General features: G+C 42.1%; 1 long non-coding RNA gene across 2 annotated transcripts; it reads right to left on the reverse strand.

Moving 5' to 3' along the window:
• Positions 1 to 29,743: 29,743 nt before the first annotated feature.
• On the reverse strand, positions 29,744 to 34,893 carry LOC142427400 (uncharacterized). Of its 2 annotated transcripts, XR_012780043.1 has the most exons (4): positions 34,778 to 34,878; positions 34,439 to 34,482; positions 31,809 to 31,922; positions 29,744 to 31,653 (listed from the first exon to the last, which is right to left on the reverse strand). It is a non-coding gene; the product is annotated as an uncharacterized LOC142427400 (long non-coding RNA). The 2 variants fall into 2 exon arrangements; XR_012780042.1 differs by lacking the exon at positions 34,439 to 34,482 and having other exon boundaries at positions 29,745 to 31,653; positions 34,778 to 34,893.
• Positions 34,894 to 72,089: the final 37,196 nt, after the last annotated feature.

Genomic DNA, 72,089 nt, shown 5'->3' on the forward strand with positions numbered 1-72,089 from the left:
CCCTGAGCTGCTCACCTCTGAAAACTACCCCCAAGAAGAGGAAGAAACTGACATGCTCTAGGAACGAAGCCCATGATTCCCAGGTGTATTATCCAGAGTGAGTAAGACCTAAATTTAAACAAATACATCATGAGACACTATCTGATGGACTATGTGGAGATTGGATGTGAGTCATACTTTTGTAATAAAGTTAAAAAGGGGATCATTGGGGATGAGAATGTTGACTATTTACTCTGAGAACACAATCCTGTCCATGACTTCTCCATTCATCAAGCCCAAGGTCCAGTTTTTCTAGGCCACAGAAAGTGACGAGGAAGATGGTTGAGGAGGTAGACATGGATTAGGATGGAGGATGACTTCAGAAATAAAGGCAGTGATCATGTACTCTCATGGATTTACACATTTATAAAATACAACAAATCCAAGGACATTTAAAATGTCAGATATGCATTTTCTCTTCTGCATTAGATTATGGTAATATAAAATATTCAAAATTTTGAAGATCAGCTAAATCTAGCAATCTCACTGAATTCAGCCAAAAGTGACTCCAATTCAATGTTTGTTGTAAATAGGAATAGCTTTTGTGAGTCAATATAAAGGAAGAACTTTTCTTCAACCGCTACACTGCTGTGTCTACTCAAGAGTCATTCTAGTGTGGAAAGAGTACATGTCACACTAAAGCAAATTACCTTTGACACAAAGATATTTCTTATCTAGAAAGTAGTTGATAATAATGTCATTCACACCCAAAATTATACCGAAATATCTGAAATTGTTCACCTAAGGTTTTGTGTCCCTAGATACTGGAAATGTTACCAATATCATACAATAAATTAGTAGCAAAGCCACCAGAAGTAGTGTGAGGTAATCCGAACAAATAATCTGGTAAACAGGACAAATGTGGACCCCTGGGTGAAATCAGTGGGATAACATTCTGTGGGATTGTGAAGGTGAAGCTTCAACATCTGAAACGAATAACGGAATTATCCTGTTTGGCCCTAGAGATCTCCCTGAACCCTGAATTCACACAGATAAGTTTGTGTCTGCCTTGACAATCATGGGCAACAGTTTCTGGAACATAGACAGATACAATCATAGGCCACTATGGTTAAGAAAAGCAAAAACAACAGACAACAACAAAAACGAAATATCTGTCATTTGAAGAAACAATTCAATAAAAAATACGTTGACTGGCTTTACTGTGACTAAACCATTGTCAGGAAGTCTAACAACATGTGGTAGAAGAATACACTCTCAAACCTTGAGCCAAGAGTCAAACACTTCATAGTCATATTTACCCCCATTTCCCCTGAGTCTGATTGGAAAGTATTTATGTGAGCATCATGGGAACTCTGATACAGGGACCCCTGGAAGAATTACCAGAATTGCCTCTTGTCCTTAAGGCACAGTCTGTTTGTTGCTGTAATACAGACTATATTCTTCTGTTACAATATAACTTTTGAATTCACAGATATCAAGAGTCGGCTCAGAATTTTTTTTTTTAATTAGGGAGAGATTCCTTAGGGAAACTGAGATTTAGAAGCAACCTCAGATCATCACAGGAAACCAGTCTTGAAGCTTCAGCTGCACCTGCTCCTGGGTCTGAGTCCTATGCTCTGTGGATCCTGAGCGCCCCCTGGAGACCAGTCTCCTCTCTGCAGGGGAGGTTTGTGTCTGAGCTCTCACTGACTTTTCCTCACTGTGTCTCTTGCACAGTAATACACGATTTCAAGTCTTATCAGGTTTCTAGTTGTCTCTAGATAGGGTGAATCTGCCCTTTACTGAGCCTGTGTAGTATGCATCACCACCAGGATTAATAGCTGAGACCCACTGAAGTCCCTTCCCCGGAGCCTGGCGAACCCATTCATCCAGTAGCTACTGACAGTGAATCCAGAGGCTGCACAGGAGAGTTTCAGAGACCCCCCAGGCTTTCTTAGGTTGCCCCCAGACTCCACCAGCTGCACCTCACCCTGGACACCTGCAAACACAGAGGCACTGTGATTAGATGACACAAATACAAACACATGCACTCACAATTACCTAGACACAGAAGGATCTACAATGATTCCCATGTAAAATGGACAAAATGAAAGCCAAGGTTGTTGCAAAGTTCACGATGCGTCCTCTGGACTAGCTCCTGGGCACAAATGGAAACAGCAGAGACCCCAGGGACAGGACTATCCTCTGAAATCTCTCACATCAGGGGCTGTGACTGGTTTATCAGTGGCAGAGAGCTGCATTTGCATGTTCCCTGATATTTAGAAGCAGTTAAGTAGAGAATATGGGCAAGAGTTCTCCCTCAGAATCAGAGAAACACAAGCATTTGCAAAGGAAAACATAGCTCTTAAACAAGTTATTATCAAGTATTGCTTTAATTGTTACATATTATCAATATTTTAAAGTAGTTTTTTAATTTATAAACTTTATATTATATACACAACAAACTTTGTGGTATGAGAGTTCACAGTGCATCCTCTCTCGTTTCCCTGAAGATGTAAATACACATGGTGATAGTAGACGGCTCTCTTATCTGTTTCTTATGTGGGTACATTATTAGATTTCATTGTTGTTCTCCATGGAATTTCCACATTTCAGTGGTATTTTTAAACAGTGTGCATGAAGTTGATCATAAAACTTGCCCAGAAAACATGTGGAATGGTGCTTCCTACCTGGTTTCTGTTTTGGGGGATTCTGGTCCTCCTTCTTTTGTAATGATCACAAAATCTGGATATTTACCACCTGACTTAATCTTCCAAAACCGTCCGTTTCTTTTATTTTTTTAAAGATAAACTTATACTTGTTTAAAATATTTTAAATATTTCTTACCTACTCTTCACCTGTTTCAATTTCAGGTGTGTATCTTTAAGTTCTTTTTAAATATATATATATTAATCATTTTATTGGAGCCTCTTACAGCTCTTATAACAATCTACACATCAATTGTATCAAGCACATTTGTATATATGTTGCCATCATCCTTTTCAAAACATTTTCTTTTGCTGAAGCCTTTGGTATCAGCTCCTCTTTTTACCCTCCCTCCTCCAACCTCCCATCCTCATGACCCTTGATAAATTATAAATTATTATTTTCATATCTTACAATGTCCGCTGTCTCCCCTCACACAGGTTTCTGCTGTTTGTGTGTGTATGTTATATATACATCAATCATTGTGATAGGTTCTCCCTTTCTCTCCCTTCTCCCCCTACCAACCCTCTACCCTCTACCGTTATGGTATCACTATTCCAATTATTGTTCCCGAGGGGTTTATCTGTCCTGTATTCTGTGTGTCGAGAGCTCTTATCTGTACCAGTGTACATGCTCCTGTCTAAGCCAGTTAGTAAGATAGAACTAGGGTCATGATAGTGGAGAGGAGAAACATTAAAGGACTAGAGGAATGTTGTGTACTTCATTGGTGCTATACTGCCCCCTGGCTGACTCATCCCTTCCTTGTAACTTTGCTGTGAGGGGATGTCTAATAGTCTGCAGATGGGCGTTGGGTCTTCGCTCCGACCCCCCTTGCTTGCATCTATGTGATTGTTTTGGATCTTTTGGTGTCTGATATTTGATGCTATCACCACTTCATAACCACACATGCTGGTATGCTTCCTCCATGTGGGCTTTGTTGCTTCCCTGCTAAATAGCCGCTTGTTTAATTCAGACCTTTATGACCCCAGGTGTTATATTTATAATAGCCAGATACCATTAGCTTTGTTCATCACATTAGCTTATGCACCCATTTTGTCTTCGGCGATTGATTCAGGAAGGTGAGCATTGCAGAATGCCAGGTTATTAGAACAAAGTGTTCTTGAGGAAGGACTTGAGTAAAGGCCCAATGTCTGTCTGCTACCTTAATACTTAACATATAAATATATGTTGCATAGAAATCGTTATAGGTTAATATGTTTACATATATACATGCCTATATTTAACCTATATAATTGTCTTTGTTCTTCTAGTTCTCTCCTCTATTTCCTTATACTTTACTCTTTTCCCAGTCTCGTATTCAACCTTTATTTGGCTCTCAGTAATTCCTCTCATTTATATTGCACTTGATTACCCCCCACCAGGCATTTTCGCCCTCCTCATCATCGGTTTTTTAGATCTCTTGCTGTTCCCTTGTTTCAGGTTTGACTCTCCCTCTCCCTTTCCTCTACATTTCCCCTGTCCCCCAGGAACTGTCAGTCCCATTGTTTTCTCCTCCAGATTGTTTATCTTGCTTACCATACAGAGAGAGACATGAAAAGAAAAGAAGTCTGGGTTGGGGGAAGAGGGCAGCCAAAAGTAGCAAACAAGTCTGCCTTCTGATCTGAATGAATGTTTTCCTATGGAGTCTGATGCCCTCCAAATCTTTAGTCTATTTTCTGGATTCCTTGGGGACTTTGTTGCTTTGCTCCCCTTGCTGCTCTATTGTGCTCCTTTGTGTTTGACCAGGTATTGGCTGGTCAGACCTGGCACAATTGTCGCATTGCATCTCCAGTGTGGTCCCTGCAGCGCTGTGGGTCAATGAAGGGCTATCATGTCTCACGTGGTGGGTCCGGCCCCATGGTTTTCTCTGTGCCTTGACTGCTGTGGGCAGGAGTGTCATCCTCACGTCTTGCTGGATCAGGATGCATTTCTCTCTTGCTCCCTCGCTCATTCTCCCTCTTAGTTTGTTTCTGGGTGGTCTGGGCAGCCCTGCCACTCTCCCAGAGCTGTATCTTCAGTGCTTTCCTCTGTCGTGCACTCTTCTGAGGAGGGTGTCATTGAAGATGGGTTTGGGGCGGACCCCACAGACCTCTCTGTTAGTTTGCTGCTTCATACCGCTATGTTGTCCTCAAGGCGTGGTGTACCAGGTTGAGGTCTGGTCCCTCTCTCCCGTTCCTGTGGAGACAAATAGTACCCTCCCCACCAGGTAGGTTAGTGCCCTGTTCGCCCAATATCCATGTCTTCTGCTTCTTCTTCTTTCCCCCTCCTTTTTAGTCAGGTGGCACCTTCATCCCTGGGTGGGTTTGACCCCTGCCAGAGTGCCCGGGCCTCATCCGGGAGTTTATGCCTTTAGTGACTTACCCCCTATGCCCCTTGTGCTTGTTAAGCTTACCTCAGTGGGCTCATGTTGTACTTGTCCATTTCTGCTTGGTTCACTTTGCTTAGCTGAATTTCCTCCAACTATTCCCATGCGATGATTTGCTTCATGCACATTCATCAATGGTTTTTAAAGGATGTGTAGTACTCCATTGTATGTATGTACCACGGTTTTATAATACCTTCATGTGTTGATGGAAATTTAGGTTGCTCCAAGGTCTTCTTGAACTGTGCCGCAATGAACATTGGAGCGCAGATGTCTGGCCATGGTCTATTTCTTACCTCTTCTGGGTATATGCCCAGTAGGGAGATTGCTGGGTCACATGATAGCATGATTTCCGTTTGTTTTAGGTATTGCCAAATCGATTACCATAATGACTGCACATACCTACAAGTCCACCAGCAGTGGATGAGACCTCTTATCTCAGCACACCCACTCCAACACTTGTTGACGTCTGATTTTTTTAATTGGACCATCTTTGAATTTGTTATGTAATATCTCACACTTGTTTTCATTTGTTTTCCCTTATAGCTAATGATCTGGGACATTTTTCTCATATGTTTATTGGCCACTAGGATTTCCACCCCTGTGAAACTTCTCTTCAGGTCCTTTGCCCTCCTCAGCATAGAGCTATTTGTTGTTTTTTTTCTTTTTGTAGACTGAGTATTGTATTTTAGGTATAAGGCCTTTGCCTGATATGTCCTAGTTAAAGATGTTTTCCCAGTCTGTGGGCTCTCTTACTACTCTCTTGGTGAAGCATTTTGTTGTACACAGGTGTTTTATCTTCAGTATATTCCACTTATCAATTTGTGCTTCCTCTGTGTTTGTGTCATTCCAACAGTCTGTTTCCATATAATTGGGTTGCTTATATTTCCTGGTATTTAATTTATTTGAGTTCCCTTATTTATTACTTTCCCCTACTAGCCTATGATATGGCATGCTCATCATTTTCTAGTTCTGTTAGATAGAAACTGAGGTAATTAATTTTAGAGTTTGAGTTAGTTTATTGTACCAACCTGGCTGATAAATACATGAGGGATTAATTGAAGGGTGGAGGGATAAATGGCTCGGTGAGCCTCGCCTTTCTAGTTCTCAGGTCTCTTGCTGTGTGATAGTCGCACCAGGGTGCAGCTGCCTTAGCAGTTCCCTGCTTCAGCTTTCAAGGCTAACTTCCTGCAAGACATCCCAAAGAGAAGCCACATGAACCTACCCCGATGCAGCCCTGGGTGCTGGAGCACCCGTGTGGAGACCCCTGCACTGCTGAGATGTTTACACATTCACTGATTCAGCTTTCCTTCTGCAATTGGCATCATTGCGTCTGTTTTCTGAGGTGGAGGAGGATTTTGTGGATTGGTGTTGGACATGTGGGTTAATGTTGGACTTATGGGCTTGGGCAGCATAGGGTTGGGATGTTTCCTTGGTGCACACTTAACCTTTATATAAAACTCTCTCTTATACATCAGTTTCTGTGAATTTGTTTCTCTAATGTACCCAGGTTAACACAGAGTTGTATTTCTGCATTATCCTGGTATATGTTGCTACAAATATCCCACTTCTGTTGAAGCCCATATAGTGTGTTATTTTGTGCTTTCATTGTCATTCAGTCCAATACATTTACATGTAGAAACTCTATAAAGGAATGAATATTGCAATATTTTTTTCAAGGTAAAAACTAAGTCCAGGTATTTTTCATTTGTTTTCTTTTTTAAACATCATTTTATTAGAGGCTCATAGAAGCCTTATCACAATCCATTCATACACCAATTGTGTAAAGTACATTTGGACATTCATTGCCCTCATCATTCTCAAAACATTTGCTCGCCACTTAAGCCTCTGGCATCAGCTCCTCATTTTCCCCTCACCCTCCCCGCTCCCCCCTCCCTCAAGAATGCTTAATAATTGATAAGTTATTGTTTTGTCATATCTTGCCCTGTCCGACGTCTCCCTTTGCCCACTTTTCTGTTGTCTGTCCCCCATGGAGGAGGTCACATGTAGATCCTTGAAATCGGTTCCCTTTCCAACCAACCGTCCCTCTACCCTCCCAGTATTGCCACTCTCACCACTGGTCCTGAAGGGATTATCCACCCTAATTCCTTGTTTTTCCAGCTTCTAACTGTACCAGTATACATCCTCTGGTCTAGACAGATTTTTACGGTACAATTGGGATCATGATAGTGGGTGGGGAGGAAGCATTTAGGAACTAGAGGAAAGTGGTATGTTTCATCCTTGCTACATTGCACCCTGACTGGCTCGTCTCCTCCCCGAGACCCTTCTGTAAGCGGATATCCAGTGACCTACAAATGGGCTTTTGGTCTCCAGCCCACACTCTTCCCCTCATTCACAATGATCTGTTTTTTTTGTTCTGATGATACCTGATCCCTTTGACACCTCGTGATCAAATAGGCTCCAGTGCTTCTTCCATGTGGGCTTTGTTGATTCTGTGATAGATGGTTGCCTGTTTACCTTCAAGCCTTTAATACCCCAGACACTATATCTTTTGATAGCCGGGCACCATCAGCTTTCTTCACCACATTTGTGTATGCACCCGCTTTGTCTTCAGCTATCGCATTGGGAAGGTGAACATCATAGAATGCCAGTTTAATAGAACAAAGTATTCTTGCATTGACAGAGTTCTTGAGTGGAGGCCCAATGTCCATCTGCTACCTTAATACTAAAGCTATAAATATATGCACATAGGTCTATTTCCCCATCCTCATATATAAATGTTTACATATGTACATGCCTTTATTTAGACCTCTATAAATGCCCTTTGCCTCGTAGCTCTTTTCTCAATTTCCTTTGACTTTCCTCTTGGCCTACTATCATGATCAGTCTTCTTTTGGGTTTCAGTAATTCCTCTTGGTTCCATTACCCTTGATCATGCCCTACCAGGCCTCCAACACCCTCCTCACCACCGATTTGGATCACTTGTTGTTCCCTTGTCCCTGAGTTTGTTAACATCACTGCCTTTCCCCCCCACCTCCTCCTCTCTCATGTCCCCCTGGAATTGTAGGTCCCATTGTTTTCTCCTCCATATTGTTCATCCAGCCTATCTTATTTAGACAGACCTGTGGTGATAATAACATGCACAAAAACAAGAGAGAGCAAAACCAAGCAACCAAAGAAAACAAAACAACAACAGCAACAACCCAATGACCAAAAAGAAAAAAAATACAACAAGAAAGAAAATCTTGTAGTTAGGTCAAGGACTGTTTGTTGGCCTTTAGGAGGGTTTTCCAGTGGAGTCTGTTGGTGTGCCAAACTCTAGCCCCAAAGTCTATTTTTGGTATTCCCTGGGGACTTCTTTGCTCTGTTTCCTTGCTGTTCTGTTGCACACCCTTAGTGTTTTGCCTCAGTGTGGTGGGATCAGATCAGGTAGAATTCCCACACTGTGTCTCCAGTGTTGTCTCCTGTAGCGCTACGGGTCAGTGAGGGATGTCACGTCTCATAGTGGGGCTGGCCATGTGGTCTTCTCTTGATTGGTTGCTCTGGGCGTGAATATTGTCCCCAAGGCTTGGTGGGCCAGGATGTGCTCCACTCTCTCTTCCTCTTACCCATTTGCTCCCTTGTGCTCTGATCAGACATGTCCCTCTCCTGTAGCTTCAGATTCAGTGCTGTCCTCTGAAATAAACTATTATGAGGGGAGGGGAAGGTGTCCATGTAGTTGGGATTGGGGCTCGCCCCTCAGACCTCTCCACTGGTTCCCAACTCCATGCCAGCAAGTTGCATACACATCTTGGAACACTGGGTTGAAGTCTGGTCCCTCTTTCCCTGTGGAGATATACACAATACCCTCCCCTTGGGTGGGTTAGTGCCCTGTGTTCCCGCTACCTTTTTTTTTTTTCTATTTCCCCACATCCTTTTAATTGGCTACCATATGTATCCCAAGATTTGCTCTGGCCCCTGCCATACTACCTGGTCCTTACTCAAGGACTGTTTGTATACAGTAGCTTTTCCCCTATGTCCCTTTTGCATTTTTTTTAAACTTACCTCAGCGGACTCATGTTGTACTTGTCCTTTTGTGCTTGGCTTACTTCGCTTAGCATGATTTCCTCCAGTTCTTCCCATGCAGCAATATGCTTCATACATTCATCACTGCTTTTCAGTGATGCATACTACTCCATTGTATGTATGTACCACAGCTTTTTTTTTTTTCAGGAAATAAATGATAATTCAATTATGGGCAGTGCATGCTGTATATGTAAATTAAAATATTATTTTATTGGGGCTCATACAACTCTTATCACAATCCTACATACATCAATTGTGTAAAACACACATATATTCATTGCCCTCATCATTCTCAAAATTCGCCTTCCGCTTGGGTTCCTGGAATCAGCTCATTTTCCTTTTTTCCATCCCCTGCACCCCCTCCCTCATAAACCCTTAATAATTTATAAATTATTATTTTATCTTATCTTACACTGCATGGCATCTCCCTTCACTCACTTTTCTTTTGCCCATCCCACAGAGAGGAGGTTATATGTAGATCCCCGTGATTCATTCCCCCTTTCTACCCCCTGCCCCCTTCCCTCCCGATATCACCATTCTCACTGTTGATCCTGAGGGGTCCATCTGTCCTAGATTCCCTGTGTTTCCTGATCCCATCTGTACTGCTGTGCATCCTCTGGTCTAACAAGGTTTGCAAGGTAGAATTGTGTACCACAGATTTTTAATCCACTCGTCATTTGGTGGAAATTTGGGTTGTTTCCAACTCCTTGCAATTGTGAACTGTGCTGTAATGCGCATTGGAGCACAGATGTCTGGCCTTGGTTTGTATCTTGCCTCTTCTGGCTATATGCCCAGTATGGGGATTGCTGGGTTGTATGGTAACTCGATTTCCATCTGCTTTAGATATCACCAGATCTATTTCCATAAGAATATTGAAATATCTATGGGGTTTTGTAACAAATATTAAGGAAGAAAGAATTCTTGGAGGAAACAGAAATCCTAGATGTTAACAGGGTGGTCCTTGTTCCCATGCCTCCCACATTGCACTGGTCTCAAAAATCGTGCCTCTGTGCTTTCCACTACACCATTATCCCTATAGAACTATGTCATTATGGCAGGGACATTGTGTTTGCGACAGCACTGAGTCCTCTTACTGTTCCTCTTACACAGTAATGGACAGCTGTCCCCTCAGGGTCATTGAGCTCAGCTGCAGGGAGAACTGTTTGGTAGACATTGTTCTGGAGTTGAGCATCAGCTCCTTAGATATGAGTGGTTGTTTTTTCTATTAAAAATATTGGTAACACCTACTCCAAACTCTTCTGCAGGCCTTGGAAGATCCAGCTCTGGCAAAATGGGCTCATCATACCTAACTAAGCTTAGGGAGAGGACCTGTGAGGGATTCATCACTCCTGGGCCCAATCATGGACAACTAGGAACAGGGAAAATAATCACTAGTGACAAGTAAGCGACACCTCATTATGACAAGCCACTTTTTTGGAATCTCAACCCTACCAGAGAGAAGAAACTGCTAGTCAGAAGAATATTCACAGGAAATACATGACTTATGGACAAGGCCTGTGGATCCTAGAGAACCCTGTTCACGACATAATGTTTTTCACCCAGTTTGAGATTTTACATGGATATGTATAAAATGCTCTGCATATTAGAAGCCCCAGAAATAAAGTAGAGACATTTCCAGACTTCTCAGAAGCTGACATGGGATAGTCTGACCCCATCTTCTTCTTTGTGATAACACCCACACCACACTCACTGCCACTGAGTTGATTCCAACTCTGTAAGACCAGGTAGAGTTTTAGGTTGAAAAACACACTCGGCAAAAGGAAATGTGTGGCATGTTACCAACACCACTCTATCTGAGAAACAAAGACAGGGCTGCATGACAGTGAAAGGGGTCCACTTTACTTACATCAAGCAAGGACTGAGCCAGAAGATTCCCCAAGGTGCGCTCCAGAGGAAACGATGGTAGGTGTGGTTTAAAGTTGTAGGCAAGCACACCCATAAGTAAATGTATCAGATTATGGACGTGGAACAGATTTGACAGTTTTACATTTTCTGACAGATTTTGCATTTTATTAGAGATTCACCATTTTATTATAAATTAATGCAACATAAGTTACATGTTGCTTAATTTGCTGTCCACGGTGTGTACTCCTGATGCTGCAACACACCACAGGACCCACTGGAGCTTCATGAATTTTCCTTTTTGTTGCTTCAAATTCACAATGCTGTTAGAGTACATAGTGTGTTGACATACTATTGTGTTTCTTCTTTGATATAAAAATGTATTAAAATATAAAGTGCACTTCTAGTTGAGTACAGAGTACTAACAATTTTATCTGCGATGTGGACATGCCCCTACAAAGAGAAAACCCTGGAAACAAAAGACCCTCCAACACCTTCCAACACTGTGTATAAAGCACCCGTTGACATATTGCCCAGGGAGACAGATTTTTATGGACAAGATGAATTATGTCCCCCTTGGCTACTAATATTCAGTAAATATTTGTGTTCTCCCTCCCATCTTTGTTTTGTTAATGGTTTATCTGGGGTCAGGGTTCCCAAATCACCTGGATTGTATAAAAAAATTTAAATAAATAAGAGTTTTGTGTGCTTTTATTTTTATTTTTCATAGTCCTGTGGGTTACCAAGACAGTAAATTCTTAAAAGAGCAGAAAGCCTCATCTTTCTCCAAAGAAGTAATCAGTTGATGTGGACTGCCAACCTGGTGGTTAGAAACATACATGGAAATCACTCAACAGCCAGGACTCAGGAAGTAAACTACAGTTTAATAATGAGCAGTGCGTGCTATAAGTGTAAATTTACACATCCCTTATGTCCTCTGCCTTTGTTCCTTGGACATGCTGTGGAATTCACAGGTGTACACAGGGCTAATGTGTTTGGGAAATTATCTACATTTAGATGAAGTGAGTCTGGAAGTGATCCTTTAAATAATTTTCTCTGTGATTGGCTCATTGGCCACTCACCCCACACATTGAGATTCTCGCCCTGCTTTTCCAGTGGCTGCCTCCACGCTGATGGTGAACAAGCCAGGAAACCACATTCCTGACTGCATCCTCGCTTGCCTGCCCTCAGGAGGTCCACATCCACTGAGGCTTGGGGAATAACGTCCTGGGGGGAGAGGTGTATTCAGTGAAATCAGGAAAGGTGTTTTCTTGGGCAGATAACTTATTAAGAATACTTTTACCTCAAAAACTCTGAAAACTTGTGCTATAGGAACAAAGAAGTTGTAGCTCTGGTCCAGACAGACATAAGTACAAAAAAAACAGAGGATGGATGGATAGATGGAGATGTTGAAAATAAATTCTGGAGTCTGTGTGTCTTTAGCTGTGCTGGGGTTCAGTGAGGCACATCATTTAATAGATAGCACTTCCTTTTCAAGGATTCTACAAATGGGATATTAGTTATTCAAATCATGACAGGAGACCACTCACAGTATCTAGCATTTGCCATAGAATCTCCTACTAAAGAAATCAGGGTTTCATAGCTGTGCTCCATGTTATGGATATTGATTAAGAAGACAGTGGGGAAAAGACCCTTTATTTAGGCACAGGACACAGACGACTGGTCCCAGGCTTCATGGCACTGCCTGGAACATAGAAGGAATAGAGATTCATTAAAAACAGCAGCCTGTGAGGGTTTGGGGATAACAAAAATACGGAGATTAAATTCTTATCCAGATATCCAGTTTATGGAGATTTGATTATTTCATAAGAATAATCCACAAGGGATGGTTCTTCAAAGATAGACATCCTTCTCAAAATCCAGGGTTTGGGTCTTGAAGTATGGTTGTTCGATTTTTATTGCTTTTTCATTTTATTTATTTAAAATTCTTTTTTTCTTTTATTTTTTAAATCATTTTATTTTGGGCTCTTACAATTCTTATCTCAATCCATACATCCATCTATTGTGTCAAGAACATATGTACATTTGTTGCCATCATCATTCTCAAAACATGTGCCTTCTGCTTGAACCCTTAATATCTGCTGTTCATTTCCCCACTCCCTCCCTACTCCCCCTACCTCATGAACCCTTCATCATTCATATATTATTATTATTATTTTGTCATATATTACACTGTCTGACGCCTCCCCCCGCCCTCTTCTCTGCTGTCCCTCTCCCAGGGAGGAGGCTATACGCAGATTCTTGTAATCAGTTCCCCCTTTCTACCCTACGTCAAAACCTGTTTCACAAAGAAACAAGAATGAAGTGTCACAAGCTACACTGCTTACAGTCTTGAATGTACAGCTTAATAATTCTCCGGCTCAAGTGGGAGGAAAACCACAGCCTCTGGCAGGAAACACCTCACCACACACGTGTCTGCTCCTGGAGATGGTTTAGTAGGGCATGAGCACTCCCTGTTGCTCCATCCTTCACTGTGAGGTTTGTGTCTTGGTTTACACTAAATAGACTTCAGTGTGTGTGTTGCACAGTAATACACGTCTGTGTCCTCAGATTTCAGTACATTTACTTGCAAATAGATGATGCTTTGGCATTATCTCTTGAAATGGCGAATCTGCCTTTCATGGATGAAGCATACGCTGTTGATTGACCTTTTGCTGCATTTCTAATAAAACAACCCACTCCAGTCTCTATCCTGGAAACTGCCGGATCAAATTAATATAATAGTCACTGAAGGTGAATCCAGAAGTTGCACAGGAGAGTCTCAGAGAACTCCGCCCCCCCCCCCCTTTCCCTGCTTTTTCAGGCCGTCTCCAGATTCCACCCGCGGCACCTCACACTTAATACCTGTAAACACAGAGACACTGTGATAAGACCACTTCCCTCTCCCCACCCCACAATTCTACATACAACCACACAGCATTGTCGTCAATTATTACCATGTAGAATGGCCTAAATATAAACCCAACCCCGTCCAAAATTCATGATGTGTCCTCTGAGTTAGCTGAAAATGGAAAGAGCAGAGGACCTTTGTAGTGGGGCTTCCTGCCCAGAGCTCCCAGGAAAAAAGCTATACAGGTTTCACTGGCACACGGAGAGAGCTGCATTTGCATGTGGCCCTCCACTCAGAAGCTGAGGAGTGGACTACCTGTTTTGGAGTTCTCCTTGTGACCCAAGAAACCGAAACACTCTCACAGGAGAATGGAGGCTTTTATAAAGGCTGCTTATACACATGGTACAGAAGCACTGCTGCTGCTGTAGTTAAAAGCTAGCAATGCTTAATGACGTTTTAAATTGATAAACACTATCATACATAAAAGAGAACCTCTGTGGCATGAGAGTTCAGAATGTATCCTTCCTCCTCAGGGTGGACGCACAGATAGTTACTCCTCATGTGAACACAATGACAGATAGCTCTGGTATCTGTTTCTTGTTGGTGAACATTATTATCCTTATCACTGTCTTCCAAGATATTTCCTCCTTGCTTTGACATTGATGATTTTTTTTACCTAAAATTGTTCATAAAGCATGCCCATTTTATCTTTCAGAACCCAGCCACTACAAAGTGATGTCTCCTCTCTTAATTCTGCCATGAGGGAGTCACTTGTCCTGTGCCCTGTGCACCCACCTTTCTGGTATAGCCCTGCCCTATTCCTGTACAGTAGTTTGTGTCTGGGCCCATTGACTTCCACTGTCCCATACAGTAAAAGTGTCTTGTCTTCAGTGGTCACAGAAAGGAACTATAGATAGAAGGAGTTTGTGGGCTCACTTCTGGAGATTGAAGGTCAGTTCTGCAGAACTCCAGTGCAGTTTTTTTCCCGACAACCCAAGCCTATTGTTAACAGTCACTCTGACTCCCTCCAAAGGTATCGGCTGGTCCAGCTCCAGTAATACTACGTGATCGTGGTGTGTGTGGAGAAGTCGGCACAGGTTAGGGAGAGGATCTGGGAGGTTTCACCACTCCTCAGAGGGCTTCCTGCAGCTGGAATGGAGCAGAACAACTAGGGACAGGGGAATAGTAAACAGGCAGTGAGGACAAATAGTAGACACCCATTCATAACAGGCTATTTTGAGAAACCCACAGGGAGGCTCTAACACCAATAGACGAATGCACACAGAAAAACACAGCATGCTGTGTAACATACAGATTCTAACTGTTAGATGGCTTGTCACCGTGATTGCAGCAATGAGATCGAGTATAGCAAGGACTGTGAGGATGACACAGGACAGGACAGGATTTCATTCTATCGTACATGGAGACACTAAGATTGCAACCAAATCAATGAAAGTGACAATAACAATAGTATTTGTATTGAGGAAGCATGATTTCCTATTCATTAAAACTGTAGTGCAAGGTTATTGGTAGATAGGTTGAGAAAAGTCAAGATTCAGTTATAGAGTCCTGGGGGAGTGATTGAACTGGATCACTGCTCTAGGTCAACCCTTGCTATCTGACAGGCTAATCATGAGTTTCAAAGAGCAATCAGTAATTATCCTATCCACTGCACCTGAGGCTAGGTGGGTTCCTTTGCTTCAAGTATCCTAAGAACTCCCTATAAACCTATCACTTCTTTGTGGAAGGTATGTCTTTGGTTCACCATGAATAACACTCACTGGGGATATATGAAGAATGATCAAGTGTACTTGAATTTCAATATAATGCTGAGTTAGTTATGTTTTCTATTTCTGAGGGAGTGCGGGTAATCAAGTACACCTAAGTCCTTAAAGTGAGATCTTTGCACTTCAATACTCTGAAGAGATCTTGTACAGAAGATTTGCCTAATGTAATATATCTTTTGATCTTTCAACTGCTGATTCCATGAGCATTGATTGTGGGTCCAAGCAAGAAGAAAATTTCTGACGAACATTTCTCAGGGTGGTGTGGACGGGTCAAGAGACTTTGTGGTAGTGGAATCTGGGGAGGTGTCAGGATTTGCTTTGGCCTTGGCAGGGTTTCAACAGCATTCCTGACTCACTACAGGGTCTTCTGCAGATGAAGAGGAGGCAGAGTTGATCTTTGAGTCCAGTCCCTGGTGTGATCAAGAGAATTAGGACCAGGGAGACAGTTCTTAGCCCAAAGGGGTGTTCTGAGCAGGTGAGGTCGTGTGGTGATACATCGAACAGCAGGAGGCTTTCCTGTTGCATCACTGATATTGATGTAGTTCCCTGGACCCTGTCCCACGATGTAATAACTCAATTCTGAAATGCAGATGGAGGAGGCAGTAGAGGAAAGTCCAGTACCTTCTGGAGTCTGAAGTGCCACCCAACTCACCCGAACAAGAGACAGCCCAGGGGGAAGATGGGTCTGTAGAACTGGAACCTCAAGTTCCAAAAAATGTTGTTGCAGATTCTACAGTTCTCTCTGCAATGCCTTGCTCATCGATGGAAATGAGAAGGGATTCTTCTGAGTCTCAGAGTCTGGGGTTTGGGTTATACACAGGTCAGAGGCATGAATGGATGTCATCTGGTCAAGCCTGACTAACAAAAGGAGGAAATTTCATGAATCCTGACATAGCATTAATAGAAAAGTGGGTTCGAGATGCATGGGAAGACATTCCAGAAGACATGGTGCAACGTGCCTTCCAGAAATGTAGTATTAGTAATGCTATGGAAGGCAGTGAAGACTGCACTTTGTATGAAAATGACAGCAGTGATGGCGATGATGGCAATCTCAGTGAGTACAGTGTCTATTATGACCTCACACCAGCTGAAGCTCTGCACTGGGATATGGATGATGATGAGGAATCCAGTTTTGAAGGATTTTAACTCTTTACATTTTAGCTTGGTTGCTGATTGAGCTCAGAGAATAGTACTCTTAAGGTATATCATTGTTCATACCTTATTAATTTTGCTGAACCTATTTTCGACTTACTGTGTTGGTTTACTAATGTTAAGTGACTTGTTGCCCTTTTATTTATGTTTTTTACATAAAATAAATATTTAAATACATTACTCCACTGATGTCTCCATTTTTAGTAATTTTATTTTCATTTGTTTTGATAATTGAAACTCACCGATGGCTTCTGCATTTTCCACCCTAGGTTTATACTCGAGTCAATCAGTTTTTCTGGTTTTCCAGGTAATAATTAGGTGCCTTGGCTTAAACTCAGGTCGGCTTATATTCGAGTACATACGGTAATTTTATGGTGGGGTGGCCATCACAACATGAGGAACTGTATTAAAGGGTCACAGAATTAGGATGGTTGAGAACCACTGATTTAGAGGGAAGGGTGAAAAATGAAAAAGAAAAAATGGCCCTGGGGATGTTGAGAGCTGGTGGAGGACACATGGCTCTGGCATGTAATCCTCCCTGTCATCCATCTGTGCCTGCCCAGGGCTGGGAGTGTGTGCTCTGCGGGTCCTGCGCATCCTCTGCTGCCCATTGTCTTCCCTGCAGGGGAGGTTTGTGTCTGGGCTCACACTGACTTCCCTCACTGTGATCCTTGCACAGTAATACATGGCCATGAACTCAGCAGTCATGGAGCTAAGCATCAGGGAGCACTGATTCTTCTATGTGTCACTGGTGATGGTGAGTCGGCTTTGAAGGGTTATAATCTGTACCACCATCAGGCCATATGTGTCCTATCCACTGCAACTCCTTCCTCGAGCTCTGGTGGATTCAGCTCCACAGATAACTACTGCTTGTGATGGAGAAACCAGAGAGACAGTGCAGGTGAGAGACAGCTTCTGGGAAGGTTTCACCAATCCTGGACCCGACTCCTGAAACTACACCTGGAATAGGACGGGTGTAAATACACTGATCTCTGTGTCAGTCACTTGTAGTCGCAACCATTCCCATAGACCCAGGTCAGATATCTGAATCTCCACATTGGGGAACTGTAACCAAGCACAGGAGCACACCAAGCAATAGCATCTTGGCAGTTCTAGCTCTGGCAATATGGAGTCCTCAGAGACAGTGAAGCTTAGGGAGAGGATCTATGAAGGGTTCATCAATCCTGGACCCAAACCTTGGGCAACTGGGAACAGGAAAAATAATCACTGATGACAAGTAATGGAACCCTAATTATGTCAAACTATTTTTGGAATCTTGACAAGACTAGTGAGAAGTTCCCACTAGCCAGAAGACTCTCCACAGGAATTTCATGACTTATAGACAAGGTCTGTGGATCCTACAGAACCCTGGCCATGATGTAACATTTTCACTAATTTGAAATTTCACCTGGAAATGGGTGAGGTGCTCTGCATACTAGAAGCCTGCGGAATAAAATAGAGATGTTCATAGTTTCTCAGAAGCTGAAAATAAATTATGACCCCGTCATCTTCTTTGGGATAAAACCAAAGTGAAACTCACTGCCATTGAGCTGCTTCTGACTCATAGTGACTCTGGAAAACAGAGTATAATTTTATGTTGAAAAACACTCAGCAAAAAGAAATGTGTGACATGTTACCAACACGACTCTTGCAGAGAAACAAAGACAGGAGCTGCATGACAGTGAACGGGGACCGATCTCCTTGGAGCAAACAAGGACTGAGCCGGAAGATTGCCCAAGGGAAGCTCCTGAACAAAATAGTGGACCATGTTAACACTTGTAGACAACTAGTCCAATAAATTGGTATACCAAAGTATAGGATGATGAATGTTTAACACATTTCATAGGGATGGTCATGATTACAAATTAGGGTGGTGTTGCAATTCTTAACAAGATAAGGCTCATTATACTTCTTGGCTCCAAATGTTGTCTTATTTGGTCTGGTGACTTATCTATGGTGATTTTTGGTTCTTTGAACAAAGTAATTCTGTTCAACGTGATCTGTGACTGGAAGGTTGGGGATGTCTTTTGTGGACATGATAGCCTGTCCACGTTAGCCAAACTGATAGTCATGTGGTGTAATGGGATATTTTTCTGAGGAAAGGGCTTAACAGAGGAAGGGTCTTCTCAGGAAGGAAAATGCAGAATAAGTATAGGCATTAAATGAGGTATTCCAACATCCTGTGGCAACATCCTATATCCAAGGGGAAGTTGGACAAACTGTGGGATCTGCATTGAGACACAAAGTTAAGCAGGTTGGGGAATGGGCTCAAACAGAATGCACAATGTTCACGGTTGTTCTTTTTTTAAAAAAATATTTTATTAGGGGCTCATACAACTCTTATCACAATCTATACATATACATACATCAATTGTATAAAGCACATCTGTACATTTTTTGCCCTAATCATTTTCTTTTTTTTTAACCTTTTATTAGAGGCTCATACAACTCTTATCACAAACCATACATATACATACGTCAATTGTATAAAGCACATCTGTACATTCTTTGCCCTAATCATTTTCAAAGCATTTGCTCTCCACTTAAGCTCTTAGCATCAGGTCCTCCTTTTTTCCCCTCCCTCCCCGGTCCCCCCTCCTCATGAGCCCTTGATAATTTATAGATTGTTATTTTGTCATATCTTGCCCTATCCGGAGTCCCCCTTCCCCACCTTTTCTGCCGTCCATCTCCCAGAGAGGAGGTCACATGTGGATCCTTGTAATCAGTTCACCCTTTCCAACCCACTGACCCTCTACTCTCCCAGTATCGCCCCTCACACCCCTGGTCCTGAAGGTATCATCCACCCTGGATTCCCTGTGGTTCCAGCTCCTATATGCACCAGTATACAACCTCTGCCCTATCCAGTCCTGCAATGTAGAATTTGGATCATAGTAGTTAGGGGGAGGAATCAAACAGGATCTGGGGGAAAGCTGTGCTCTTCATCGGTACTACATCGCACCCTGACAGACCCATCTCCTCTCCTAAACCCCTCTATGAGGGGATCTCCAGTGGCCAACAAATGGGCCTTGGGTCTCTACTCTGCACTTCCTCCTTCACTCACTATGATATATATATATGTATATATATATAATTATATATATATATATAAAAAATTTTTTCTGCATGATGCCTTATACCTGGTCCCTTTGGCACCTCGTGATCGCACAGGCTGGTGTGCTTCTTCTATGTGGGCTTTATTACTTCTGAGCTAGATGGACGCTTGTTCACCTTCAAGCCTTTAAGACCCCAGACACTATCTCTTTCGATAGCCGGCCACCATCAGCTTTCTTCGCCACATTTGCTATGCACCCATTTGTCTTCGACTATCATATCATGGAGGTGTGCAGCCAATGATATGATTTTTTGTTCTTTGATTCCTGATAACTGATCCCTTCGGGACCAAGTGGTCACACAGGCTGGGGTGTTCTTCCATGTGGGCTTTGTTGCTTCTGAGCTAGATGGCCGCTTTTTTATCTTCAAGCCTTTAAGACCCCAGACACTCTCTCTTTTTATAGCCGGGCACCATCAGCTTTCTTCACCACATTTACTTGTTGACCCGTTTTGGCTTCAGCAGTTGTGTCAGGAGGGTGAGCATCGTAGAGTGCCAATTTAATAAAAGAGAGTATTCATGCATTGAGGAAGTGCTTGAGTAGAGGCCCACGGTCCTTCCGCCACTTCAATGCTAAACCTATAAATATAGACACATAGATCTATTTCCCTATCCTCATACATATATTTGCATGTATATGTCTTTGTCTAGACCTGCATAAATGCTCCTTGACTCCTAGCTCTTTCCTCTGTCTCCCTTGACTTTCCTCCTGTCCTACCATGCTCCGCCCCACCTGGGCTACAGCTATACCTCTTCTCTACACAACCTTACCCTTGATCATTCCCCACCAGGCCTGCCACTCCCCCCTCACTATCATTTTGGGTCCCATGTTGTTCCCTTGTCCCTGTGTTTGTTAACACCACTTGGTTGTTCTTATTCTGTTGTCAGACTCTATCTATTTATTATACTTACAACAAATAGAATCTTGCCACAAAATATTAGTTATTGAAGGCATAAAGATAACGTTTCCCAGAGATAGTGAGTCTATTGTTAAGAATTGTTTGTTTTTTCTAGCTCTCTTTTTTTAAGGAATTTGGAAGTGATTGGTAGACATAATTTCTCAAGAAATGTACATATATTTCCTTTTTCTGCTCCTCCTTCCAAAGACCAAACTGAAATTTGAGTTAATAATTAAAGGGTTTATTGATGAACCAAGCAGTTCTGGAATGGACAATAATAATTGTAAGGATGCAGAGTACTGCAGTGAAGGACATTTTCAGATATGAATTCAAGAAGATCCTGGAACATACAAGAAAATTCCACTTATTTGATCTTTATTACTTTTGTCTCAAATAGACAAGGCAATATCGAAGTCACTTTGTAAAGACTGAGTAATTTAAAACTGTCTTATTTGTTTGTTTTTAAATATTGGGGGTGAAAATGAATGCTCTCCCTCACAGCTGTTGTGAGAGTCACTGGGAAGAAGGAAGAAGGATGCCTGAAGATTTCCTGAGCTTTGCTGATTTTAGAAGTCCTTTCAAAATAAACAGTAATCATATACAACTAAAAAAATTTGGAATCTGGCCTGCATCTTTTATAGATGCCCATCCTTGTTTGAAGAGAGCTCTTTTGTCCTCTTCACCGGGGAAAAATAAGGTGTGTGGGGGGGCGGGGGGCGAGACTCACAAAATCATGGCTGGTGAAAGATTGAGTAAACACAGCCTCAGTTCTGACTTCAGGAGGAAGAGAAGGACCATGATTAGGATAGGGACAGCAATGACATTTTAAAACCTTACAAGATTGGATAACGGCCCTCTGTTTTCCAGGTGTGATTCACAAAATATTAGCCTAATACTCCAATACTTGTCAAAGGAAATCCAGGATACATGGATTTCTCTCCTGAGAAAGTGCTAAAGTGAGTAAGTCTCTCCTCTCCTATCCAGAAGAGGCTTACCAACACTCTTCACAGTTCCTTTACATTACCTTTTTTGACAATGCAGGTCAGAAATAAGCAATTGCGGCTCACAGTATGTGAGATTCAAACTGAATTTAGTGGTCTCAATATGCTCATTTGAATGAAGGTACTAGTAAAGGGTGCTGCTAGTACTATGGATTGCCAGAAGAACAAACCAATCTGTCTTGACGAAAGTACAGCCAGATGCTCTTTGGGTTAAAGAATGGCAAGACTTTGTCTCATGTATCTTGGACATGTTATCAGGAGAGAGAGTCCCTGGAAAAGGACAACATGGATGGAAATGGTGTACAGCAACTCAAAGAGTAAAACTCTCAAGAAGATGAATGGACACATTGGCTATAATAGGCTCAGACTGAGCCACAATGTTCAGGATGATGCAGGACTTGGCAGTGTTTCAATCTGTGAGCATAAGGTCAGTGATTCAGACCTGACAGGAGAGCACTGTGTTGGTCTGGGTAGATTAGAGAAACAAATCCACAGAAATCCATATGTATATAAGAGAGAGTTTTATGTAAGAGTTAAGTGTACATTAAGAAACCATCCCAACCCACGCCAGTCCAAGCCCATAAATCTGACATTAGCCCATATATCCAACACAGATCTACAAAGTCCTCCTCAAACTCACAAAACACATGCAATAATGCCAAATGCAGGAGGAAAGTCAAATCAGTCAGTGTTTAAGCATCTCAGCGCTGGCAGGAGTCTCCACGCTGTTCTCTAGACCCAGGTCTGCATCTTGGCAGGTCCATGTGGCTTCTCCTCAGGGATGTCTCCCAGGAAGTGAGCTTTGCTAGCTGAGGCAAAGAACTAGCTAAGGCAGCTGCACACTGGTCAGACCATCAGAGAACAAGAGACCAGAGAATAAGAAAGGCGAGGCTCACCAAGTCATTTATCTCTCTGCCCTTAAATTAAACCCATGTATTTATCAGCCAGGTTAGCACAATAAACCTTATGTATCACAAGCAACTAACAAAAATTTGTGCAAAACTCAGTCTTTCACAAATGTAGGCCTCAAAATTCAATCCCTAAGTTAAACTCAATTTAATAGCAGTTTATTATAAATAAATGCAAGAATACAAAGTACAGGTTTCTTAATTTGCCGTCTGCAGCGTGTACTCCTGTTGCTGCAACACATCACAGGACCTCACTGGGGCTTCATGCACTTCCCTTTTCTCATTTCAAATTTGAAAATTTGTTAAAGAGTACACGATGTGTTGACGCACCGGTGCTACTCCTCCTTTGAAATAAAAACTTAAGCCCGCTTCTATTTGAAGGACAGAAGTTGCTAACTTTTTTAGCTGGGATGTCGATAGACCCTTACGAACAAGGAGAAAAACCTGAATACAAAAACTCCATTTCAAGTTGGCTTGCTAGAGCATTATCATCCTTAAGCACTGTCTATAAACACCCCGGCCGTGTTGCTCAGGGAGAGAGATTTTGATGAACAATGTCATCCTGAGTTCTACTATTAAATAAATATTTGTTCTCTGTTTTTTTTTACTGTTTTAGTTGGGGACAGACTGTCCAAATCAAGTTGACTGCATAACCTAATTTAAATAGATAAGGCAGATTGTGGAGCACTTTTGTGTGTTTGTTTCAGACATACTCCCCCAGGCTCCCAACCAGTAAATCCTTAAAAGAGCAGGAAGCCTCATCTTTATCCAAAGAAATGACTGGTTGATGTGGACTGTCAACCCTGTAGTTAGAAACATATACGTAAACCACTAAACAAACAGAATGCAGGAAATAAACTACGGTTTAATTTTAGGCAATGCATGCTGTATATGTAAATTTAAACATGTCTCATATCCTTTGGCTTGGTTCATTAGGCAACATGTGGAATTTACAGGGTTACACAGGAGTAACATGTTTGGGGCGCTGAGTGTGGAAATATCCCTCTTCATGATTTCTCTGTGACTGACCTATTGGCCACTCACATCACACACTGTGAGCCTCGCTCTGCTTTTCCAGTGGCTGCATCCATGCTGATGGTAAACAAGCCAGGAAACCACCTTCCTGGCTGTGTCCTAGCTTGCCTGCCCTCACGAAGGCCAGCGAGGCTTAGGGAATAACATCCCAGGGAGACAGGTGTATTTAATGGGATCAGTTTTTCCTTGGTCAAAAATATTTTTACCACAGAACTCTGATCACCAGGACTCTGAGAACAGTGTAGTAGTAGGTCTCCACCAGACAGATATAAGTAGAAGAAACAGAGAAAACATAAATAAATGGAGACGTAGAATTATGGAGACTCTATGTCTTTAGCTGTGCTGGGGTACAATGAGACACATCCTTGTGTTCAAAACTTCATCATACATTTGGAATGCTGGTTATTCACACCATGACAGGGAGGTTTGGGGGAAATAGGGAGCTAAAAATATGAGTACAATAAAGGAGTGTGTGTGTGTATGATGTGTGAATTATATGTCAATAAAACAGTTAAAACACAAAGTAAAAGCTCAAGCTATTACCTCTCCTCCATGCACACTCTTTTGTAGGTGCCATCAGTCACATTCCAACTCACGGTAGAGCCATGTGGCAGGGTAAAACTGCCCCACATGGTTTCTCAGACTATCGTCTCTGCAGGAATGAATGGCCAGGTCTTTCTTCCACAGCACTGCTTCCAGTTAGCGGCTGAGAACTACTTAATGTAGTGCCATCATGGCATCCTCCACACATACTCTGGCTTCCCATGACCTACTTCCCACGTTATAACTAGAACATTCATTCGAAAGAGAAAACTATTTTATGTCAAAGCCTTCCCTCTCCATCTCAGAATCAAAGCTCGTCACAATGATCTCTTAAATTCCCTGAAAATTGCCAGGCTCTCGCCTACCTCATAATCATCCTGAATAGCCGTGGTGGCAGAGTGGCTATGTGTTGTGCTGCTAACTACAGGTCAGCAGTTCAAAATCAGCAGCTGCTCCTCAGGAGAAAGACGAGGCTTTCTAATCCAGTGAATAGAGACAGTCCCAGAAACCCACAGGGGAAGTTCTAGCCTGTCCTAAAGGGTTGCTTTGAGTCAGCCTTGAGTGCAGGGCAGAGAGTTTGTTTGAGTTTTGTTCTTATTTTTCTCCTAACTGGAGTCCTTGGATGGAGCAGTGCATGCCCGTGACTGATCAAGAGATTGACAGTTTAAATTCACAAGCAACAACACCCTGAAGAGTCCTGGCATCGTACTTCAAAAATATGACCATTGAAAACCCCAAGAAGGGTATCTTTCCTTTGTCACACGTGGGTCTCTTAGAGATTTGGAATCCCCTGGACGGCAACTGGTTGTTTGACTTTGGGCTAACTAGCTGCTACTTAAGGAACCCAGATGGTGTAGTGTATTATGTATTGGGCTGATAAACACAAGGTCACCAGTTCAATGCCACCAGCTGCTCTGTGGGAGAACAATGAGACTATCTTTTGACAAAAAGAATTTAATAGGTTCACAAACTTATTTGGTTAACTAAACCTTTACAGAAAAATAATAATCACTCAGCACTTCTCTGGTAATAGAAAACTTCTGTAGTATCGCCCATGACCTGAGATAAAGTGTAGGTATCTGCTGTTGCAACCTCCCTGCATCATTCCAGTGATCCCAACCTCCACCTCAGGGGAGCGCTTTTACTCACTTTGGGGAACACTGACTTGCAAGCTCCGGAAACACCAGGGGTCACTTCTAAGCCTGTCTTACAGGGTCCCGATAGTTAGAACTGACTTGCTGATGGTGGTGTGGTTTTAACTCCCACTCCTGCAGGTATCAGCGGCAAGGTTGGTTTATCTGGAGTCACAATGAGGATGAAATCTCAGCCTTGGTACTTATTGACTGTGTAAGTCCGGGCAAGTTCACCTAAGTGTCCTTACTGTTATGATTAAAGGATTCTGTCCCTTTCAAGCTCTCCTAACACGTGGCCAGTTCCCACATATGCTTCATTCTTCTTTTGAAATCCTGTCTTAGGAAAAGCATATAGGTTTTGACTTATTTTATTGATAGTTAAGTTATAAAAAAGAATCCCTTGCTGGTGTCCACAATGTTTTACCTCACATAAAAATTACTTCTGAAAAATTTCTAGTTGGCATGGCATAACCTGGCTGACACATGTGGGGTTAATTGAAGCACGGAGGGATAAATGGCTCGGTGAGCCTCGTCATTCTAATTCTCGGGTTTCTTGCTTTCTGATGGTTGGACCAGGATGCAGTTGCCTTAGCCAGTTCCCTTCTTCAACTGGCAAGGCTCATTTCTGAAAGACATCCCTGAGAAGAAACCACATATATGTACCCTGATGCAGCCCTGGTTGCTGAAGGAGCCATGTGGAGACCCCTGCCAGTGCTGAGATGCTTACTAGCTCACTGATTCTGCTTTCCTCCTCAGTCAGCATTATTGCGTGTGTTGTGTGAGATGGAGGACGACTTTATGGATTGGTGTCGGATGTATGGGCTAATATTGGACTTGTTGGCTTGGGCAGCACTGGGTTGGGATGTTTTCTTGATGTGCATTTACCTTTTAAATAAAACTCTCTTATACATGTTTCTGTGGACTTGTTTCTCCAATGTACCCAGACTGACACAATATGATTGTGGATGTTTATTTTTAATGGAATAATGTACTATATTCTGAAATCGCAGTTCTAAGTGTGTCATCGTGTCCTGATACACAGTCTTTAAAACATGGGAACACAGGCACAATGTTTCATTCTTGCCTCTGTGAGAGCTATCTCCAGGAATTGTAACAGAAGTCCTGTGTTTCCTGGACGTCTAACAAATAAGAAGGTGAATGATCTTGGTCTGTATTCAAATATAGAGAAATAGTCCAACAAAGGTCATTTTGGTAAAGAAGGGGCTTATAAAATACTTTTTTGCATGTAGGTGGTTCGGGGGCAGTCTGGAAATGAGACCATTTAGCCACAACAGTGGGCTTCTAAGGGAGCTAATGCCATGTCCTGTTTGAATATTTGGGTGCATGTGATATGTTCTCTTTGATTTTGGTGAATATTGGGGTTGGGAGAACTGACTCATTTTGGAGTGGTTCTCAAGCCTGGTTAACCAGCATAATCACTTGTAACGGAGCTTAAAAAAAAACCCAGTGGACCATATCACAGTCCAAATCAATTAAACTTCTGACGTGCGAGCTAGGTGATTCCTGAAAGCAGTTCATATGAAGAAGAACTAGGCTGTCCACTTGTGGAGAATTAGTCACTGCCACCTCATGAATAGCAACAGAACTCTGTCATATATAGTGCCAGAAATAAGACCTCCGTTCAGAACTCCACTCACTGCCAGTGAGTCGATGTCAACTCTTAGTGACCCTACAGGACAGGACAGAAATGTCCCTCTGTGTTTCCCAGACTGTAACTCTTTAAGGGAGTAGAAAGCCCTGTCTTTCTCCCAAAAAACAGTGATGGTTTTGAAATGCTAATTAGTAGTTCATAGACCAATGAATAACTACTACGCCACCAGGGCTCTTTCTCAGGATAGAAGGCACTCAAAATATGGTCAGGGAAGAGCTGCCAGCTCAAAGCAGAGTTGATCATAATGACGTGGATGGAATAAGACCGTTGAGACCTTCATTTGCTGATAGAGGATGTCTCAATATGAGAAGAGACAGCGACAATGATCTAATCATTGAAACTCAGAATTATGAAGTACTAATACAGAAAAACCAGAACTCGTAAAATATTACATGGAACTCATGAAGATCAATATGCTAGGTATTCGTGAGCTGAAACGGACTGATATCTGCCATTTTGAATCAGACAAACAGTTTGCTATGCTGGGAATGACACATTCAAGAGGAATCACATTCATCTTCCTAAAGAACATTTCAAGATCTACTTGAAGTACAATGCTATTGTGATAAAATACTATCTCTCTGCATAAAAGAAAATCCAGTCAATACGGTTATGTAAATTGATGCATCAACCACTACAGCTGATGAAGAAACTGATGAATTTTACCATCATCTTCAGTCTGAAATTGATCAAACACAATCTGAATTCATGGATAACTATTGGTGATTGGAATTCAAAAGTTGGAAACAAAGAGGAAGAAACAATAATCGGAAAATATGGTCTTGGTGATAGAAATAAAGCTGGAGATCACGATAGAATTTTACAAGACTAACAACTTCTTCATAGCAAATACCTGGAGTGGGCATACACAGGAATCAAACTGACTACAACAGTGGGAAGCGAAGATGGAGAAGGTAAATGTCAGCAGCTAAACTCAGTCCGGGAGTCAACTGTGTAACATGCCATCAACTGCTCATAGCTAAGTTCAGATTCAAGCTGAAGAAAATTAAAACAAGCCCACGGGAGCCAAATATAACCTTGAGTTTATCTCACCTGAATATTAAGGTGTCAGGAGCAGATTTGACTCACTAAACACCAAGGACAGGACACCTGATGAGCCGTGGGATATCACCGAGAACATGAAGAAAGCAAAAGATCACTGAAGAGACAGGAAAGAAAGGATCAAACTGGATGTCAGAAGAGACTCTGAAAAGTGCTTTCAATCATGGAGTAGCTAAGGCACTTCATATGAAATGAAGCCAAAGAGCTGAACAGAAACTTTCAGAAAGGATCTGGAGAAGTATTACAATGAAATGTGCAGATACCTAGAGTGAGAAAACCAAAATGAAAGAACATATTCACTACATCTTCAATTAACTGAAGAAAACAAATCCAAGCTTTAAGGAGCTATATTGAAATATTCTATGGGGAAAATATTGAACGATCCAGGAAGCATCAAGTGAAGATGGAAAGAATACACATTACTCTCCCAAGAAGAACTAGTTGGCATTCCACCATTTCAAGAGGAAGGATATAAACAAGCACCAATAGTACTAATGGAAGATATTCAAGCTGCACTGACGGAATTCGCCAAAACCAGTTGCCAAGCATTGACTGAATTCAATTTTAAAAGTTTCAACAAATTGATGAAGCACTGGAAGCATCGGTGGAATGATGTTTTGGGGTTCTGGGACCTTGCTGGAATGATGCTCTGAGGGATCCATGACCCTGCCAGAATGGTGCTAATTGGTGTCCGGACCAAAAGAGAACGATTCTCTGAGTCCGGGACCTGCCAGAAAAATTTTCTGGTATATCTGAGACCTCTCCAGAAAGTTGCTCTCCCACCAGAGAGATGCTCTGGGGGACTGGACCCCTCCGGAATCATCATCCACTAATTGCATGCTTCTATGGGGGTGCCGAAAACCCACTTCCCTCAAGCATATTTCTTGCGGTATTTCCGCTCCACAACACTCCATCCGCACACTCTCAGCACAGACTGGGGCCGACAAATTTAAGAACAATTATTGTTAGTAGGCATTGTGTTTGGCCCTAGAGAACCTTTAGAATAAAAGACTTACTTGAAGCATAAACTCTACCAAGCAAGCCAAACTATTTAGACTGTAATAAATGTCAAGTTTATAAATAATGTACTATAGTGGAGCAGGAGTGAACTTTGCATAAGATGTGAGAAGGCTAAACATTTAAACTGAGACCTGAGCAAATAATGAGCCATGTACAAAGCTGACGTTTTCATGGCTTGGTAGACTGATTGTTATCCAGAGGCAATATTCTACAACTCATCTACAGATTCAACCTTATTCCTCTCATGGTTTGCTTTTCCAGAAAATGACAAGCTGATTCTAAAATTTCTATGGACATGTGACAGTTTTAGTATAGCCAAAATAATCTTGAGAAACAATAAAATCTAGGTGGAGAATGCTCATTGCCTGATATGAAAACTTACTCAAAAGCTATAGTAATTATACTGTGTAGTAGTGACATAAAGGTAACATATTGATGGAATATAATTGAGAGTCTAAAAATTCAACCTCATACATACATAGCTAAATGATTCAAAAAGAGTGCAGAGAAGTCACTGTGATTTCAGCAAATGCTGTCAAAAACAACTAGATACAAGAAAAAATAATGGGTTTTGACTGCCACCTTACACCTTATGCAAACACTAACTCAAAATAGATCTTAAGACCTAAATGTAAGAGCCAAATCCTAAAACCCTTAATAGAAAACATATGCATAAATGTCTGTGACCCTGGATTAGGGAATGGTTTCTTAAGATATCTTGCATTTTAAGCAATTATGACATCTTAAACATAAGCAGCCCAAGTTCAACGTAAGTTGAACTTCATCCCAATTAAAGTCCCTTATAATTGGAAAGACACAATCAAGAATTTGAAAAAGGCAACCTACATCAGTAACTATTCGTGAGATACCTAATAATCTTGTATTCAGAATACATAAATGCTATAAGTCAACAACTAAAACTCCACAAATTAAAAATTAGTCAAGAAGTTAGTCACTACTCTAAAGATATAAGTATGTTAAACATAAACTATATAACTCTATTATACATTTAGTCTGAAATTTCTGTAAATTGTTTGAAACTGAAAAATATTAAAACAAGTCTACAAGAGCTAAAATATATTTTGTGGCTATCCAATCTGAATTTAGGTAACATTTAATGAAATGAACACTAATGACCTGGGGGAGGGGGGGCGATATTAAGAACATCATATGTGAAGGAAGCAAAAGGTCATTAAAGACAGAAAAGCAAGAAAAAAATCAAAGTGGATATGAGAAGAGACATTGAAATTGCTCATTACTTAAAGTAGCTAAGGCAAATAGAAGAAATGATAGAGTTAATAAAGTTGAACAGATCATTTCAAAGGGCAGCTCAGGAAGACAAAATATTAAAAATTCATCATTTTTCCACCTTATATGCTACCAAGTCCTGCCAGCCACCTCCACCCCCATCTGCCCCAACCCAAAATGGCTCTGATATCTCCCATCAGCCTCCACTACAATCCCTGTGCACAGCCACATTCTTGAACTATCCCAACAACCTCCCCACTGCTCTCCCTGCATCCACGTCTGCACCCTTTCTCCAAGTATCTGCACCAGGCTCCACACCGAAGCCCCAGTGATATACCTAATATTGCTATGACCATGTCACTGCTCCACTCAACTCCCTCCAAAGGTTCCCCGCCTTCATCAGGAAGCTGGATATCAGTTCTGGGAGGTCGGTTAGCACCAGGACCTGGCTGACCTGTGCCCAGCTCCTTCTTCTTGTCCTTTCAAATGACTGTGTCCCTGAGGCATTTGAAAGGGAGGACAGGCCCCAGCAATTTTCCTGGACTTTCATCCTCAGCTGTAAGTGTCCCGTGTCCTCATTTCCACTCGATCCAGCATCATTAGGATGTGTTTGCATGTCTCTGAAGCAAGGATCGCATCAGCAGCCACTGACTGCCTGCCAGACCTGCACTGAGTCACTTAACCCACAAACATCTGGCCCACTTTAGGGACGAACCACTAGGGGCTCAATGAGGCTCAAAGACTTTCGCAAGGAAATCAGCTAATGAATAGAAGCACTAGAATTTGATCTCAATTCTGACGGTAGGGCCTATCAGCCTACACAGACATGCTGGAGGGCTTTTGTGTCTACACAGGAGCTGGATCTAGAAAGGACAGTGTGAACCTTCATGGAATGAACAAGAGCAGGTCTCTGCACAGGAACCACCCTCCACACTCAGGCAGGGACTGGAACAGAACTTCCCCCGAGTGAGATGTCAAAGGTTATTGGTGGGTAATAGGGTCAGTTGCAGAAAGTGGGGGGTAGAGGGTAGAGGTGATGGGAAAATGACAAGGATCATGGAATGTTAGCTTGCAAACAGATTTTTATAATAGCTGTCAATAAGGCTTAAACCTGTAAATAACTGAACAGGCAAAAGTTGTGAGATAGATACAAGGGGGCTTCAAAAAGTTTGTGGGAAACTTCCATTCTTTTCAGATTTGTTAGGCTTTTCAGATTTGTAGGGCTTTTTCTTGCTTCTGGTTCCTTTGTTGGTCTGCTTTTGCACCTGCATGACCAGGTCCAGGGCCTTATTGAAAGCTGGAATGACATGGTCCACTGGGGTGAGTGGTGTCCCCCAGGTCCCATACTCACTCAAGGCACAGCTGTCAACACCTGTAGTTGTTCAGCAGCCAGCAGAACCCCCGCCCACTCCCCAGCCCCGACACCCCACACCCCCTTGCAACCAGCCTCACCTTGCAGGTAATTGAGAAGCAGGTCTACAGCGGGTTCTGCTTTGTTCTCAATTTTCCCCAGGTTGTAGTCTGGCTGCTTGGACATCTCGGGAGAGCTTATCAGGTTGGCCTTTGCTGCAACACAGAGGGAAAATACCCAGCCAGTTCAGTAACTGCCAGTCAACGTAGCAAGTTATTCCTGGGGTCCTGACTCAGGTAAGGAATGTAAATGCCTGCATAGATGCCCACATCCTGCCTCCTGATCCTCATCCAGGTCCCCAAGTTGTGCCTACATCACAAAGCTAAGAGTCGGCTTGATTTCTTGCCCCTGTATGCTACCAAATCCTGCCAGCCACCCCCCTCTATCATCTGCCCCCAACGCATAATAGCACCGGTATTTCCCGTCAGCCCCCACCACAATCCCTATGTCACAGCCACACCTCCTTTCTGAAATATCCCAACCTCTGACCTGCTCTCCCTGCAGCCACACCTGCACCCTTTCTCCAAATACCTGCACCAGGCTCCACACTGAAGCCCCAGTGATATACCTCATGCTGCCATGGTCATGTCACTGCTCTGCTCAACTCCCGCCAAAGGTTCCCTGTGCTCATCAAGAAGTAGGTTGAGTTCTGGGAGGTTAGTTAGCACCAGGACCTGGCTGGCCTGTGTCCAGCTCTTTCTTCGTGTCCTTTCAAATGCCTGTGTCCCTGAGGCATTTGAAAGGGAGGACAGGCCCCAGCAATGTTACTGGACTTTCATCCTCAGCTGTAAGTGTCCCGTGGCCTCCTTTCCACGTGGTCCAGCATCATTAGGATGTGTGTGCATGTCTCTCTGCAGCACGGATCATATCAGCAGCCACTGACGGCATGCCAGACCTGCACTGAGTCGCTTAACCCACAAATATCTGGCCCACTTCAGAGACGAACCACTAGAGGCTCAAATACTTTCCCAAGGAAATCAGCTAATGAATAGAAGCACTAGAATTTGATCTCAATTCTGACGGAAGGGCCTATCAGCCTACACAGACATGCTGGTGGGCTTCTGCCTCTACACAGGAGCTGGGATCTAGAAAGTACAGTGTGAACCTTCACGGAATGAACAAGAGCTGTTCTCTGCAAATGAATCACCCTCCAAACTCAGGCAGGGACTTGAGCAGAACTTCCCCCTGGCCAGGGGACTGTAGGAAGTCCCATGTGGCGTGGGGATGAGTTTTTCTAGAACAGCTAGATTGGGTGGAGAATTAAGACTACAGTAAAGATCAGGTGTCCCGGTGTCTGGTGGGTTACATGCTGGACTTCTAACCACAAAGCCATCAGCTGGAAACCACTGGCTGGAAAAAGATGAGGCTTCCTACTCCTGTGTAGAGTTACAGTCTGGGAAACCCCCACAGGCAATTCTACCCTATCCATAGGGTCGCTGGGTCAGAATAGCTGCCAGTGAGTTTTCATGGGAGCGCTGCCTCTTGTCATGCCAGCATGTGTTCAAGGAGTGGTGTGGAGCACCAGGCCAGCCCCTCAGTCCCTCACTGGCAGAGCCACACCCCACCTGGATGGTCTCCTTGAGCAACTCTACAGCCTCCTTCAACTCCCGGATCTAGCTCATGGCTTCGGTAAAGCTGGAAATTTTCCTAAAAGCGCTTACTCAAAACCAAAACCAAAAGAACCCTACAAACCAAGCAACACACTCGGAATTTTCATTAGAACAGGGATAAAATGACTCCAGGTGGGAATACACAGTTAAAATGGAGTTGGCATAAATCTAAACATCGGACAAGCTACTTCTTCAGAGGCAGCAGAAACAGAAATATCCCTTTGGGCAATAGGCAGGAGCAGCTCCCATACTCCCCCACACTAACAGATTTGCAGAAATAATGGATCCAGTTCAATTGCCTGGATGTCTTTTACTGGCTACTTTCTCTGCATGAAAAGCAATTAATTACTGGTGGCAATTTCCTCCTGTCCCTCTTAAAGAAACCTTTCCTCCAGCTGTCTGTCCTCCACTAAGAAGCTTTCCTCCAGCTTCTTTCTACTGTTAAAAACAAACAGGGTTTTTTTAAAAATTAAAGAAATAACATGCAAAAATTTTTAAGAGTGTATGTGGGAACGGGGGATCTTCCGTACTTGAGGGGTCTTGCCCTTCTTTGGAGACTTATATGCCTTCCCAAAGAAAGACTGGCCCTCACTTTGGCTGAGTTCCTGCTCACCGAACCCCATCTTTGTACAGCTGGGCCTGTCTCTTTCTCCTTTTACTGCCACCTGCCATACCGCTGACTGGTAGCCACCAACCTGGGTCACCTCCCTTGAGGTCCCAGTCCTGGACTTACCCCACAACCTGGGAATGCCAATCACACCTCAATGTGCGGTGGGTGCGCTGGAATATCACTTCAACACCCTCAAGGCTGAGCGCGCTCCCCGCTTCCGCCCTCCTGGCTGGCAAGAATGAGCCAGGGCGTTTCCGGACTACCAGGTGCTCCCCTCCCCCTCCCCTTCCCCGCTCCCGGAGAAGGCACCGCCCAGGGGACCAGACTGCCAGGGGACCAGACTGGGCAAACCTCCGGAGGAAGCCCTAACGTTTTGTGCTCCAGCTGCAGCCACTCGCTTCCTGAACAGCAGTCACTTCGTGGTGAGAGAAGCCACAGACCCGGGGCTCACCTATGAGCGGAAGACGTTCTAGGAGTTTCAGGGAGGAGCCACCGCTGTGTGAAAGGAAACAATGGAGGGGGGAGACACGCAAAGTTCCCGCAATGAATCGGGAACCCCGACGCCCAAAGCCCCAGTCTGGGATCCTCCTTTCTCCAACAGGAATTCTCCCCAGGAACCCCAACCAATCCCAAAACTGGGGGATGGAAGCAGCCCCTGGGACACACTCCCACATCTCACCACGCGAGGGGCGCTGACGGAGCGGGTGAGGGGGAAGCAGGGCGCTTGCACCCAGCCAGGCTGCTGTGTGCACCAGGGTCACCCCAAATTGGTCACCGCGGGACCCCTCACCTGGGCGCGCCGACTACACAGTGCTCAGGCTGCAGGAGCTTCTCTGGCACCACGCACCAGGCAGAGCAAGTAGGACCCACGGTATGACACTCACTTCCGGCTAGGGCACCGCCACTTCCGGCCCGTTTCAGCGTGACCCGGAAAGGGAGGAGAGTAGTCATGGGTGTGATCCGGAAACACATAAGTGAAAAAACAGGCAGGAGTTAAGGCTTCATTAAGCTGCATGGACATTCAGAAAAATAAGAATCTTACTTGATATGGCAGAGATTAATATGACATCGTTCCCAGCAACATTATTTGAAAGTTTGTTCTTCATTACACTGACCATAGAGGAAGGGATTGCGATGAATTGGAAATAATAAAATGTGGAGGTCTTAGTGGGGAAAAAACCCGCAAACACCCAGATTCTTATCCTGACAAACGTTTAGATTATTATCAGATGTATGATCAAAGTCACATACCTCATAGACAGCACTGACTGAGCTAAAGGCATCAACTTCCCTATGTGACACTGAATATCCACATGGTACAAGGTGTGCTCAGGGCCACATAAAAGAATAAGCAATATACTTCTACCATCGCAACACAATTTTAATGTTACACAAAACAAACTGAATATTTTCTTTTTTTCTTTTTAAACATTTTATTAGGGACTCATACAATTCTTATCACAATCCATACATCAATTTTGTAAAGCACATCTGTACATTCTTTGTCCTCATCATTTTCAAAGCATTTGCTCTCCACTTAAGCCCTATGCATCAGGTCTTCTTTTTTTTTCCCCTCCCTCTCCACTCCCCCTTCCCTCACTCCCCCTTCCCTCGATAATTTATAAATTATTATTATTATAATTATTATTATTTTGTCATACCTTGCCCTGTCCGTCATCTCCCTTCACCCCCTTTTCTGTTGTCCAAACTGAATATTTTTTTCATCTCTTAAGATACTGAAGTACACTCTAACTTCCATGTGGTGCTTATGCATGTCTGAGACTGAGAAAATAAACCACTACATCATCGGTCTAGTTTTGGACTATTGTTTATAAGGACACTACCTGCTATGGTAAGATGAAACAGTACGTTCTATAAAATGGAAAAACACAAAAGCCTAAGGAGCTTTTACTCTGCTCTCTATGGTTCTATGAGTCCAGAATTCATATGACAGGTCTGACTTTATTGTCCTTTTCAATAAATGTTCTTATTCATATACGTAAAACCTTAGTGTGTTTGTGTATTTGAAAACTGGAGGTAAATACAATAGTAACATCACATTAAAACTGGTGCTTGGTAAAGTAGAGGGGCAGCAAACAAGAAGAAAACCTTTTTAGATTGACAAAGGCAAACAACGGACTCAAATATACGAACAATTATGAAGATGGTATAGTACAGGCCAGTGTTTCTTCCTGTGGTACACAGGGTCACTATGATTTAGAACTCACTTAATGACACCAAACAATAACAACTTCCATTGTACACTGGCTCTAAGTACAATAAGTACTAAAATGTTAGAGTATTTCTTTTAAAAATAAGCATTAACGTAATGATCATTCAGAACAGTTGTTGAAAACATATAATCATGGTTTTAAAATATATAACTGCAAGATTAATCAAGAGTTAAGGACAATATTGAACAACTGTAGATCTGCATGAGAAAAAAATTTTTTTTTATTTTACAACTGCAGAGAATGTGTGGTAAAAGCATTTAAAAATACACTCTACAACGGGATATATTATACTGGTGTTTTAACAACACAGTAACAAATTTGATGATTTCATGACTCTAATTAATTGACGAGAATGATTACATCATACACCCTAACAGTTTATGTGCAGGTTTGTGTAAACGGGATTGATTGAGTTAGAGAGCACCTATCCCTGCCTTTGAGTTCATATTTCACCTTGACTGAGTGGGATTATTACCAGGGATGCAAGGATGTTTCAACATTAGAAAAAATATTAATGTAACCGACTACATAAACAGGGAAAAGAATAAGAACCCTTTGATCATGTTAATAGATGTAGAAAAGATATATGACAATATCCAACACCCATTCCTGATAAAAACACTCAATAATATGGAAACAGAAGGGAGAGACCTCAACACAACAAATGTATTAAAGGAAACACTGTTGGTGAAGGACAATTAGATGATTGGAACTTGCTGGAAATAAGACACTGTTGTGCACGCAGAAAGTTTTCATCAAAAGAGTAATACAAAACCCACAGACTGGAGGGAATACATCTTTAGCAATGAGGAGATGGATACAGAGGTGGAGGGGGAAAAGGAGGAGCAGAAGACAACTGTGGCATTTTCAGGAATCTCTAATCTAGATGCTCACCTGAGCATGCACCTGGGAAAAGGAGGCTGGAGTCTGGGTGGTCTAGCATAGGGAGCAGAGCCTGAAATCAGTGTCTGAGGATGAAGTTTTGTAAAGGGTCTTTCCGTTGTGGTTCTTGAGTCTACAAGGCTTAGGCCTCTTTGACTTGCGTGATTGGAGGAGTTCATGAGAATGTCATATGGTGCCAGGAGAGGCATGGTCAAGTGGAGCAGATGGCATCAGGTGCTATCAGGTATGTCTCTGTAATCCATGCAATGGGAGTGTCTCTTGGGGATATTCCCAGTTGGGATGCCTGCTCTCCACCCACCACTTTCTGTCAGCTTGTCTTTCTGTCATGGCTTGTGTGTTGTTGTGTTTCAAATGCAGGCAGGGTCACCCAAAATGAACAGGTTTCAGCAGGACTTCCAGACTATGCAACTAAGAATGAATCAGTTGCCACTCCAGGTGCTGAAGCTCACCTCTCGGCCCCTCCCTCCCCATCTCTTCCAGGTCACACCCCTTAGGGCAGACTCCACCCCACCCCCTACCTAGGTGATGCAATTTCCTGTTGAACCTACTTCCTCTGACTGAGAAGGTTCAGAGTGAGCTTCCCACAAGGGTAGGTGTGTCTCTATGTTTCTATGTGGATTCCATGAGTAGAGACCCCTGCAGGGTGATGTCCCCAGCTGTGTCTTGGTTCCTGAGGACATTACAATTCCCGCACCCTGTCGGCCCCTGTTCCAGGACGCCATGATCCCCTGGGACATTTCCATTTAAATCCTTTCTGAGCTGGGTACAGGCCTCAGAGCATTCACGCATGGGAATACTCTGCCTCCTTTATCCTGCCCAGAACCCCTAATGCACCCTCACCTCTCAAGCCAGAAAGGCCCGATTGGGTGTAGTTTCTTGTCTGGTGTCCGTTCCCTCCATGTCAGGTGTCAGGAATAAGAGCATGGGACCCCAGAGTGGCCTTTACCGAAAGGAGCAGCCAGCCTTGCAGTCATCAGGCCACCCCATGATGACTGTGGTCTGTATTAGAGTTTAACTTCCCAGCACCTTGCTTTGCAAAAGGGTGCCATAGCAGTCACAGCCCCAAACCCCGCACAGTTTAAGTCCTCGCATAGAGTAAACCTCCACTGAGTGTGTTCTGCCCAGGAATCAAGGCTGTAGGTAATCTGGCCCTCAGGCAGAGGACTTTTGAGAGTGGATTACCTTCACCTCTCCAGGCAGCCCAGGGAGGGGCAGTGTCTCTTGGATGTTTGCCTGCATGTGTGTCCTTGATGGAGGTCACCAAACGATTTAGGGGCTCTCCTAGACAGGAGCCAAGTCCTATCAGCCTTGCCCTGACTGCATTGGTCAGGAGGCCCTGGACCCATCTTGTAAGCCCGCTATCTAAGGATGGAAGTGTCTGTCATTGTGATGTATTCATTGATCACCAATCATGCTTTTGTGGCAGTTTCCTTTGCTCTGCCCCACCCCTACAACCTCTTTAATTCACATCTCAATTGTGAACCTGGGAAGCCATTTCAACCTCCTGTTGGTCATTTCCCTCTTCCAGATAGATGATTTGTTTGTGTCTTTACTTTGTCTTTGTCTCTTAACATTTAAAAAATATTCTCTTTAAACTCTATTTAAAATGGGGTCTCCTTTTTAATCTAAAACAGATCTTGACTGCGTGTGCTTTCTTAGTCATTTCTGCCCATCGGAAACTAGCTTGTGCTCGGTTTCAGACTGCAAAAGGGACTCCAATCTCAAATAAAATTTAAAGAGAACATTTATTAATAATCAGAAATAATTCGGTGGAGGATTTAATCTATGGGGATGTTAGGTAGCTTAGCCTAGGGAATTGGGAAGTCCATTACGCATGCCCAGGAGAGCCAGCAAAGACAAAAGCTGGATTTTCCCGCCGGTGGGCTTGGATGGGCATTACACCTGGAGCAGCCCACCTGGGCCGGGTGATTGCAATTCAGCCAATGGGATCGACCTGGGGTCGTTCACCACACCTCCCCCGGGAACCCTTGAAAAGGCAGGGACCAGAAGGGAGAGGGTCTCTTGGGCGCCTGGTCTCTTGGTCTTGTCTTGCTTGGGCAGTCTGGTGGTCTTCGTGGGAGGAGAGAGATCCTTGCGTGTCCCGGAGCAGTCTCTGCCAGGCCGCATGGTCAAAGGAATCCTATGGGTGCCGCGTAAACCAGATGCTTCTTTGAACTTTCATTAAATTCACTTGGATCACGAGCCCGGCTTCGGCGTGAAATCTTTCTCGTGTGGAGCTAAGGACCAAGGCTGAGATTTAGGCCGGAGAGAGAAACCTAACAGGGATGCCCTTCAAATGGACGTTAGGCATGCACTGCCATCCACAGCCCTTTACTAACTGGGGTGCTAAGACTTTAATCTCTACTACAGCTCCTCGGTTTTGTCTCTGCTGATGCTGCACCTTTCCACTTGGAGTGTGAAGAGCACCTCAGCTCAGACATTGGTTGTGTTAATGGCTCATCTCTTTATCACTGCGCTCTTCTACCCATGCCACCACCCCCTTATCTTCCCTCGTGACTCGTAGAGCATTGCTGACCCAGATTTAATGTCCACTCATTTTATTAATAGGGAATTTTGGTTTCCTTTATCATCCTTTTGATTTGCAGAATCCAGAAAATATTTTGTTTTCAGGTCATTTTGTGTATCAATCTGGAGAAAGAATAGCTTTTCTTCAACTGTAAAGAGTTTCAGTTTTGAAAATTCAGAGGGCAGTCAGAAGTGACTCGATGACAGTGAGTTTTGGTTTTGTGCATTAATATTATCTTTTAGTGACACATGCCTTCAAAGTAAGCACTTTTTTGGTTGTTTTGAGTTATTTTCACAGTTACATAGTATTTAAAGCGTTCATTTATCAGTTATCCTAGTGGGTACATACAATGTTTCATAGAACCCAATTCTAATTATATAAATTGATTTAATCCTTTTGATGTATTAATTTCATTTGTTAACTGTTTCTTCTTCAATTTATTTGATTTGACTGTGTAAGAATTGTGTCCTACTAAGGTTAGCTCCTAATTTTAAAAAAATTGGGTCACAATTATTCCTAATACAAGGTAACATTCAAATATATAATTCTTATATATAGTAAGACATCATCTTATTTAAAATAAAGTTACCATTTTCTATCTCCCACGGCATGGAAATACTTAATTGTTCTAACCCTTTATCCAAGTACTCTTATTAAAAGGCTTGTTTTATTCACTGCTTTATTGTTCTCAGGTGCACTCTGGTGCACTGTTTGTGATGCCATAGGACCTTAAACTTTTCCTTGTGGTTTCTAGGCTATAATTAATATGTAACCAGATTGCCACATCATGGGATACAACTGCTTACATTTCATGGAGTTGCCATACATTTACTGTAGCAGTAGGACTTATTCACTAAGTAATTTAGATAGGTCAAATTCTCAGTAGGCTTACATGTTTTTCACTATGGGCACGGTGATTCTTAATGAAAATTATTTTGCGTTTCTGATTTAGTCATATTTTCAACATAAAACCAATGTTTGTCCATAGACATGAATATGCTTTCATCATATTTAGTTTTCCCTTTGGTTAGGTGCCATGTCATGTTAATTCCATCTCATGGCAACTTCATGTGTTATAGAGCAGAACAGCTCATAGCATTTCTGGAGTATCATTTGTGGAAATAGATCTCCAGTCCTGTCTTCCACGTAATGCAGGCTGAATTTAATCCATCAACCCTCAGTGGAACAGTCTAGTTCAAGCTGTGTGTGCCACCTACAAACCTTCATTGTCTTTAACCCCAAAAAGCAAACTCACTGCCACAATGTCAATTCTCACTCATAGTGTTCCTATGTAGGTATCTGAGATTCAAAATCTATACAGGAACAACCAGCCTCGTTTTTCTTATACAGATCTGCTGGTGTAGTTGAACTGCCAGCTTTGAGAGTAGCAAATGAAACCAGGATTCTCCCCCACCCCTAGAAATTAACCCAGCCAAACAGATGCCATCAAACCCACACCAACTCCTGCAGACTCCATGTGTGTCACTGCACAGGGATGTTGCAGAGGGGTTTCAGTGACTGGTTTCTCAAAGGCTTTCTTCCCGGAGACTCTGAGTAGACAGAAACTTTGAAGCTCTCCATGAACACCTATCCATGGTAACCATTATAATGCTCAGGGACATCAAAAACTAAGCCAGGCACACATGCGTGCATGTGCACACATGCCAGAACCTATGGGACCTGGCATTCTTTCAAAGAAGGAAAACTCTAAACTATAAAATGAGGTTGAATTTTTAACTATAACATGAGAAACCACCTTTTTGAATATGCAAAATTTGCAGGACTCAGAAAAATTAAGTCATTCTGTTAATTTTCAGCTCTCACAATTTTCTTTTTTTTAAAACGTTTTATTAGGGGCTCATACAACTTTTATCACAATCCATACATATACATACATCAATTGTATAAAGCACATCCATACATTCCCTGCACCAATCATTCTCAAAGCATTTGCTCTCCACTTAAGCCCTTTGCATCAGGTCCTCTTTTTTTTTCTTTTTTTCCCCCTCCCTCCTCGCTCCCCCCACCCTCATGTGCCCTTGGTAATTTATACTTCGTAATTTTGTCATATCTTGCCCTATCCGGAGTCTCCCTTCCCCCCCTTCTCTGCCGTCCCTCTCCCAGGGAGGAGGTCACATGTGGATCCTTGTAATCAGTTCCCCCTTTCCAACCCACTCACCCTATACTCTCCCAGCATTGCCCCTCACACCCTTGGTCCTGAAGGTATCCACCCTGGATTCCCTGTGCCTCTAGCCCTCATATGTCCCAGTGTACAACCTCTGCCCTATCCAGCCCTGCAAGGTAGAATTTGGATCATTGTAGTTGGAGGGAGGAAACATCCAGGATCTGGGGGAAAGCTGTGTTATTCATCGGTACTACCTCGCACCCTGACTGACCGATCTCCTCTCCTAAACGCCTCTATGAGGGGATCTCCAGTGGCCGACACTTGGGCCTTGGGTCTCTACTCTGCAGTTCCCCCTTCATTCAATATGGTATGTATGTATGTATGTATATATATATATATATCACATATATACATATATATATACACATACATATATTCTTTTTTTTTTTTGCATGATGCCTTATACCTGGTCCCTTGGGCACCTCGTGATCGCATTGGCTGGTGTGCTTCTTCCATGTGGACTTTTTTGCTTCTGAGCTAGATGGCTGCTTGTTCACCTTCAAGCCGTTAGGATCCCAGACATTATCTCTTTTGATAGCCGGACACCATCCGCTTTCTTCGCCACATTTGCTTATGCACCCATTTGTTCAGCGATCCTATCATGGAGGTGTGCAGCCAATGATATGATGATTTTTTGTTCTTTGATGCCTGATAACTGATCCCTTCGGGACCACTCGATCACCCAGGCTGGTGTGTTCTTCCATGTGGACTTTGTTGCTTCTGAGCTAGATGGCCGCTTGTTTATCTTCAAGCCTTTAAGACCCCAGTCACTATCTCTTTTGATAGCTGGGCACCATCAGCTTTCTTCACCACATTTACTTGTTCAACCACTTTGGCTTCAGCAGTTATGTCGGGAGAGTGAGCATCATAGAGTGCCAATTTAATAAACGAAAGTATTCATGCATTGAGGGAGTGCTTGAGCAGAGGCCCAAGGTCCTTCAGCCACCTTAATATTAAACCTACAAATGTAGGCACTTAGATCTATTTCCCCATCCTCATATATATGTTTGCATGTACATGTCTTTGTCTAGACCTCCATAAATGCCCCTTGACTCCCAGCTCCTTCCTCCATCTCCCTTGACTTTCCTCCTGCCCCACTACCATGCTCCGTCCACACCTGGGCTACAGCTATACCTCTTCTCTACGCAACCTTACCCTGGATCATTCCCCATCAGGCCTGCCACTCCTCTCTCACTACCATTTTGGGTCCCATGTTGTTCCCTTGTCCCTGTGTTTATTAACACCACTTCCTTACCCTCCTCCCCCTCCCCGACCCGTAACTGTCTGTCCCCCCAGAACTGTCTGTCCCATTGTTTTTCCTCCAGATAGTTCATCCAGCCTGTCCTATTCAGACAGACCTGTGGAGACACTAACATGCACGAAAACAAGACAGAGGAAAACAAAGCAACAGTATACAACCAGACAACAAAACAACAAAAACAAACCACTGACAAAGAACAAAACAAAACACTTCACAAAAGAAAGGCTTGTAGTTCTTTCAAGGATCGTTTGCTGGCCCTTAGGAGCGTTTTCCAGTCCAGTCTGTTGGGGCACCATGCCCTGCCCCAAAGTCCACCTTCAGCATTCCCTGGGGACCTTGCCACTCCATTCCCCTGCTGTTCCACTGCACTCCCCCAGTGCTTTGCCTCGGTGTGGTGGGATCAGGTCAGGTGCAATTCCCACACTGTGTCTCTGGTGCTGTCCCCTATATCGCCCTTAGCCACTGAGGGGCATCATGTCTCATAGTAGGGCCAGCCGTTCTCTCTGTGGACTGGCTGCTCTGCTCCAGAACATCATCCTCACGGCTTGGTGGGCCAGGTTGTGTTCCACTGTGTTCTCCTGCCCCTTCATCTGCTCCCATGTGCTCTGATCAGATATGTCCATCTCCCGGAGCTGCAGAATCAATGTCATCATTTGAAACAAATTCTTTTCGGGGTAGGGGCATGAATCCACTTAATTTTTGGTGCTGGGGCCAGCCTCCCAGACCTCTCCACTGATTCCCTACTCCATGCCGGGATATTGCATTCACACCTTGCGGCACTGGGTTGAAGTCTGGTCCCACTTTCCTGTGGAGATATAAACAATACCCTCCCCTTGGGTGGAATAGTGCCCCATGCCCCCACTTCCCTTTTCTTCCTTATAGTCATCCTTTTATTTTCCTTTCCCCACCTCCTCCACTGTTGTCTACCATGTGCATCCCTGGTTTTGGTCTGGTCTCTGCCATACTACACAGTCTTCACCCCAGAATTGTTTGTATACAGTAGATTTTTTCCCTATGCCACTTTTGCATTAAAAAACAATTTTTTTAATACTTACCTCAGCGGGCTCATGTTGTACTTGTCCTTTTGTGCCTGACTTACTTTGCTTAGCATGATTTCCTCCAGTTCTTCCCATGCCGCTATGTGCCTCATATGTTCATCACTGTTTTTTAGTGATGCGTAGTACTCCATTGTATGTATATACCACAGTTTTTTAATCCAATCGTCAATTGATAGAAATTTTGGTTGCTTCCAACTCCTTGCAATTGTGAACTGTGCCGCAATGAACATTGGAGCACAGATGTCTGGTCTTGGTTTGTTTCTTGCCTCTTCTGGGTATATGCCCAGTAGGGGGATTGCTGGGTCATATGGTAACTCTATTTCCATCTGTTTTAGGTATCGCCAGATTGATTTCCATAGTGGCTGTACATACTTACAGGCCCACCAGCAGTGGGTGAGAGTTCCTGTCTCCGCACAGCCCCTCCAACACTTATTACTTTCTGATTTTTTGAATTGGGCTACCTTTGAGGGTGTCAGGTGGTACCTCATTGTTGTTTTAATTTTCATTTCTCTTATGGCTAAAGATCGGGAACATTTTCTCATATGTTTGTTGGCCATTCGGATTTCTGTCCCTGTAAAATTTCTGTTCAAGTCCTTTGCCCACCTTTCAAGTGGGCTATTGCTTTTTTGGGTTTTTTTTTTTTTTTTTGGAAGCTAGTAGAGTATTGTAGATTTTAGTAATAAGGCCTTTGTCTGATGTGTCATTGCTAAAGGTGTTTTCCCAGTTTGTGGAATCTCTTATTACTCTCTTGGTGAATTCTTTAGATGTACACAAGTGTTTTATCTTCAGTATATCCCATTTGTCAATTTGTGCCTCCTCTGTGTTTGTGTCCTTCCCTATTTCTGATAGCCTGTGTATTCCCTGCGCCAAAGTTCTCAAGTTGGTCCCAATTCCCTCCTTGATGGCCCTAATAGTTTGGGGTTTAACTTCAATGTCTGTGATCCACCTTGAGTTTATTCTTGTGCATGGAGTGAGATAAGGGCCTTGCTTCATTTTTCTGCATGTGGATATCCATTTTTTTTCCAGCACCACTTGTTAAAGAGGGCATCGGCTTCCCATTTGATATATTTGGGGCCCTTATCAAAGATCAGCTGTGTGTATGCTGATGCTTTTATTTCTGGGTTTTCAGTTCTTTTCCATTGGTCTGAGTACCTGTCATTGTACCAATACCATGCAGTTTTGAGAACTGTGGCTGCATAGTATGTGCCAAAGTCAGGTAAAGCAAGCCCTCCCACGGTGTCCTTCTTCTTGAGGAGTTCTCTGCTAATTCTGGGTTTCTTCCCTCTCCATATGAAGTTGGTAATCAGTTTTTCCATTTCTTTAAAGAAAGTTGATGGTAATTGTATCGGGGTGGCATTAAACTTATATAGTGCTTTTGGCAGAACTGACATCTTAACTATATTAAGTCTCCCAATCCATGAGCATGGAATATTCTTCCATTTGTTGAGGTCGCTCTTGGTTTCTTGTAATACTGTTCTATAGTTTTCCCTATATAGATCTTTTGTTTTTTCAGTCAGGTGTATCCCTAGATATTTCAATTTGTGTTTGGCTATTGTGAAGAGTACCACCTTTTTGATCTCTTCTTCTGTGGTCTTATCTGATGTGTATAACAGTCCGAAGGACTTCTGTTTGTTGATCTTGTATCCTGCCACTCTGCCAAACTCCTCTATTGCTTCCAGTACTCCCCTTGTGGAACTTTTGGGATTTTCTATATATAGAATCATATCGTTTGCAAATAACGATAGTTTCACCTCTTCCTTCCCCAGACGAATACCTTTGATGTCACTTCTTTGCCTTAAGCTGTTAGCTAAAACCCTTGCACGATATTAAAAAGGAGTGGGGACAAGGGGCATCCTTGTCTGGTCCTTTTTCAGTGGGATTGTGTTAGTCTTTTCTCCTTTGACTTCCACTTTGGCTGTTCGTTTTTCATCTATAGCTTGTATTGTCTTGAGGAAATTTCCTTCCATTCCTATCTTCGCTAGTGTCTTAAACAGGAATTGGTGTTGGATGTTGTCGAATGCTTTTTCTGCGTCTATTGATATAATCATTTGATTCTTATACTTTTTCATGTCAATGTGACGAATAATACTGATGGTCTTTCATATGTTGAACCATCCCTGCATCCCTGGTATGAATCCCACTTGGTCATGGTGAATTATTTGTTTTATATACTTTTGTATTCTGTTGGCTAGTATTTTGTTAAGGATTTTTGCATCAATGTTCATTAGGGATATTGGTCTGTAATTCTCGATTCTTGTGGGATCCTTGCCCGGTTTGGGTATCAGAGTTATACTAGCTTCATAGAAGGAGTTTGGGAGTTTGCCATCTTTTTCTATGTTCTGGAAAAGTTTGTGTAGGATTGGTATTAGTTCTTCCCTAAATGCTTGATAAAATTCTCCAGTGTAGCCATCTGGTCCAGGGGATTTTTTGTTGGTAATCCATTGATAATTTTTGTATTTCTTCCATTGCTGTGGGTCTGTTGAGATTCTTGATGTCCACCGAGGATAGTCTAGGGAGGGATTGTTTTTCCAGGAATTTGTCCATGTCTTCCAAATTGTTGAATTCATTGGAGTACAATCCTTCATAGTACTGTGTAACTATTCTTTTGATTTCATTAGGGTCTGTTGTAATGACCCCTCTTTCATCCCTTATTCTTGCTATTGAGATTTGTTCCCTCCTTTCTTTGGTTAGGTTTGCCAATGGTCTATCGATCCTGTTTATCCTTTCAAAGAACCAACTTTTAGTGATATTAATTTTTTCCATAGTTTTTTTATTTTCCCTCTCCTGAGTCTCAGCCCTATTTTTATAATTTCTTTTCTTTTGCTATTAGTAGGGTTGTCCTGCTGACTCTGCTCTAGTTTTTGTAAATTTTGTGTCAGCGTATCCATCATGAGTCTCTCTTCCTTTCTTAGGTGTGCTTGTATTGCTATGAACCTTCCTCTGATGACTGCCTTTGCTGTGTCTAATAAGTTTTGGTACATCGTGTGCTCATTTTCGTTGGTTTTGAGAAATTTCCTGATTTCGTCTCTGACCTGCACCAGTATGCACTCCTTTTGCAGTAGAGAGTTATTCATCCTCCAATTATTTGCTCTTGTTTTCTTTGTCTTCTTTTTGCTGATTTCCAGTCTTATGGCACAGTGGTCAGAGAGAGAGGTCTGTATTATTTCAATGTGCTTAAATTTATGTAGATTTACCTTATGCCCCAGCATGTGATCTATTTTTGAATATGTGCCATGGGGACTTGAAAAGAATGTGAAATTTTTTTATTTGGATATAAAGTTCTGTAAATATCTATTAGGTCAAATTGTCTAATTGTGGATATTAGCTCTCTAGTCTCCTTGTTGGGTTTCTTTCCCTGTGATCTATCTTTCTCAGTGAGTGGTGTGTTGAAGTCGCCCACTATAATTGTCAAGTCTGTGATTTCTTTCTTAATCTTTTGGAGTGTTTGGTTGACGTATTGAGCTGGTCTCTCATTCGGGGAATATATGTTTACAATGCTTAGTGGTTTATTGTCTATATAGTGGCCCTCTTTATCTCTTTTTATGGTTTGCACTTTGAGGTCAATTTTATCCGAGATGAGGATTGCAACCCCTGCTTTTTTTGTATTGCTGTTTGCTTGGTAGGTCCTTCTCCAGCCTTTGATTATCAGCCTATTTTTGTCTGTAGCCTTGAGATGTGTCTCCTATAGGCAGCAAATTGATGGGTTGTGTTTTCTAAGCCACTGCTGTCTTGGGATCTGTTTTCTCTTTGTTGTGCTTTGGTTGAGGTTGTTCTATGTGTTGGTCACTTATTTGTGCTTGGTGAGTGTTGTTCTTCTGCCCATACTGAGTCAGCGAGGATCTTTTGTAAGGCTGCGTTTGTTGTAACGTATTTTTTGAGTTTTTCCTTGTCTGGGAAGACTTACTTCTCCATCGATCTTGATCGATAATTTGGCTGGGTAGAGTATTCTTGGATTTGCGTTGTTTTCCGTCAACTTTTGGAATATGTTACTCCACTCTCTCCTTTTTTTCATAGTTTCTGCTGATAGGTCTGAGCATATCCTTATGTTTTGACCTTTATATGTGATTGCTTGTTTTGCCCTAGCTGCTCTCATGATTTTCTCCTTTTCCTTAAACTTGGATAGTTTAACTATTATGTGCCTTGGTGATTTCTTCTTGGGGTCCCGTTGTGCTGGTGTTCTTTCAGCCTCCTGGATGGTTGCTTGATTTTCATTCATTAGGCTGGGGAAGTTTTCCTTCAAGAATTCTCTCACTATTGTTGCAGATGACTTCTTTGTTGTGTCTTCCTCCAGTAGGCCAATAATTCTAATGTTGTTCCTCTTCATAGCATCAGACATAGCTCTTAGGTTTTCTTCGGCTTCTCTGATGCTCTTATTATATTTTTGTTCACATTTATTAAACTCTGCTTGGCTGTCCTCCATGACACTGATGCGGTTCTCTGATTCCTCCAGTCGATTCTCAAGGAACATGATTTTGCTATTGTTTTTCGTTATTTCCTCCCTAAGCTCCTGTATTTCCCTTTGGTGTATGGCTTTTATCTCCTCTATCGTTTCATCCTTTTTCTGTATTGTTTCCCTCATATCTTGCATGACTCCAAGCAGCATTCTGAGAGTTTCTTTGTATGGCTTCTCAAGTCTGCTTCTTCTATGTATGTTGCTATGTTCAGCACATCTTCTGCCTTTGTCTTTTGTTTCTCCTGTTTTTTTCATTGAGGTCGTTGGGGCTGATGGCTGTTTGCATTGAGTTGTTTTTGAGGGACCAGGTGCCATTTTCTAGTCTCTCTCTGGAAGACTTATAGGAATGCTTCTTCGAACTGCCTACAGCTGATTTTGCTAGGTTATTAACCTACCACTTTATCTTCCTGTGGCTTCCCTATCAGGGGAGTGCCCCAGATGGCAGGTTGGCTGCCTGCCCCAGTGTTGCAGAGGCTGTGCTGAAGTTCCTGCTATTGGTTTGAATATTGATGTGTTGGCTGAGCTGCCTTATGTCCCCAGGTACACAGGCAGGAACTCACTGGGGAGGAGTCCGAGGAGTATCCCCTGGAGAGCAAGCAGGCCTTTCCCTAACTTGGGCTATCTATGCAGGGTGGAGCTCACCTAGCTGGGTGTGGCCCAGGCGCAAATACCCTAGGGCAATTGGAGTGTCCCGTAAGTCTGGAATGGAGTGTGAGAGAGCAGTTCAGGAACAAGAGGGGGAGAAAAATTTAAAAGTGAGACTGGACTGTGCCGGGGTACAGGGCAGTGAGGGAAGGAAAAGCAACTATGCAGCTGAGTGCCACTCCCTGCCTGTGGACCTGCAAGGGCCCACTCCCTGCGCCAAGCCCCAGCGGCAATCCGCAGCTGAGCACCAAGAACAGTTGCAAGAAAGCTGCTGAGCAGCCCCCAGAGAAGTGGTGGGACAGAGAGCAGAGATGTTAACCGACACTGCATTGTACCTGAAGCTTGATCCCTGTGTATGGAGCTGTGGGGGGTTGGGTTCACTCCATGCTCAGCCCACGCGGCGCGGCAAGCTGTGGCTGTGCCCCAAAAAAGCCCCTGCAAAGCCCTCCAAGGCTGCGTGGGAATATAGAGCAGAGACGCAAACAGAAGCAACAATGCAGCTGAACACCAATCCCTGCCGGTGGAGCCTCAAGGGCCCTGTCCCTGCCCTGAGGCAGGCAGGGGGAAACTGTGGCTGTGCCAAAGCCAAGCCCTGCTACAGGCTCCAAATGGTCCCTGCTTGGGCAGACACAGCGGCTAGGCTAGGGTAGAGCCCCAGCCGTCTTCCACTGAGGTAAGCCAAAAACCCCCATCCCCTCAAAACACCGTGGATCTGAGCCTACTTATCTTTATGATGCGCCTCCTGCTATCCAGTGGCGTTGAATTTCCCTCTGAGCAACTCTCCTGGGCTGGATTCTGCGGAGTCCCTCTGGTATGTGTCACTCCGTTGCAATCTTCCCGGAAGTCCCCCAGCTCTCACAATTTTCTATGTGAATCATACAGATATACTGTAACCTAACTGGTCTCTTTACCATAGCTAGAGAATAAAATTAATATCAACTTTAGTAGATCTTCAAGAGAGACACTCTATGTAAATTTCTTAATATTCTTTCTGCATTTTTATGGAAGGTGAATAGGTTTCTTAAAGATTTTTAAGATATATTATTCCTAATACAAGGTAACATTCAGATATATAATTCTTATATATAGTAATTGAGGAATTATAAAATATTTATTACATTATTCTGTTTAACATAATAATACTACAGTCTTCAGCATTATCTTTATTCCATTTTTCCATGATCTTTTTGAAACCCACTTGTGCATTCATGGCATGAAAGATTGGCTACCAATGAGCTCCTTGTATTTAAATTAGATAATAATTTGATAAATGGCAATCATTTGACCCACCATTTGATTCTGTATGGTGACCATATGTGGTTTCAGAGTAAATCTATACTCCGTAAGATTTTTAATGGATAACTTCAGAAGGTATTTTCTCCTGGAACAAACTCTTTTGGTCTGTCTCTTAGTTAATCCCATCACATCCTTCAAATCACAGTTTTCAATGAATTCAGTTAATTAGACTATTAAGGGCATAGGGTGAAAGCCACCACTAAACAAAATGGCTCCATAGGCAGGAACACAGAATGTGTTCACAGGAGAAATCAACTGAGAGAGTACTTACCTATGTGTCCCTCCCCCCTGTTTTGAGGACTGATGTTTGCTCTGGGTACTATCTAGATTAATTAATTAGAGACATTGAAAAGAATACCTTTCTTATTGTTAGCTGCCATCTAGTTTTCTCCAGTTTATAAGAACACGATGCACCCATGGAGATGTAGTGGGTTTTGTGTTGGATTGCTAACCACACATTCAGCAATTCAAAACCATTAACTGGTGATGCTTTCTAGTCCCTTAAAGAGTTGCAGTTTCAGAAACACACAGAGCCTTTTGTACTCTGCCCTGTAGAGACGTTTATAAGTCAGAGTGGACTCAGTGACAGTTCATTGTTTTAATGGGCAACAGAACAAAACCATGCCCTGTGACCTCAGTATTCTGAGTTCAATAAGGTCACCTTGTTTCTTGGGGACTGTAATGGTGTCTTTGGGCTCTTCACATATTGGTTATAAACCTGAGTCCTCATTTGCATTTCTTCTATTGCCTCTTTTGTTTTACTTTTTTGCTAGTGTTTCTTCATGATCCATTTAGTTTTCGAGTGTGGGAATTTCCATGTATACTTATTGCTAATGAGTTTTTCATTTCATATATAAAATATTCTTATATAAACATGTATAAACCACTTTATTTTGCCACATTCCATGAATCAGATGCAAATGCCTTAAAAGTTTACTGAAAATGTGCTTGAGGTTCCTGGTTTTGCCTGTCTGCCTACCTTAGTTCCTTACATTTAGGTAAAGTCTGAAAGAGCAGACAGTTCCACATACATAATTAGCAATGTGAGTTTCTTGATGGGTTAGATTTTGGTTCACTTTGGGGTTGTAGAGTGCTAGAGTCAGAGTCTGTGTGAGATTAGAATCTAGGTCCTGGGATTAATGTTCCCGGTTCAAGAACAAGAGTCAATGGATAGAAACAGAACATAAGTATCAGGAGTTAAGAGTCAGATGTTGGTGAACAGATTAAAGGGCTTTATGTTTAGAATGTGTCGTGCCTACCAGCTTATGTTTGGAGTTGCTTAGGGGCTTATGTTTTATGGTATAAAGATGTAGAGTCATGGTTTAAACAGTGTAGTTTTGGAAGGTGGTTTCCAATATTGAGACATGGTGTGATAAATTTAGGATTAAGATTGTAGAATATATTCAAGTTGTGCTCCTGATTCAAACAATTGGGATAATTGAATTAGGTTAGTTTGAGAGTGTATGGCAGAGGTCTTCAAACTTTTTATGCAGGGGGCCAGTTCACTGTCCCTCAGGCCGTTGGAGGGCCAAACAATAGTTTTTTTTAAAAAACTATGAACAAATTCATATGCATACTGGACAGGTTTGGTGCTAAGCAGGACAGGCAGAGGTGGCAAAAACAACTGGTGGGCCTGATAAATATCCTCGGCAGGCCTCATGTCATGTGACCTGAGGGCTGCGGTTTGAGGACCCCTGGTGTATGGTGTTAGGATTTCTTAAGGAAATCCTAATTTTTGTTCCTAATTGGCTGTGGGTATCAGGGAATGCTCAGGGTGTTAGTAGACATTGTGGATGGTAAAGAACTTTTCAAGTGGTTAGGGGTTCAGTGTTTTAGGATATTATCAGTGAGCTGTAAGGATGCTCAGCGTCTTAAGGTATAAGGGTTAATGGTTTGGGAGTTGTTGATTAGCAATTAATAGTTAGTGGGTTAAGTTTCAAAAGTTATTTTTGCCTGTTGAAATGTAGCCTACAACGTTTTTATATTTATTACCTACCTAAAATATTTTGAATATTTTATGGATATGAACATTAATTTATGATTAGAGAAAATTTTATTTCATTTTGGAAGCCTCTTTCTTCCTTAAAAAATCTTATTTTGATCGCTCTAGTTAGAACATACAGTCAATGTTTAATATCAGTGGTGAAAGTGAACATTTATGTTTGTCCTTTTTCTGAGGTGGGGTGATGTTTTGCTCTTTCGTCTAAGTCTGACATTTTGACTTTTTAAAAATAGGAATGTGTATTAGCATATTCACATATTGAACTATATTGTTTCATGTTAGATTTGCAGAGGTGTTTTTTTAACATGAAAAGCCTCCGACTTTGTTTAGTACTTTTCATGTGTCTATTTAGATAGTTAATCATTTTTTGCATTAATTGCTATATTACAGAGCTTATTTTCTTATGTTAAATCAACTCTGGGGAAGATTCCAATTAATCATGGTATATAATTATTTCAGTATGTTGTCTGACTCAGTTCCCAATATTTTCAAGCACTTTTTCATTTAGATCCATTATAAATATTGATCTACATTTTATTGACGTATCATTATCTGACCTTGTTAACAGTTTATTACTGGTCTCATAGAAAATGATAGTAAGTGTATTCTCACAATTATTGTTATGTTTTCACCCAACAGCTTGAACTTAAGAAAAAAAGTGTTTATTCATTGTGTGTGAATCCTCTGGTCTTTAATCTATTTTAGATTTAGCCTTGAAGTTTCTCATGGAATTTAATTTTGATTCAGTTGATTCTGGACCCTCTGAGCGTCTTGAAACCCACGCAACTCATAAATCACTTGTTCTGGATGGATCCTCAGGTCTTGCAGCTGACCCCTCAGTGTAGAGTGGTGTTTCTCAAAATTCCTAATGCTGTGACCCTTTAATACAGTTCCTCATGTTGTGGTGATCCTCAACCATAAAATTATTTTAGTTGCTACTTCATAACAGTATTTTTGCTACTGTTATGAATCATAATGTAAATATCTCATATGCAGGATGTATTTCCATTGTTACAAATTGAACATGATTAAAGCATAGTGATAAATCACAAAAACATGTAATTATGTATTGTGAAATATTTCTAATTATAAATAAATGGAAATTTGTCTTGAAGCATGGTGTAGCATGGGTAACAATCTTCACGATGAAGCCTGGTGTAGCATGGGTAAGAGTCTTCACGTCAAGGACTCATATGTGGGTGTATCTGCATGCTGGCAGACCTGCCTGGTGATGGAAAATGTCTCAGTTCCTACGACCATCAGAAATATGTGTTTTCCAATACTCTTAGGCGTCCCTGTGAAAGGGTCGTTTGACCCCCAAAGGGGTTGTGACCAACAGGTTGAGAACTACTTGCATAGAGGGATAAGTGATTTACAGTAATCTTGATGGACAAATAGTCACTCACACCTGACTGATTGTGTGCTACCCTCACACTTGAGCCCAAGATGGGAAATACTCTGTCATAAGACATGCTGGGTGGATCGTAGAGAATTTGTTTCAGTCCACCTCCAGGAGAATGGTGTAAATCAATGAGGGACAGGAATTCCTCCGTGATTTTATCATCACTTTTTTGGTTTTGTTTTGTTTTGTTTTAGCAAAGAAAACCCATTCCTTCTTTTTAATAAGAGAGTTTATGTTCCGGCAAAGTTCACATGAAAGGTTTGGCATCTGTTACCATGGAAATAACTTTTGTAAATATAACTATCACACTAGTATTTTGTGCCTGTCTTGTGTATTGATTAGTGGTCTCTGAGGTTGTCAATGTTAGGTGTCATTGAGTTGATTCCACATAGCAGGGACCCAGTACACAACGGAAGGAAACACGGCGTTCTCCTTTAACAGACTCTCAATTTCGGATGAACCCATTGTTGCCATCACTGTGTCAATCCATTTAGTTGAGGGATTCCTATTTTTCACTGCCCCTCTACTTTACTGGACATACTGTCCTTCTCTAGGGACTGCTCCCTTCTGACAACATTGTCCAAAGTATGTAATATGAGCTCTCACTCTCTTTACCTCTAACTAGCATTCTGAGCTCATTTATTCGAGGACAGACTTGTTTGTGCTTTTGGAGACCAATGTTATTTCAGTATTCTTGGCCATCACTACAATTCAGTCAAACCTATTCTTCTTCAGTCTTCCTTATTCAGTGATCAATTTCCACATATGAGTCAATTGACAATATGGTCGTTTGGGTGAGGTGAACCTGCTCCTCAAAGTAAGATCCCTGCTCTTCAACACTCTAAACAAGCCTAATAAGGTTTATTTATCCAATACAATGTATTTATTGATCTCTAGACTGGTGATAGAATGACTATCACCATTCTGTTGTGTTTTTTTGTTGTTGGATTTTTTGCATACGCTAACAGTTTTCTGGAAAGAGTTAGAACTTAGTCAAGCGTAGATTAAGAATGTTGTTCCCTGAGGGTCTGGAAGGCAACCTTTCTCTGCAATGGACCAAAATAAGATCCCTGAGTTGAAGCCTGTTCTTAAGACTTGGTGGTGTGGTGAGCCTTATATTTAAGGTATGCTTGATAACTGGGAATTAAACCAATTGTGGTTTTCTCTAGTAGCCTGACTTGCTGATTAGTTTTAGAGGAGCACAAATCTGACCCACACAGAAGAGAAGATAATGGAGCAGAGTGCAGCTCAGACCCCTTTCTTCACCTGGAGTTCTGGAAACACGTTGACTTCTCCCGACCTCATTTCACAGGGATTCATGGCAATGGCCAGCACAGGAATGGAGCTCAGCCTTCAGTTAATGTGACTATGAAAGGGGTCATTGGGAATGTGTACTCAAGACATCAGGGTAGGAGAATTGTCTGTGCTCTCACCACTCCATAGCATACCCACCTACAGCTGATTTAAGAGAATCCAGAGACAGAAGAGGTGAAGCACAACATCTGTGAGTTTTACAAGCCTGGTTCAAGCCCTGCAGCTGCACCTGGAGACAGTGAGCCAAGTGTGAAGGTAAAGCACTCCCAAACCTTCATGTTTCAATTCCTGAGCTTCTCACCTCTGAGAGCTGAAGCCGAAGAAGCCGAAATATTCTTGTGACCAAGGTCCAGATTCTCAGGTGTATTATCCTGAGTGAGTAAGCCCTACGTTAAACAATGCATCATGAGTGGTCCCTTTGTAATAAAGTGAAGAAGGGCTTCATCTGGGATGAGAATGTTGGCTGTTTCCTCAGAGAACTCAGTCCTGTCCATGACTTCTCCATTCACCAGGACCAGTGTTTTCAGCCCACAGAAAGTGATGAGGACTGTGGCTGAGGAGGTAGCTGTGGCTGTAGGATTGAGAATGACTAGGAATAAAGGCTGTGTTCCTCTGTTGTCAGTGACTTACTGGTATATATTTATAAGCCACTCATAATAAATCCAAGGACATGTAAATGGTCAGATACTCATTTTCTTTTCTGCATTAGATTATGGTAACATCATTAGATACTCAGAAGTTTGAACATCAGCTAACTCTAGCAATCTCAGTGAATTCAGCCGAAAGTGGCTCCAATTCAATGTGTGCTATAAATAGGAATGGCTTTTGTGAGTCACCAAAAAGGAAGAACTTTTCTTCAACAACTACACTCCGATGTCTTTTCAGTCATTCTAGTGTGGAAAGAGTACATGTCATCCTAAAGCAGAAGCAGGGTAAGCTGACTAGAGGACAAATGTGAACCCTCTGGGTGAAACCAGAAGTAGTGGGCTGACATTCTGTGGGACTGAGCAGGTGAGCTCTCTGAGTCCAGAATTTGCAGATAAGTTCTTATCTGTCTTGACCATCCTGGGCTGAATGTTCTGGAGGATAGACAGAAAATACTAGCATCCACAGAATGAAATACAATTAGTGAATTTATTTATTTGCAGATGGGTTTCCAGAAAATACAAAAAAATAAAATACTAGGCTACCATTGCTAGGAAAAACAACCAAATCAAACCAAACAGTGTAATCTGAAGAAACAACCAAATAAAAATAGACCGACTGCCTAGATTTTAATTAAATGGTTGTCAGAATACCTCAGAAAGTATGAGGGAAGAATATAGTGTTATACTTTCAGCCAATATTCAAACACCTATTATTTATAGTTACCTTTGCCCAGGCTCCAGTTGACTGTGAGTCTCACTGGGAAGTATTTATGTGAGAGACATGGGAACTGTGATGCAGAGACCCCTGGCACAGTCATTTCCTCTCCTTAGGGTAAACAGGCCGATTGTTGCTGTAGAATAGTATATATTTTCCTGTTACATTATAACTTTTGAAATCACAGCTAAAAGGCATAGGCACGGATTTTTTTTTTTTCAGTAACAGAGAGATTCTTTAGGGAAACAGATTTATAAGAATCAGCAGATCTCCACAGGAAACCAGACTTGAAGCGTCAGCTGCACCTGCTCTTGGGTCTGAGTCCTGTGCTTTGTGGGTCCTGAGCGCCCCCTGGAGACCATTCTCCTCCCTGCCGGGGAGATTTGTGTCTGGGCTCTCACTGACTTCCCCCTCGCTGTGTCTTGCACAGTAGTACATGGCCGTGTCCTCGGGTTTCAGGCTGTCCATTTGAAGATAGAACGTCTTCCTGGAGTTGTCTCTGGAGATGGTGAATCTCCCCTTTACAGAGTCTGTATAGTATGCACTACCACCAGTATTAATACCTGAGATCCACTGTAGGCCCTTTCCTGGAGCCTGGCAGATCCAGATCATTTCATAGCTACTGAAGGTGAATCCAGAAGCCCAACAGGGGAGTCTCAGAGACCCCCAGGCTTTCTCAGATCACCCCAGACTCCACCAGCTGCACCCCATACTGGATACCTGCAAACACAGAGGCACCGTGATCAGCCGTCACACACATATATACTAAGGTACTCACAAGTACACACACAGCAGGGTCGACAATGATTACCATGTAAAATGGTCAAAATGAAAGCCAAGATTGGTACAAAATTCATTATGTGTCCTTTGCACTAGCTCCTGGGTGCAAAATGGAAACAGCAGAGAACCCAGAGACTGGGACTGTGCTCTGAGCTCTCCCACATCAGGGCCTATGGCCGGTTTCTCAGCAGCCAGAGAGCTGCATTTGCATGTCCTCTGATAATTAGAAGGAGATGAGAAGAGAATATGGGCAAGAGTTCTCCCTCAGACTCAGAGAAGTACCAGCACTCTCAAGGGAAAACAAAGCTTTTAAACAAGTTGTTTATCAAGCATTCCTTTAGTTGTATATTATCAATATTTTTAAAAGTAGTTTTCAGTTTATAAACTTTATATTACATACACAACAACTTTGTGATATGAGAGCTCACAATGCATCCTCTCGTCCCCTTTAGACTCTCGTCCCCTTTATCCCATATGTGGATATGTGTGATGATAGTGGACGATTCTATTATTTGTTTCTCTCATGAGAACATATCCCCCTCTGCCTTCCAAGGAATTTCTCCATTGAAGTGATATTTTTATACTGTGGGCATGAAGTTATCCATAAATATGCGACATGGCGTCTGCTGTCTAGCTTCCAATGTGGAGGTTCGGGTCCTCCCTCTGTTGTCATGATCAGGAAAAGTGTGTGTTTTTTTCCTTACTTTGTCTGCTCACAGAGGCCGTTTTCATTTAATCAGCTTACTAGTTGTGTCCCTTCCATCTCATTTATTTCAGTCCCTATGCTTATTTATTTCCCCCTGCTACCTGTGCTGGGGCATACTATTTCTTTCTTCTAGTTTCATGAAATGGAAACTGAGGTAATTCATTTGAGAGCTGTATTTCTATATGATACAGATGTGTGTGGCTATGAATTCCCCACTAAGTTCTCTTTGGTTGGATCCCACAGGTTACAATGTTGTGCTTTCATTTTCATTCAGCCCAATACAGCCCTGCAAGATGTAAAAATCATTAAATACATGTCATAGCTATCAGTCATCCATCTCAATGTGTGCTTCACTCACACTCACTCACACCCATCGAGTCAATGCAGACTTATAGCGACCCTGCAGGACAGGGGAGATGGCCCCTGAGTATTTCTGAAAGTGTAACTCTATATGGGAGCAGAAAGCCCAGGCTTTTTCCTGTGGAGCAGCTGGTGGTTTCAAACTGCTGACCTTCTGTTTTTCAGCCAAGTAAGTAATCACTATGCCACCAGAACTCATGTAATTATGAATATGCATATAATGTATAAATGAATGAATATTATAAACTATATTGGATGTAGTCATAAATACTAAGGTGGAGTATATCAATTGAGAAAATACCTTAGAGGGAAAGAAGCCCTAGAACTGAAGAGGAAGCTCCTGGCTCCCGTGACTCCACTATTGCCCTTGCCCGAGAAGCCTGGTGCTCTGCTTTGTACCACCCATTATTGCAGTGCAGTTTATGTATGGGATGGCACTGGGTCCTCTGACTGTCAGTCTCATGCAGTAATAGACAGCTGCTCCCTCAGTGCTCATTCAGTCAGCTGCAGGAGAACTGCTGTCTGGACTTTTTTTGGAGCTTGAGAGTCAACTCCTTTGATATGGAAGGAAGATTTTTGTCTGCTACAAAAACATACTGTTAACAGCTGTTCCAGCCTTGCCTGCCTCCTTTGGCAGATCCAGCTCTGGAAGTAGAGTCACTAAGATTGCCAACCTTAAGGAGAGCTATCACTCCTGGGCTCAAATTCTAATGCTGTACCTGTCACAGGACCCCTAAGAAGGGGGAAACAATCAATAATGGCAAATAATGGAAATCTCTTTAATGTCAGCCCATTTTTAGAATCTCTTGACACTACCGGAGAGAAGTAACCTCCAGACTGCAGAATGTGCAAATAAAAACAAGACTTATGGACAAGGTCTGTTAAGTCTAGAGAACTCTGCCCATCATATGATTTTTCCTTCAGTTTTCAGATTTAACCTGGAAATTGGATAAGAGACCTGATGTGTGAGACCCTGGGGATAGGATGGGAGAAGTAGAGAAGTGTCCAGTCTAATGCCCTCCTCTTCCCTGGGATGGGTCTTCATTCATTGAGAAATCAAGAGCTTTAACCTGAGGATCAGAGAAACTGTTGGTCCACAGTGAGCATAGAGAAAATAAAATGTTATTTCATTAGAAACCCTGACTGATATGGACATTTAGTCTACCTTATTTTCACATTTCTCAGCACATTCTCTGGGGAGTTCACTCCTCTTTTTTTATCCTAACATCTCACTAAACATCAGTTGGGACCGAACATGTGGTACAGTTTTGAGACTCAAAATGGACAAAGGACATGAATAGGTACTTCACCAAAGAATACACTCAGTTGCCAGCAAACGCAGACAAAAATATATTAACTCATTGGTGTTGTTCTTGTTAGATGATGGCCAGTTGGATTTCGCTCATTCTTACAATACAGAATACATCCTGATCTATGGCATTCCCGCAACCATTCTGTTTTAACCCATTCTTACAGAGATCATGTGAATCAATACGGTGGAGGGCTGTTTGTTTTCTTTTTACCTGAACCCCTGTTTCAGGAATCCTAGCAAGAAAGCACAACACGCTTCTCCAGGGACTGGCCCTCCTGATTACATATGCAAAGTATCTGGCAGGACACCTCCCCATTCTGGCTTCTAAAGAGAATTCTGGCTATACTTCCTTCAAGACAGATAGGTCATTGTCATTCTCACAAGCATGGAATGTTACTCATACTTTTTATTCATTGATGATCCTTTTTAGTATTTCTTAGATTCTCATTTCCCAGCTCTGTTGTGGGCTTTATGGGGCCATTGAAAATAGTACATGCTCCTGAGTTCTCAAACAGATTTATTTTCTTTTAAAAAAAATTATTTTCCTGTACTATATATCCTTTGTGCCTTTTATTCTCCATTCTCTTCAAAGGTGTTCATCAATATAAATGGTTCCATTTAATAATGTCCCACAAAATTCTTATATTTTATTAGGGTTTTAAAAAATAGATATTTCTTTTAATTTAGTGTCGAGAGATTTGTCTAAGCTCATTGATTCAGGTTTCCATTGTTTCTATTTTACTACTTTTATCTTTCAGAGTTCTTTATTTCAACTATCTTAGTGTTTCTCTTTTGGATTTGTTTTTGGAGTTGTTGAATTATTCCTAAATTTTATCGGTTTTGTTTGATATTTAAAAATTTTTTTCGGTAGCCCTTTTTGTTTTCGTTTTATGTACCTTTCTTTTTAAAACATTCCCATATTTGATTAAAACAGCTGAATATCATTCTTCTGAGCTCCCTCATGAGGAGCTCTATTCTGGAAAATCTCCTGTGTCTGTGACTGTCTCTTCTTGCTGGTCATATGGAAATGGACTTGGTAGTATTCCCTTTGCACTAGTTGTAGCTATGGAAAGTTCAAGTATTGTAGCTATTGCATGTTCAAACTTATTCAGAGCAAGGATTGACAAACTAAGGGTGGTCCCTAATCCCCTTCATTCTCAGGTGGGCTTCTGTAGTTGCCAGGGGTGGAAGTGAATGACAAAAATGGTGCCTTCTAAAAAATTGTCTTGAAAGAAGGAAGAAAAGAATGCCTGAGACATTCAAACTGCCCACCTGGTATCCATCTCTTTCCCAGTGGAGGGACTGGAGCTTTTATCTTCACCCCAAATGAATGTCGCAACAAGGCTCCAGGTCAATGGAAAGCTTCCCTCCTTAAAGGGGAACTACTGCGTGGCCTACCCATTAACACACTCCAGGGCTATCTTAGAAGTAATACAGCCAGAATGCACCTCAGAGGCGAGGTTGGTGAGACTTCATGTCCCATATTTTGGACATGTTGCAGAAGAAACCAGTCCTTCAAGAAGGGCATCATTCTATGTGACTATATTTATAGGTTTAGCATTAAGGTGGCGGAAGGACCTTGGGCCTCTACTCAAGTACTCCCTCAATACATGAATACTTTCTTCTATTAAATTGGCCTTCTATGATGCTCACCTTCCCGGCACAACCGCTGAAGCCAAAGCGGGTGAACAAGCAAATGTGGTGAAGAAAGCTGATGGATCCCAGCTATCAAAAGATCCCAGCCTGTGTGATCACGTGGTTCCGAAGGGATCAGTTATCAGGCATCAAAGAACAAAAAAATCATATCATTGGGTGCACACCTCCGTGATACGATTGCTGAGGACAAACGGGTGCATAAGCAAATGTGGCGAAGAAAGCTGATGGTGCCAGGCTATCAAAAGAGATAGTGTCTGGGGTCTTAAAGGCTTGAAGATATATATATATGCACATATATGTATTTCCCTATCCTCACATATAAATATATTTACATATGCACATGCCTTTCTTTAGACCTCTATAAATGCCCATTTGCCTCCTAGTTCTTTGCTCTATTTCCTTTAATTTCCTCTTGTCCCACTATCATGCTCAGCTTTCATTTGGTTTTCAGTAATTCCTCTCGGTTACATTACCATTGATCACACCCTACCAGGCCTTCTACACCCTCCTCACCACCGATTTGGATCACTTGTTGTTCCCTTGTCCCTGGGTTTGTTAACAGCACTTCCTTTACCCCCCCCCCCACACCCACCCATCTCACCCTCTCGCATATCCCCCAGAACTGTGGGTTCTGTTGTTTTCTCCTGCAGATTGTTTATCTAACCTATTTTATTAAGACAAACCTGCGGATATAACAATATGCACAAAACAAGACAGGGAAAACAAAGCAACAAAAGAAAACAAAACAACAACAAGAACAAAGAAGAGCTTGTAGTTAGTTCAAGGACTCGTTGTTGGCATTTAGAAGTGTTTTCCCATGGAGTCTGATGGGGTGCCACACCCTGGCCCCAAAGTCTAGTTTTGGTATTCCTTGGGAACTTTGTTGCTCTGTTACCCTTGGTGTTCTGTTGCATGCCTTTTGTGTTTGGCCTTGAATTCCCACACTATGTCTCCAGTGTTGTCCCCTGTAGGGCTAGGAGTCAGTGAGGGATGTCCTGTTTCATAGTGGGGCCAGCCATATGTTCTTCTCTGTGGATTGGCTGCTCTGAGCTGGAATATCCTTAAGGCTCGGTGGGCCAGGATGTGCTCCACTCTCTTTTCCTCCCCCTTTATTTGCTCCCATGTGCTCTGATCAGACATGTCCATCTATTTATTCCATGTTAAGGAGGAAATTGTTGAGTCAGAATTCTTTTTCATGGGTTTCTGTGATGTGTGTGATAGGAAATTTTACAGCAGTTGTCAATTTTTGAACAAAATGATAATCTAATGCCACTGAATTATGCAGGAGAAGAATGTTGAAAATATTATTTTGTTGCTTATACATGTACCATGAGAAAAATAAGTTAAAAAGTGAAAGATAATTTTTCACACAATCAGAAACTGATGGAAAGCCTTGCTTTTTACAACACTTCAAAAAACTAGCTAAAATATTGAACCAGTAAAGAGATTATGATATAAGCAGAAATTTGAATTTAAAATGTTATTAGCAATTGAAAAGTCTTTAATGTTTTATTTTTCTCATTTTTACCCCCAAAACCTTTTTATTTGGAGCTAATAATCATATCAATTCATGGTTGAAGTGCATCAAGCAGTATTTGTACATTTGCTGCCAAAATCAGTTTCAAAACACCCTCTTCCTTCTTGAAATCCTTGGCATCAGCTCCCTTTTATCCCGCCCCCCACTGTAGGCCCCAGAATCCCTTATTCTCTTTGCTATCTTTATATGTTCATCTATTCCTGCTTTCATCTAATGTAAAACAGAGAAACAACAAAAATTCAAGAATGTTACCCACAATGACAAAATGCATCTTAGATAAACGCAAATAGTAATTGGAAATTGAGGAAGCAGGCAGTCCAAGTGCAGTTTGCTGTCCTTCCCCAGAGTCCATCATAGACCGAGGTGTGCTTAGGACCAAATGTGTCAGTGTGGCTACTGGAACGTGACCTTGCTGTCTGTCTGCCTTTCCCAAAGCTTCTGGATCCAAAAACACTCTTTAGTCACTGGCATCCTATAACATACATCATCTACTTTCTTCTGAACACAGGCTAACTTTCCCCAAAGTGATTATTATACACATTACATGGAATATACAAAACAACAACAATAACAAAATCAGCTCACTGCCTTCCAGTAGATTCCGCCTCATAGCATAACCCTATTTTGTTATCTCTGCTGGTGAGGAGGGAGCACTGTTCTTCAACTGCAGCACAAACAAGGCAGTCTTGCAAACCTCCATCCCTGCACTGGCCGCAGAGTGAGACTGCTGTCTATGGAGACGGTGCCCACTCCTGATGATGAGCCGACTCTGTCTCTTCCCCGTGTGAGAAAACTACTGCTGTACACAATGCCTGTGTGTAAGCTGGACTTTTGCTGGTGACCTAGGACATTGTTTTAACAGAAATATACTGTTAAGATGTCCTTACACTACAAAAGAAGGGGACAATACAAATGGAAGGAAGAATATGGTTATGTTTATCAAGCTACCTCATTAATTGAAGCACACTAGAAAAAAAATATTTAAAAGGAAAACCATAAATGATGCCACAGAAAAAGATGGCATCATTAACCTCAAAACACAATGTGGGAAATTCTATGGAAACCAAGATAATGGGGGAAAAAGAACAATTCCTGACAATAGTATTAAATATGTTTAAACAAAATACAGAATAAACAGAAAACAAACTAGCTATTGGAAGGTCAATAACTGTACCCCACAGGCACCAAGTGAATTCTGACTCAGAGTGACCATCTAGAGCAGAGCAGAACTCCTTAGGGTTTTAGGCACTGTAAAAAATTTTTTAACTGAGAAATTGGCAAAAATTTAAATGATATATATTAGATAACATTATATCAATGTTAGATTTATTATTTAATTGCAGTGTTATTTTATTAAAATAATTTTTAACAGTATTCAAAATAAAAATGTTTTACATTTGTCCTGAGACTAATATCTGTTAACATTTTATTTCTTTTAAAAAATCCTTTTATTAAGATCTAATCCACTTTAAAATGCTCACTCATCTTACTCGCTTTTCTGTCTTTTCTTTGCTGTTGTTATGTACGAAGCTACTCTCTTGTCTTTCCATTTCATCTTGCTCTCTCATCTTCCTTTCTTGTTCCCGTCCCATCCCCACCTTTGTCTCTGGGTATTCTGGGGCTCCTCCTCTCTCTCTCTCTCTTTTGGCCTTTTTTTACAAAGATTAGTTTCGATGTAGTCTGTAGCGTCTTTGTAAACCAATTAAAGAAAATTTTTTTTAATAAAAACAAAACAAAAAGCTCTAATTCAGACATCACACCATTCTATAGTTCAATCGTGGAAGCAGTATTTACAATCACTACAACAATCCGTTAGAAAACATGTTCTTCCTTTTTGAACTCCTTTCTATTAACTTCCCTCTTCTCCCTATCTCTCTTGCTGAAGTCCTCAGGAACCCTTATTCTACTTATTGTCTCTGTAGATTCACCCATCCTGCACTACATAAATTGAAAAACATAGAAAAAGATATCAAGAGTGTCAAAAATGCTACCAACAATGACTAAACACAGCAGAAATAAACCCTAAATATAGCAAACAAAACTAGAAAATATTAAAACCCAGATTAATCACAAAGTATATTAAAGGGGAGATCAAATGACAAGCTTCTAACCATCCAAGTCAGATGTGTCATTTTGCCCTACTATAGTCATCCCTCCAATACCCTCTCTCTCTGACCGCCAGCTTGTTCCATCCCTCAGTCATGGTTAGAGGGAAATCACTGGAGGTGTATTCCCTGTGAAGATCCTGCAAATGCGTTTGAGCTTCCTCTGTCATCCACAGCCTTCTGCATCCAGAATCTCACAGTGTAAGCTCTGACACTATTCCCTCCTTTGGATTATATAATTCTCAATCCTTGTAAAACTCTGGAGAGCCTCATCTGTCTCCCTCGGAATGAGTGGTGGATTTTATCTGCTGACCTTGCACTTAGCATCCCAATGTGAAATCCTCTATGCCACCAGGGAGAGTGGACTGTTATATAACATTTATTTCTTTACAGTATGTATTTCTTATTTATTACACTTTGCTTTCCTAATTATTTGCAAGGCATATAACTATAACTAAGAAATGGTATATTTATTGTATTTAAAATGTTCAATAATTTTAACAGTTTTTAAATGGTATAATTTATGATAATTTTGGTAATTACATGTGACTGACCAACATTAATCTCAATTTTCTGCACCTCACTCCATAAAAGATTTGCGGGGTGCTTTTGAGTCAATTTGACTCACAATGGTTCTGTGCACAAGAGGACAGCTAACCTGCCAAGTCCTGAACCATCCTCATTTGCTCTTAAGACTGGGACCATGTTTGCAGCCACTGTCTGTGCATCTAACTGAGTGATTTCCTCTATTTTGGTGATACTCTGCCAAACAGGATATCCTTCTCTAGGAAATGGTTCCCCTAATGACCTGTTCAAAATATGTGAGAAGTCTCACTACTATCAATTGAGAATAAAGAACATTCTGAGATATTAGTTTGCAATTTCCTCCTCTTGAAACTCATTTGCTATCTTTTGGAATCAAAGTTGCCCTTCCAATGAGTATTCATTTCATTGTGATTCCAATGAATGATCTTACTAATGACTCTGCCCACTAAGCAGGTCATTCCAGTTCACCTGTTCCCAATGTCATGGGGCGCTCTATGCCTGGAACGCCGTTTCTGCATATAGGGAGACAAGGGGTACCAAGCATCACTAAGGACACATCACAAATTTAGATCCATATGTCTCCACAATTATTTTCTCAGACATAGAGAACATGAGTCAACCACTACCCACAGTGCACAGGGAATAATGCAGACAGACACCTCCAGAGACCAGACCATGCACTGTAAGAGCCATGAGCTCAGGGCATTTAAAATCATGCATTGCCTTCATGAATCTGTCCATGCCTGCATTTCCTTGTCAACAGATTTTGAGTCACAGAGAGTGTGAGAATGATGATCTCTTTCTCACAAAGGAAACTGAGGTTTATAGGATGAAAATGAAGGTCAGCGTCACTTTTATTATTGGTACTGCAAACAGAGAATGCTAGTTCTTCCTTTCAATCTTGCCACAAGGAGAACATTTAGAGAAAAAGAAAAAGACAAATTTTTCTCTGGGGATGTTGAGAGCAAGGAGAAAAGGCCCTCATTCTAACAGGAAATCCTCCCTGCCATCCATCTTTGCCTGTCTAGGGCTGGGTGTGTGTGCTCAGTGGGTCCTGCGCGCTCCCTGCTGCCCAGTGTCTCCCTTGCAGGGGAGGTTTGTGTCTGGCCTCACACTGACTTCTCACTGTGTTTCCCTTGTGCAGTAATAACACGGCTGCGTCCTCAGTAGTCATGGAGCTCAGCTGCAGGGAGAACTGTTTCTTCGATGTGTCTCCGGTGATGGAGAGTCAGCTTTGGAAGGACGGGTTATAATCTGTACTACCCTCAGAACATATCAATCCCATCCACTGCAGCCCCTTCCCTGAGGGCTGGTGGATCCAGTTCCAGCAGCTACCAATGCTTATGATGGAGAAACCAGAGATAGTGCAGGTAAGCGACGGCTTCTGGGAGGGCTTCCAGTCCAGGACCAGACTCCTGAAGCTGCACCTGGGACAGGACACGTGCAAACAAAATAATATTGTCCTTGTCAGTCACCTGAAGTCATAACCATCCCAATAGACCCAGGTCGCATATCTGAATTTCATCTTGGGGAACTATCACCAGGCACAGGAGAACACACAGAAATAGCATCTTTATACCACAGCTCTGATTCCCAAGAGACCTACAGCCCTGTCTAAAGAGAACTGATAGCTTTCCCAGCCTAAAGGTGAAATTGCGTGCTGTTGCCTGAGAATAATTTGCATGTGAGGGACCCTTGGCCTTATACATAGAAATTGATAGAGAACAGACTCCTCTCTTCCTTCGGAGCCATGCTAGTGTAACCCTTTGTTTGAAATCAAAAGCATGTTAGTCTATAGTGAGAGAATATTTTCCCCAAGAGGTGTGTAGGAAAGGTAAATGGAAAGCCAAGGATTTCTGAGCCCAGTGTTCTCTCCTTCCAGCCCCTCATTGCTCCTTCCCTGCCTTGGGCTCTTATGTGTTCTATGCCCTAGAGAGTGGGCAGGATATAGTTTGTTGAAACCAAAAATTGGAAATTGGACCCCAAAGTATCTTCAAACCTCACACTTTCCAAAATCTCTTATATTATTCTTTTACACCCAAGTAACCTCCTCATAGCACTTGGTAGTTTTCCTTGTGTGGAAGCAACATCTTTGAGAAGCATGAACTTACAGATTAGTCCCAAGGAGTTAGGGTTGATACTTCCTCAAAGGTCCAACTCTTCTATGAAGTCATTCAGTTCCGATTCCCACCCCCTCCTCCCTTGAGGAGATCCCCTCATGCTTCTGGGTTCTGCGAATCACTGCAATGTCCAACAGAAATTCATGAAAGTTTGAGGAAATGAATCATGTGGTGGTGGGTTCTGTTCAGTCCAAATTCTGAGGGTCAGGAAAGGGTATACCAGGCACTGGGTCCAAAGGACACGCTCCATTCTTAGCTTTGCATTTTATGTATGCAATATGACCAGAAGCCTCTGCAGAATGTTTCCAGTCGGCATTGTCCCCTACTAATCTTCTTCAGCCAGGATTTTTCTGACCTTGGGCCATGATCATCACCAACCCCACTGCTCTTATAAGCAATACACACACTCCATCCCAGAGCCTGATGACTGAGGTCAACCTCAGGGCAAGTAAAGAGATTCGTGTCGTAGGGTCTCAGGGAAGAACGTGCCACCTAGAAAAGTTGGGCCCAGACAAGACAGTATTTTAACTCTGTAGCCTCTAAACATGCAAGATTCTGAATAAAGACACTGCCTTTGTTTGCTGGAATATCCACAAGAATGCAAAATCAGCAAAATCAGAGTCATGATTTTCAAGTGCAAAGATTCAGGAGAGCAGTAAGTGGAAAACAACCATTTAAAAACAGGATCAGAATACAAATAAGAGCCAAGAACAATATTTTACATCTTGAATGAAAGACATTTTCTTGAGACCCAACAGGCACTCTCCATTAAAATTAGGTCCATCCATGCAACTGACCCTCAACATTCAGAGAGTGAGTGCAGACACGCTTGTAAATGTTCCTTACCCAGAAGGCTCTGCTTCAATTGAAATGTGAGCATCTCCAACCAGAACAGCCTCTCCATTTGTTCTCTGGGCACAGCCCCACCACAAGTGCTCATGGGTCTCACCTTAAATTTATTCCCTAAACTCAAAGATTATCTAATTTTGGAAAAATTGTTCATATTATTGACTATAGAAGCTGTGACACTATTTCTAAACATACAGTTTTAAAGCTCAAACCCCATTCTGTTTCCTTCCTCCTAACAAAGTTAAAACATTTCCCCCAGTTTTAAGACTGACACCACTCATTTCCTGGTGAATTAGAATCTATATATTTCCAAATGAATATATATTTTTACAATGGGGAAATCCAAGCACAAGGTGTTGGTCATGTGGACTTCTTTGGCCCGAATTTGGTGAAGGGAATGCGCCATTGCTTTAAAATGAAGACACATCGATTTCACTAAATCCAGGGGTTCAAGCACAGGACACTCGCATTTTTCGTTTGGAGATCATTGAGTTGGTTCACTTTTCACATGCACACTGGCAGAGCATCACTTGATCCTGTTCATTTCACCAAACCCCCATCTCACTGTCTGCTCTTGGTGCTTGTCTGACCGACTTAAGCTTGAGACCGTGATGTTGCTGCACACGAGTTCAGGTCACCTCCATTTCTGAGTATGACTACCATGATCATCTCATAATTTCATAGCAGTGGTTGCTAGGGGTCTTAAGTGTCAACCTCATGACATTATCCATCTGCACATCACTTTCCTAACAGGGTTGGTACACATGTTCTCAATGAGCTCCTGAGTGCTCCCTGCACTCTGAAGCAGAACACATTGAGACCTAGCGCAGATGTTCTGGGTTTGCTTTGCAGTCCCCCATCTCCTGGGGTTGGGCTTGGTCAGTCATGTAATCAAGGTGCGCTGTGTCTCTCAAAATTCTGAAAGATGGAAATGATAGAAAATATGTCCAAGGAAAATGCAATCATATTTGCTGCAATTGTCTATTGTTGTACACTCAATAGGCAGACAACATTGCAGCTTAAAATTACAACAGTTCTTCATTTGCTTGTTTTTATTTGTTGCTTGGCTTCTCTTTTACTCTTTTGATGCACATAAATCTGATTTTTAGAAGGTCACTCATCCATGTTGTCTTCTTTGTGTGTACTTTCATTGCAATGGGGCACTTATTTGTATGCCTATTTCCTTACAAATGGTCTTTATAGATCTGGGATTTATATTTAGGTCTGTGATGATCACTTTGTGTTTGATTTTGTACATGAGCTGAGCTTTCAGTTGTCTTTCATTTTTCTGAGGGTGGTGACCCAATTGTGCCGGCCCCATTGTTGAAGAGAAGGTCGCTCTCCATTATAAAGTCCCTTGGGCCTTTGTTGAGGAGGAGTTGCCTGTATGTGGATGGGTTGTTTATTAGTCTTCTATTCTGTTCCATTGGTCAACATACCTATCATTGTACGAGTGCCAGACTGTTTTGACTGCTGTGGTTGTGCAATAGTTTTGAGGTTGGTTTGTGTGAGGGTCTCTCTTTGTTCTTTTTTTTTTGGGGGGGGGGGGGTCCCTTGATTATTTTGGGACTCTCCATATGGAGTAATCATTTTTCATTTCTTTAAAGGATTATGATGCCATTTGGATCAGGACAGCATTGTATTTAAAGATAGCTTTAGTTATGACATTTCCTTAGTATTGAGCGTCTTTATCCATGAAAATGGCATATTGAGAATGTGAACAGACTTGCATTGGGAAGCATAAACATTCATGAATCATGTCATCTTGATGAACAAGAGAGACAGAAAACAGATTAAGACACAAAGAGAGTTCGGATCAGTGCTGAGTCTGACCTGCACACTTCCCACTGAAGATGAGAGCCATAGGGGAGCCACATTCTGCTTTAATATGGTTTGTTCCCTACCTAGCCGCCTATATAACTCTAACCTATAACTCAATGTCACAATGAGTGAATTCTATGGAAGCCTCTGCTCTCAGTCTGTCCTTTCAGCAGCACAGCACCGTCTTTCTCTTCAGGCATCATTTGGAGAGTTTGAAAAACCGGTCTTTCTGATCCAATTCAAAAGCTAACCTCTGGCAGCACCCACTCACTCCATCTTCTCTAAATCTCATTAGAACTGAACCTCCAAGTTTCCCTGAATTTCTTCTGGAGCCTGATACTTAGAACCACATGCCGAGTAATTTTCCTCCCATTACCAAACAGACTTATTTTTCTACAGAATGTTTTCTTCTTATAATACAACTTTTTAAATGTATCAGGGATAGTCATGGTAATAGTAGAGAGATTCTCTGAGGGAAACCAAGACATGGAGAAGAACACCAATACCACAACAGGAAAGCAGTCCTGAACCTCCCTCCATCTGCACCTCCTCCTGGACCTAAGACCTGTGCTCTGTGGGTCTCAAGTGCCCCGTGGGGGCCTGTTTTCTCCCTGCAGGGGAGGCTTGTATCCCCGTTGAATCTGAATCTCCTCACTGTGATGGTAGCACAGTAACACAAAGGCATGTCCTCGAATTTCAGCCTGTTCATACACAGATACAATATGTTCTAGGAGTCGTCTTTGGAGATAGTGAATTGACCCTTCACAGAGTCTTTGTATTATATACCACCACCCCAGTACTAATTCTTGAGACCCACTGCAGATGCTTCCCCAGAGCCTGGTGGATGCAGATCATGGCATAGCTACTTGTAAGGTGACCAGATGTCCTGCTTTTGGTGGGACAGTCCCGATTTCTAACAATGTGTCTGGCGTCCTGTGGCATTTTTTAAAAGTCCTGATTTTTGAAAAGAATGCACAACAAGCTAGGGAACAGCGGGAGAACGGGAAGGGAATATACGGTTTTTGGCTGCCATGTGGCTATTTCGCCAGGATATGAGTTTTATATTATTTTTGTTAATTTTATAATGTTAAACTTTAATAATAACAAATAATTGTTGAGAACTGATTATCAAGAACTGCTTATCAAAGTTCGCATTGCTGATCAGTTGTTAGAATTCGACCACCATTGTTTGGACTTAATGAACAATGGCATTTTTGCCATTGGCAACGATGAAAACATTTTGTAACTGTCGTGATGTCAACAAATTAGATATGCATATAATTTAGGTAATTTATTTATTTCATAAATACATACATTTTCTTGAATTTAGCAGAAAGTACCCGTGTTATTTATATTTTATAGTGGTGGCAAAAAGTCTAGCGCCAGCCTTGAAAGTGACACGACTTACGTTACAGCGAATTCAGAGAAAAAATAATGCAAGTTAGTATTGTTATTATTTAGAAAGAAATATAGGATTAAAATTTAAATAATTTTAAAATATAGTTAATTTATAGCAATCAAATTAATTTAATTTATAACCTAACAAAATATGTTCATGTAATTATGTACCTACTTGCTGTGTTTTTAAGCAATATATTTATAATATAATTTTAAATTATTTTTTTGGCAAACAATGCAATCCCATTAGTTTCCTATATGTGCTATGCA

Source organism: Tenrec ecaudatus, chromosome 15, assembly GCF_050624435.1.
Source record: "Tenrec ecaudatus isolate mTenEca1 chromosome 15, mTenEca1.hap1, whole genome shotgun sequence".
Lineage (NCBI taxonomy): Eukaryota > Metazoa > Chordata > Mammalia > Afrosoricida > Tenrecidae > Tenrec > Tenrec ecaudatus.